This window comes from Pollicipes pollicipes, unplaced genomic scaffold, assembly GCF_011947565.3.
Source record: "Pollicipes pollicipes isolate AB1234 unplaced genomic scaffold, Ppol_2.1 Scaffold_5724;HRSCAF=6776_pilon_pilon_pilon, whole genome shotgun sequence".
Taxonomy (NCBI): domain Eukaryota; kingdom Metazoa; phylum Arthropoda; class Thecostraca; order Pollicipedomorpha; family Pollicipedidae; genus Pollicipes; species Pollicipes pollicipes.
Genome location: NW_023596746.1, coordinates 1,053,233 through 1,124,465, shown reverse-complemented (window position 1 = coordinate 1,124,465; position 71,233 = coordinate 1,053,233). Strand labels below are relative to the sequence as shown.

At 55.5% G+C, this 71,233-nt stretch overlaps 2 protein-coding genes across 4 annotated transcripts in view; both read right to left on the bottom strand.

Annotated features, from left to right (window-relative positions):
* Window positions 1-6,938, bottom strand: part of LOC119103482 (uncharacterized) — a 15,640-nt gene extending 8,702 nt beyond the window's left edge. The window contains exons 1-4 of the mRNA XM_037227038.1: window positions 6,859-6,938; window positions 2,626-2,730; window positions 1,195-1,330; window positions 452-585 (exon numbers count right to left, since the gene is read on the bottom strand). Coding sequence (XP_037082933.1) covers window positions 452-585; window positions 1,195-1,330; window positions 2,626-2,730; window positions 6,859-6,922 — 439 coding nt within the window. The 5' untranslated portion in view covers window positions 6,923-6,938. The remainder of the gene's footprint in view (window positions 1-451; window positions 586-1,194; window positions 1,331-2,625; window positions 2,731-6,858) is intronic.
* A 9,188-nt stretch (window positions 6,939-16,126) lies between these two features.
* On the bottom strand, window positions 16,127-58,853 carry LOC119102440 (cartilage oligomeric matrix protein). Of its 3 annotated transcripts, XM_037225803.1 has the most exons (23): window positions 58,720-58,853; window positions 44,590-44,760; window positions 40,902-41,128; window positions 31,096-31,243; window positions 29,963-30,076; window positions 29,195-29,359; window positions 27,879-28,037; window positions 27,376-27,495; window positions 25,963-26,171; window positions 25,303-25,560; window positions 24,894-24,998; window positions 24,210-24,317; window positions 23,609-23,635; window positions 21,743-21,911; window positions 21,213-21,390; window positions 20,414-20,695; window positions 19,551-19,672; window positions 18,867-18,954; window positions 18,357-18,540; window positions 17,725-17,838; window positions 17,316-17,439; window positions 16,968-17,091; window positions 16,127-16,347 (listed from the first exon to the last, which is right to left on the bottom strand). In XM_037225803.1, the coding sequence occupies exons 1-23, from the start codon at window positions 58,802-58,804 to the stop codon at window positions 16,338-16,340; spliced, it is 3,291 nt and encodes a 1,096-aa protein (XP_037081698.1). In that variant the 5' UTR covers window positions 58,805-58,853; the 3' UTR covers window positions 16,127-16,337. The 3 variants fall into 3 exon arrangements, with proteins under 3 accessions (XP_037081698.1, XP_037081699.1, XP_037081700.1); XM_037225804.1 differs by lacking the exon at window positions 23,609-23,635; XM_037225805.1 differs by lacking the exon at window positions 29,963-30,076.
* Window positions 58,854-71,233: the final 12,380 nt, after the last annotated feature.

Below are 71,233 nucleotides of genomic sequence, written 5' to 3'. Positions count from 1 at the left end.
ATTTCGTTACCAGTAATTGTACTGCTACGCCCTCCCACATAACTACTTAATTCTTTAAGTGGCTGCCATGTAGATGATACGCACTTCACTTGTCAAAAACGCTAATTTAACAGCACGATGCGCATGTTTTTAAACCACAAGCTCTCTCTTCTCCGGAGTCCCGTCCGTCCGTGGGATGCAAAGGGACTCGAACACACGTGCACATGCGGCTGATTTCACATCTCGGTGAAGCAAAGAAAGCATCAAACGAGGAGCAATCTCCTTGAATCTCTGGCTCGTCTCACTGCCTTCTCTCCGCAGAGCCGGCAGCGACCGTGTGACGGGGTGGTGACCTGTAGCTTGTTTGGCATCGAGGCTCTGACGACACGAAACGCGGCGCCGATCGGCCGGGGTGTGACCTTTCCGGGGCGAAAGCCGCCCGCCCGCGGCCCGTCCCGCGATGGGCACTTACTGAGCTGGGAGGAGAAGTTGCCGCGGCTGGTAACTACCAGGACGAGAAAGCTTCCCCTGACGTCGTAGTCGCCCGTCAAGTCGACCTCTGGCACGCTGAGGTCAAACGCCACCGTGCGCTCTACCGGGTCCACGCTGGGGCAGAGGAACACCTGATCGTCAGGGGTGCAGACCAGGCCCACGCTGGGGCAGGGGAACACAGGGTCGTCAGGGGTGCAGACCAGGTCCACGCTGGGGCAGGGGAACACAGGGTCGTCAGGGGTGCAGACCAGGCCCACGCTGGGGCAGGGGAATACAGGATCGTCAGGGGTGCAGACCAGGTCCACGCTGGGGCAGGGGAACACAGGGTCGTCAGGGGTGCAGACCAGGCCAACGCTGGGGCAGGGGAACACAGGACCTTCAGAAGTGCAGACCGAGGCCAGGATATAACGCCGAGCAGGGCTAGCACCGCGCTGACAGCCGCACCGGCGGCCAATGTCTGCACGCAGAGAACAAACAGGCGCGAGCACAAACAAGCGGAGAGCTGAGTAATGCGACAACGGCTAATAACAATCACAAGCATTAAAGGCATCCTGTTAGCCTTGTCCCGGCATTGAAAAGCCGTCTGATAAGGCTGTCTGAACAAACCTGTCTGACACAATATTGGCGTTGGAATCGGAGACGCGGAGTGAATGGGACGGTTACGTTTCTCTTTGCACGGGGGGGGGGGGGGGGGCACAGCTGGGTGCGGTTGAGCTGGCTCACTCAAGGCTGCGCAGTTCGAAAGAGGATAATCCGTGCACGATCACGTTGGAGTATTTGGCGTCCATTCCGTCCCGTGAGAAGACGAGCTCATCCAGCACCAGCGGGTCGCCGGGTGGAACGTTGTTTTCTGGTATCCCTGCCAACGAAAAACAAACTATTGCCGAACGACGCCAATCACTCAGATGTGCCATTGCCTAATTATGTTAGACGGGCACGATCAAATGCAGCGCCGCGCGGGGTAAAGAAAAATAAGGGATGAATTTCCCTGAGCTATCATAGGGTAGCGAGTTGAAAGGGTCTGCTGAATAGATGTTGCAAATTTTTAAGGAGAATGCGTCGCAACTTGCTATGGATTTTGCTTCAAACGATTCATTGCGCAGAGCCCGGTGATGTGTACATGTTCGTTCAAAGTATATATGGCTGAAAAGTATGAATCGGTGCATAGAATGTGCGTGTTTTGACGGACACAGATACGCTGAAGCTTATCTGCGTGTGCCTGTGTTTTAAGATGGCACTAAGAACAAGGAATCTCTGGTCTAGCTATCTAAATTTACGTGAAAAAATAACAGATTCATATACGCTATTCTGTTGTACCCCTTATTGATAAACTCGCATGCCTACCCACCAACCACAAAACTGTATGTCGGGACGTGTTCCCTTCCTATCAGTTGGGGCGTCCCATCCACCAGCGCTGGGAGCAAAGCGGGTCAAATATGGCGTGCATCCCGTTTTTGTACATTTTGGGAGTCATCTGAGCCATTTCCTCGCTCAGTCCGAAAACTTATTCTGGAAAACTACACCCCTGAGTGTAAGCGATTTGACAGGGCAGAGGACGTAGCTCATCTTGTAATTGTTTCAGCTGAAAAGGATGCCAGAAGTATCAGGGATATTTTGGTGCTCATTTCATAAACCGCTTTATGGGTTATCATCAAATGCGCTTGGTTGGTTGCCAGCAATTGTGGAAGACAAACAGTCTGTTAGTGATGTTGTCCGTCACTCTTATCACGATATCGCGTGACACAGAGGTAAGGCGTTCAACCATAGTGTAACATAGGACATTTTGACTACACTATGGTTCAACCACCTTCCAAAGCGCAAAGCAACACATATGTCACCATATTCAGCTGACTGCAGTTACTGCCAATAATTCCAGTTTACGGACATTACCCTGAATACGTAAGCCAATTTTACGACATTTTCAACATTTGTGGACTTCAATCGTTTTTTTTTGCGTTGACAGTCGGGCAATGTTTCCATTTTCCAACAAAATGTGGCAAAACAGAACATTTCCATAAAATTGCCTGGCAGGTTTTCAGTAAACATTAAGAAGGAAATGCATAAGCAAGGTATACACCCACATAACGATTATCAAAACAAGCGCCTTACGGGCCTACGTATGCACACACGGACTTACACGATTCAGTTACACACCTGTTCTGAAGAACGGCCGCAGCTTTTCAAGGCCATTGGCCAGGCAGTTACTCAGGGCCACCCGGTCGTCGATTGGGCACTGGTCATCTGTCGAGAGCTGCCCACCTGTCGGTAAACATGCTGCATCAGACACACTGAACGTCTCCGAGCCGCGTGGACCGAGCTCAACACAGACATTGCACAGGTACGGTCTTACGAGCACGCGCGTGCCTGAATCTTATTCCGGGTGTTTACGGAAGAGTGACACTCCAGGAGTATCTCGCTCAATGATATCGGTACCCAAATGCGTTGGCGCCCTAAATGCATGAGCGTAGGTATGCTCTTTCCCTCGCCGGGCGGGAAATATTGCCAGTGATGCGCCGGCTCAAGGGGTGGTAGGACCACCTTGCCTTTTATCCCTTAACGGAGCTAAATGAAGGACAAAGTAGTGAATATGCTGGTAGGTAATAAATCAGACGGTGTCCAACATGCCACCTTGATTTAATCGGTGACCCGCAGATCATGCCAGACTAGTGCTCAAGAACACAAACACTTTCCTGGACAAAATTAGGCACCAAATCACATTTAAAATCGGATTCAGTGTAAAAGTGGTCTAGTGAGATCAATACTAAGCAAGCTCACCATATTCCACCGACCACAACACATCAGGGAATAGTGATTGTTAAATGTCAAAACCAGGCAGCATATTTAACACTTGACAGTCGCCCGTTTACGCTACCAATAATTATTTATATCCTCGTGTCATCTATAGATGACATAGATGATGTATAGGACACGTATGAGCATATGGAAAAAAAACCTATTCACACTCATAAAGAGCATCTGCGAATCAACATTCAATTTCAAAACATACTTGTTAACGTGCGTTGTGTTTCCATAAAACCACTCACGTTCTTCATCTTTTTTCCCGTTAAGTCATCCTTGGTTCCTGTCTTAGTTGGTTCTCAACCTTGGGTTAACGCTAGCGTAATGACACAAAACTTCGGCAACAATGCCGCACTAATACCACACTAATGCCACAAAAGCGTATGGCCGCGTGTCATTGGGGTTTTGCGAGCGCGCCAACGGCTAACATCGTTGCGAGTGCATGATGTTAAGTGATCACAAGCCGCACTGGGCAGCACACCACTATTGCATGCGACTCGAGAGTGCAGCCGGCAGATCTGTGAACGTGGGAAACCCAGTGAGATTCCCGGCTGCATCTTTGACGACAGGGCGCCGGCGCAGCCACACCAGCCGCCGCACTTCATAGGAGGCTACGTAACGAAGTGCGCCGCTCGTCTGCTTACGCACAGAGGCTTTGCATACACAGCGGCACGCCGGGCCAAACATGACAGACGAGCTTCACTTCTTATCATCGACTGGAAGCCGGCGTCATTTAAGCTGAAGTTTGACAACCAACGTACATATCTAGATAAACTATGGGATGGGTTTGAGTCTGGTTGCAAACACAGTTTTCGCAAAGCGTTGCTCAATGTCCCAGATTCCCCGTCTGCAACGACTCCCTTGATCACCACTATCAAACAGGATTGTCTTCACCAGCATTTTCCCCCACTTGCTGCAACATATCTACTCATTTTGAGTTTCACACCAAATAGACCTTGTAATAACGGACATAAGAGCTTAAAACTCATTATTTCTATAAGAATATGTTGTCAATAACGTTCTAATCCAGCAGGTTCGCGGCTTACGGTCTTGCAATTAAGGCCTCCGTGTGCTTCGTCAGTGCTGAGCAGCGCAACGCCTTACCACCACACATGCGACAAATCCGTTGGCTTTCTATCTGGTCAGCCGTTGGCAGACTTATGGCCGCCACCGTACTTCGAGTGAAATAGTGCTGTTAACCGCTTTGATGAGGCTTTCACACCTCAAATTTGAACTGAATGCTTACTTATAGCATGCATTGGCTGATCCAGCTGAACATCCTGGTTCCCTGTGTGTTCATGCGTACTGTGTTCGTGGTATCTCGCAGAGATAGTATCCACACTTTAATGCCTTCGGCTCTTATGACCCTACTTTATTACTTCTAAAATGTCCGGAAGATTTTCGACTTGTCAAAGATCTTTACGTAAAGGGGCTCAAATTAAATGCCACCAAACTTTAAAGCAATACCATTGGAGGTATTTCGGATTAGGCACCGATCCGTCCGCCTATACCGCATCCGTCTTAGTGGCTTTAACCGGGCGTCTATCGGTCAGTCCTCTTCGTCAGCCCCTAAATCTGAGTGATGAAGCGCCTACCTACTGCAGAGGTATAACTACCGCCGTGTCCTTTCGCCCGAGTGGTTCATTCTTCCGTCCGCCTGTTACGCTGTTTGTTGTTGCAGTCACCCTCGTACCGTCTGCTCTCACCGGCATCACTTGTTGTTGCAGTTACCCTCGTACCGTCTGCTCTCACCGGCATCACTTGTTGTTGCAGTTACCCTCGTACCATCTGCTCTCACCGGCATCACTTCCTCGTGCGGCCCCGGGTCGGACGGTACCCGCGCCGGCGGGTTTCACCACGTCTGCCTCCCGCGAGGTCTTCTCCGAAGCCGAGGCAGATCGGACGCACTCTCTCCCGGCGCGCTGGGCGCTCCAGGAATGCGCGGAACCCGACTGATCACCGCCATCCCGTTCACGATTCTGATCATAAAGCGGCGCTTATCGCACAGCCGGTGTCATGACGCCGCCGGCCGACGAGAGTGCAACAGCAGCACTTTCTACGCTGCCCGAATGGGCGCAGCGGTGAGTGGCAACTGGCTCAAATACGGCTGCCGTCTGAGAACGTCGGTGTTTCGGTGTATCACAGTGGCCGGGCGCTTCGTGATTGGAAAACGGCAGATCAAAGCAAAACGAGCATAACTACGTCTTTGGTGAAAGATCCGTGATCATGGCCGACCAGTCCGCTATCAGCTCATCTGCCGGATAATGCCGCTGACCGACACCTCCCCAGCTCATCCCTCGCCCATCGCCGCGCCTCCCGCTTTGCCGTAAGCTACGCCGGCCCCGCCGAGAACCTGCCACCTGTCACGAGAAGGCGGCTGAGAACCCATCACCTGTCACGAGAAGGCGGCTGAGAACCTATCACGAGAAGTGGCCCCGATCAGACGGCTGCTGACCGCTCTGCGAGGAGGCACCATCGCGCCTTGCGGAGTGCGATGCGGCGGGCTGTCTTCCGACCGGTGCTTAACCGCTGTTGGAAGCTGGCCGAACATACCGGCTCCGCGAATTTCGGTCCTTTTTTTGCTGAGGCAGCCAACATTGTATGGAAGTTAAGGACTGTTAACTATCTGCGGCATGACTTTTTGACAGCTTGGTGTCAGCACTAAAAGGTAAGTCAGTCTTGTTAACACCTTTCCTGATAATTCTACCCCGGTTGCGTGTACACCAAAACAGAAATTCAGGAGCCACGTGGCAGAAGCCGTCTGCGAAGGTTGACAAATCGAGCTAGGTGAAACGAGGTTGAAACATATTTTTGCACTCCTTTCACATCGGTTTTGAAGTGCCCTAGATTAAAACTAGTTCTAGCTCAATCACGTCACCCCCTTGTACAACGTGAAATCATCCAAGGTTATGCCACGAACTTCCATACTCTTGAGCTCAGATAACATTGCAACAGCATGGTCAACTTAGCGCGGTGAAAGGTCAACAAGGTGGGAGGTCAACTTTTGAGGATATCCATGTATTGACCCCAGTTTAATCCGCAGCTCCACCTGCAGTTTCAGCTCTACAATACCTGGTGCTAAATGAACTGGTGACATTGCTGCAAAAGAACGACCACCCAATTATTCCATCATGGAACAGCTACCCAAAGTTCAAATGGCAATAACCTAACATTTGCCTTCCAGAAATCCAAGCTTGGTTTGAGTTACTTCCATGCATTATATGACGACACTTGGGGAAAACCGCTATGTCTGTAAACCTGTCATAGCAATGGGAAAGCCTAGGCGTGCAGTGGGACTCCCGTGCCGCGTGCGGCGGGACTCCTGTGCCGCGTGCAGGGAGACTCCCGTACCCCGTGCAGCGGGACTCCTCTACCGCGTGGATGGAGACTCCCGTGCCGCGTGCAGTGGGACTCACGTGCCGCGTGCAGGGAGACTCCCGTACCCCGTGCAGCGGGAATCCTGTACCGTGTGCAGGGTGACTCCCGTACCCCGTGCAGCGGGGCTCCCTTACCTCGTGGAGCGAGACTCCCGTACCCCGTGGAGCGAGACTGCCGTACCGCGCACCTGCCGTGTGCGGCGGGGCTCACCTGCCGCGTGCAGCGAGACCAGGCCGAGCAGCGCCACAGCCGCCAGCCGCCGAGCCACCGCCATCACGGTAGAAAGTGAAATCGGCTGTGAGCGGGTCGGAGGTCGCAGCCAGCCTTTATCGGCCAAGCCGCAGCGCCAAGGCCGCCTCTCATTGGCGGCTGCGCGGCGCCGGCGGCGACCCGGGACCTCTCCGGGCTGGCGCGGCCGGCCGCCGCAGCACCGACGGCCGGGCACGAACACGGCGGAGCGACCAGGAGGCTCGGAGGGCGGGGGGATGGCGCTGCTGTTCGTGGTGTGCTTCCCATGAGTGTGGTGATGGCGTGCCAGGGTCGGCGAGCGATGGACAAGCCTGTCCGCTGCTAGCTACTGGTGGCGCCATCGGGAGTTTCCCTTGAGCTCATCTGCTTGGAGAGTGCGAGTTTTCGAGCGAAACTGCTCCTTAGGTCATTTCGCGCGTCTAAGCTCGCGCACGCTTGGAACGTTTCGCTTGGAAAGTGGGAGTTGTCAAGCGCATTTGCTTCTTGGGTCATTTCGCGCATCTAAGCTCATGCACGCTGGGAACGTGCAAATCTTCCGAGAGAGCTCAAGATAAATCAGAATGCAAACAGAAGTGTCACGCATAGTTTGTGGCGCTATTTGTGCCTCCGGGCTGTCCCGTGACACGGTGGCCTTGACGTGACGGGACGGAACATCCGTGACTGTGAACTGCCGTGACTTGAAACACGTATACCATGTCCGCTGCTCTTGTGGGTGGCCCAGCTTAGTAAGCTATATATGCTCCATCAACGCCAGGAAGACTGGACCTTGGATCTTGAAAGGGCCTCACAAATACGTCCGGGTTCAAGAAGGCTACTCATTAGGTGCGAAAGACACCCATAGTTTAAGGTATGCCTAACCGCACCTCGCATAAAAAATAGGAGCATGTCATGCACTGGCATATTTTATACACACACACACACACACACACACACACACACACACACACACACACACACACACACACACACACACACACACACACACACACACACACACACACACACACACACACACACACACACACACACACACACACACCACACACACACACACACACACACACACACACACACACACACACACACACACACACACACACACACACACACACACACACACACACACATATATATATATATATATATATATATATATATATATATATATATATATATATATATATGGTGCTGTTGGACACAATTTTTCTTGGCTGAGCTTTTCACCCATCTTTCATCGACATTTAAAATGTTGCCAAATGGTCTAGTTCAGACAGTCGACGAAGGAAGAGCCGTGCGTGGAAGGGTTAAACGACACACAGAATGCCAACTGATAATTAATATGCATTTTTAAAACATTTGACCAAATAGGACGGCCACAGGCAACGCAATACAGTTGCTCATGGCCAAGAAACTTTCCGATAGTTTCTAAAAACATCCTTTGCACGCACGCGCAGCTCTCGAGCCTCCGGCCCTCAGACGACTGAGCCGACAGACAGCAGGTCTCGAGCCTCCGGCCCTCAGACGACTGAGCCGACAGACAGCAGGTCTCGAGCCTCCGGCCCTCAGACGACTGAGCCGACAGACAGCAGGTCTCGAGTCTCCGGCCCTCAGACGACTGAGCCGACAGACAGCAGATCTCGAGTCTCCGGCCCTCAGACGACTGAGCCGACAGACAGCAGGTCTCGAGCCTCCGGCCCTCAGATGACTGAGCCGACAGGCAGCAGGTCTCGGGCCTCCGGCCCTCAGACGACTGAGCCGACAGACAGCAGGTCTCGAGCCTCCGGCCCTCAGACGACTGAGCCGACAGGCAGCAGGTCTCGAGCCTCCGGCCCTCAGACGACTGAGCCGACAGGCAGCAGGTCTCGAGCCTCCGGCCCTCAGACGACTGAGCCGACAGGCAGCAGATCTCGAGCCTCCGGCCCTCAGACGACTGAGCCGACAGGCAGCAGGTCCGGCCCTCAGACGATTGAGCCGACAGACAGCTCTCGCGCATCAGATGCCACTTGGCCGACAGTTTCAGCAGCGTATATCTCCTGCACTCTGTGCTGAGCAGGCGCAAGCACGGCTGCGCGTGCCCAGCACGCGCCCAGCACAGCACATTCCGTTAGAAGATTGCCAGCAGGTCAAACGGGCTGGCGGGTGCGAGGCGCCGTGCCGTGGTGACACTGACCCAGCCGTGGTTAACGACGCTTTTTGAACCACTGCAATCTTTAAGATCATTAGATCATTGCGGTCGGGAGGGGTTCCAGTGGTGGTGTGCTCAGAGAGTTTGCACTGTAGGCACACTAGGTAGCTTATCATGCGTGCTCGAGTGGCGAAATGGCGGTGTTTTGTTGTGGCAAGAAGGGAAGATAGCTGGGCGACCGATCCGGGTCGATATCTAAAGATACAGGCTGATGCGGGTGAGGCTTTACAGTCATTTTCAAGAGGCCTTACCTTCCTCTTCCAATGTACAAAACAGATCGCTGAATGCAATAATACTATGCAATACCAGCAATGATCTCCATGTGTATTGTAATCCAACCACACATGGCGCACACCCCAAACTCTCCTAATGAGTTTCGTGAGATACCGAGTATGCTGGACGCTGAGGCGTGCGCTGCTCGTGCACAAGCGGTGCTTCTTATTTTCAATGCCACACATCGGGTCACTGTGAGATGGGAAGACTACTGACCCATTCGTTTGTCTTACTGCGGTCTGGAGAAGGAGCGCAAGGTGTGTGCCAGTCTTGCGCGGCTCCAGTATTGGATGGACTATGTCGGCGACGTGCCAGGCTTGCGTGGCTCCAGTATTGGGTGGACTATGTCGGCGACGTGCCAGGCTTGCGTGGCTCCAGTATTGGGTGGACTATGTCGGCGACGTGCCAGTCTTGCGTGGCTCCAGTATTGGATGGACTATGTCGGCGACGTGCCAGGCTTGCGCGGCTCCAGTGTTGGATGGACTATGTCGGCGACGTGCCAGGCTTGCGTGGCTCCAGTATTGGGTGGACTATGTCGGCGACGTGCCAGTCTTGCGCGGCTCCAGTATTGGATGGACTATGTCGGCGACGTGCCAGTCTTGTGTGGCTCCAGTATTGGATGGAATATGTCGGCAGCGTGCCAGCATTGCGTGGCTCCAGTATTGGATGGACTATGTCGGCGACGTGCCAGTCTTGCGTGGCTCCAGCATTGGATGGACTATGTCGGTGACGTGCCAGTCTTGCGGGGCTCCAGTATTGGATGGACTATGTCGGCGACGTGCCAGCCTTGCGTGGCTCCAGTATTGGATGGACTATGTCGGCGACGTGCCAGTCTTGCGTGGCTCCAGTATTGGATGGACTATGTCTATGATTGCGATGGGGTGAGCTCGGACTCCAAATTTGAGCAATCACGCGCTGGTTTTGAATTGTATGAGGACTGGCGTACCAATGTGCATTGCTTAACTCACGGCGGCTATCGCATGTTTGCCGTATCCCTGTTATGACCTCGTCCCCTTACTGCTGGTTGGGCAATACATTGAGGCATGTTATCGCTGTTTATGGACACCCAGACAGCTGGAACATCGGTATGTTGATATTGTATCGATATTCAAGCTGTATTGTATCGACATTATTGCGTTCATACCTTGATGTTACCAAAAAGATGATGTAAGCTATGGTATGCCCATTGAAAATATGCACACTCCACTTTTAGTTCCAAAAGTTAGCGTGTGCTCGCCACAGTTGCAGGCTTCTTGTTGGCGCGGTAAATAATGAGGTACTCCTTCTCCAAAGTACTCCTATCTAGAAGGTGGGGTACCGTGCTGGTACGCAGCGTCAATAGACCCAGCTGAAAAATAAAGTTTGGTAAAATTTATTCTTCGCTACAGAACAAAGGCTGCAAAACGTGAAATCATCTCGCCAACGAGAAGGCCGTTTGAAAAGAGTGCATGATATTTCTGTCATAGTTAACACCGAATTTGTTTCCATACGGTGCCACAAAGATTCCATCAAACCGAAAGGTGACAATCATACTTTTTCTAAAGCGGCATGCATGCGGCACTTGGCTGTCCCAGCGCCGAAATTTGTCTCCGGGCATTGTCAACATCTGCCATCAACCATGCTCGCTGAGACGAAAACATATTCAACCTCTGCAGTAAGTCCCTCGCTTTCTGAAGACGATCGGAGGTAGTGCATTGCATCACAACTGCATGCAACATAAACAGCGTAAGGGCCACCGCGGAAGCCCCTGGCACATCCGAGCCCTGGAGGCGCTGACGTTGCCACCGCAAGTGACAAGGTCACGCCCTCCCGTCACCAGCCGAGCGCCCCCAAGGACGGGGCGTGTGATCCCGTCACCTTGCCACATGCTATGGAGATTGTATTCGAAGAACGGACTCGTCACCAGCCGCATTGCTACGGCGCCGAGCTAGCGAGCCACGCGCGGCACGCGGCTGGCGACGAGCGAGACGCTGCCAGACGGCGCGAATCACTGATGAAGGCGGACTGCCGACGCTCATCATGACGAGAAATGAAGCTTTCAGTCAGTGCGGTAGAGCACAGCAGCCCAGGCATTACAAACCTGTGGTTCGGTTTCGCACGTCCAGCCGTCGTTACGGCATGGCAGTGCAAACGTAAGCATATGTCCTACGAGACGTGCTCCGTGCAACTAAAGGCCGTCCACGTGCTCTTGGGAGCGTCCTGCAGTCACGCGCCGTCGCTATCTCTGCACAGATGCGTACCGGAACAAACGGAGGTCTACTACCAGCACTGACAGAAAACTGACCTCCAAACTACCTGAAAGGGAGATTTTGGAACACCATAAAGATAACCATCACGCCGTCCGGCATGAGCCCGGCGTGATGCATCAGACAGGGCCTTGTCCTGACGTCAGGAGCCTTTATCTTGACAGCACTCGTCCAACGCTGTGAATTGAAGCAACCTTGGATGCGACAGGAACACCGAGCGTCCAACGCCGTTATCCGTGTAGCCCACGTAAAGCGAAAGAGGGATACACATACAACAGCAAAACGGGTGTGTAGAAAGCCGCGGGAGCGCATTGTGGCAAAGGAAATCCGCGCCACGCAGTATTAACAGTCACGAGCTTGCGGGACAGGGTACGTGGCGTCATACCTGACACGAAATGCAGCGCGGGATGCGCTCCATGTTCCCATTGTGTGCTGTTTCAGACCATCAAGTGGTGCCTCAGACCAACATCGCCCAATGCCGTCATCCGTATATGCCATGTAAAGGCGAACAAAGGATGCGGTGGTCAATTCATGGTCGCAGTTGGGGTCGAGCCGAGAGCCCGACGGCCAAATCTCCTCCTGGTTTTTATTTCAATGGATAAATGGAAACATAAATTCTTACATTAGTGACCAAAAACCATTGCCGAATAGTTATTAATTTAACCAGCACGATATGCCCCTAGTCATGCAGGAATGGATCCAGAGCGGAGGAGGGGGGGGGGGGGGGGAGGGCACGAAAATGAACGCGCCACTCGCTAGGCCGCCCTAGGGCACCGAAGGCACTCTTCTATGGCGGCGCTCCTAAAGGTGCGCCCATTACGGGGTGGAACATGGCAGGGTGTTTCATGGTCGTAAAGACTCAAACGTGCCCCAAAACCTTGGCGGAAGGGGAGGAGGCGCCTCGAGGAATGACGGGGCACCATGTGCTCTGTGGATATGTCGCGAAGTCCAGAATGAACGCACTGAAATATGACCGTACGCCTCAAATACTTGGGCTGGAAGCCCCCGAACACCAATTTGCCTCCCCTGCGCCTGTGCTAAGGACAAAAGGAACACTCACGCTAATCATATGGTGCCCAACATCTGGAACTGCCCCTCATGGCTCAATCGGCCACTCTGCAGTTCAAAGGTAGGTCCCGAGGGCGGCAAAACCGTTCAGTCCTAATGAACAGGAGGGTGCCTCAAACCCTGTGGGAGGAGCGCCCAAGGACCCAAAGGCCGCCAGCGGCATCCAAAAGATGTTCCAAGATCAGATCTAAGGTACTTGAGATCAAATATTGTCACTAACATTGTTGAGACGTGCCTGAGTGTGTGTGTGTGTGGGGGGGGAGGGGCTAAAATGGGTGCCTGTGGGCTGACAGCATGTCCTGGTGAGTTACATGATGAGTTACAGGCCAAGAAAACGCCTTCAAGAATGGCAGGCGCCTTGAATTATATATGAGCGCTCCTAAGGCCTCAAAAGACGTCGCTCAAGTCTGAAAATGTGCTCCAACAGTTAGGAAAACGTCCTAAAAAATCTGGGTGTCCCAATACCTTGAGCGTCACCCCCATTGGTCCACAGGATGCCCATGACGTATAATACATGTTCCAAGAGTGACCAGAACACTTCAAGAACAGGAGAGCGTCAAAGTCCTGGGAAGGTCACCCATTAGGGTTTTAGCTGTAGGGGAGGATAATATCTAGATATCTAGAAATAATATCATAATATCTAGAAATGGGTGTCCCAATGGCGAGAACGCTTAAAAAGATAAATCATAAAGTCTTAAAGGGCAAACACAAGCGCTCAATGAGTGCCCCTGGTATCTGGAATTCTAGCAGCACCCGTGAATTCTGGAAATATGCCCTAATGGCGAGAAGAGCACCAAAAAAAGGCATGCGAAAGCTCGAAGGGGCGAATGCAAGGGTTCAGTGGGCGTCCCTGGTGTCTAGGAATATTCTAAGGGCTTACATGGACAGGCAAGCCTCCAAGAAATTCACATCAGATGTGAAAATTACACATCGGGGTTTGGCCGCCTTAAAAATAGCATAATACAATTCCAGATACACGTCTCGGTACACTAAAAGAGTGTTCCCGATGTCGAAGAATATCACGTGGGCGCCAAAGGTGTCCTCAAGAATAAAAGGGGTTTCAAAGACCTCCGTGAGGACTTTGGCTGACGTTAACATTGCGAAGGGACGCTCATGCTGTTTGCAAAATACACACGAGTTAGCTTCAAAACATTCAAGTTACCGGACACCCATAACAAAGGACACAGAGGTGTGAAAACAAGGCATTGAAGTTTCAAAGCCGCCCATGCGGGATAAGGGAGCCAGTAGCGCCTAGTAAACTGAGGAAATCGAATAAGTCGGAAAGGCTGAAACTCCCATCTGAGCACTGCGAACCACGGCCACGCAATTCACTCACGTGCGTCACGCTCAGTCCCACGTTCCAGAATTTTAGTGGTAGAGATTCTACCTGGCAGCGCTTTGTCAGGTACCCGAGTCAGGCATGGGGGCGAAGTTAGGCTTCGGGATTTAAAGCCAAACTCGATGCCAAGACAGTGGCTGAAGTCGAAGCCGAAGCCGATGGCTTTTAAGCTTGAATCTCCGAAGCCGAAGCTGACGCCAGTGATATGTTATTTTTCTTAAAAGACAAAGCGGAAACTGAAGCCATTGGCTTTGAAAATTTTCCTGGGATGCTAAAGCAGAAGTCTCAGCGGCTTTGAATCCAGAAGCCCATCAATTTAAAGTCGCGCGTCCAAAACAGTAGCCGACTTGGTGAATAACAATGTTATGCGAATCCAAAACCCACCTTTGTCACCTGCTGAAACTGCATGGAATCAGGGGTGGCAACCGTGTGAAGGCCGTGGCGAACGTGTCGCACACATATTTCACAACGTGGGGGATGCCCCTCACAACCTCAGATGGACCCGGAAGCGTCGAACGCATGCAGAAACGTTTTAGTGAAGAGATCAGAATGACAAATCTCACACAGCACGCTAAATGCCCTTGCCGTGACTTTTGCAACGCACGTAGAAGTAGCTCGCGGAGCTCACGAGTGCAAATTCTCTTATTAGGAAAATCCTGGCACTGCAAACAGCTGAGTGCGCGCTGGTCACGTCTGCTGCTCAGCTCCTTTCCCGCGCTTCTCGCAGGGGCGTAACGTTGTTTCTCTTTGCGGGGGACATGACCCCTAATGTTAAGCCGGCCCCCCACAAATGTTGGACTGCGCCCGGCGTTGTCGAACTTGGTCCCTTAAAATCTCAGCTCTTTAATCCTCGCCCTGATTCACCCTCCACCTAACCCTGAAAACCCTCTGATACACTGAATCACTGACAACGTCACACTCACAAAAGAGTCGCTGCAGCAGATCCACCGAGCCATGAAAGTTGTGTCGTGTATCACTCATACCCTGTCATCACCCAGGGAATTTTTGTAGGACGTACCCCACGTGATTCTCTTTTCGGTAGCAGAGGCCTTAGCTGCCTGCCACTTTCCCGTAACACTTGCGCACGTGCCATATGTAATTTTGCGCGCCGTCTGGCCGAAGGCGCTTTTAAATTCACCGTGGCTGTAATGTCTCCTCTTGTACACTCAGGATTTGAGGAACCTCACCAATAAAATGTAGGGGCGTCAGATTGGTTACGGGTTGTGCCTCATTCGGCTGATGACGCGTTACACAAGCGGGTCAAAAGGTCACGAAGTAGGTTAGGTTAGGTTAGGTAACGGTTGGGTTAGGTTAGGCAAGGTTGGGTTATGTTAGGTTGGGTGAGGGCCATCCTTGAAATTTGGGTATTCGCCGTTTGCTGGAACGAGATGCTTTCTTTTTCGCCATCAGTGTCTTGCTCCTGCTGCCTCCAGAAGCACTTCAGCGCGCCAACGTTCCGCTCGTTGTTTACAGTTGTTTTATCTTCAGCCAGCCGACAAATGCCATCCACTGTCGTTTACCGAATTCTGTTAGCTACTGATGGATTGTGACTTTCTAGGCAACTGGTTTGAGCTCACTGTTTGAAATATGTTAAAAATGTTAAAAAATATGTTTTACGGTTGTGGGATTGGAGCCGACATCCTGCGCGATCTTTCAGGTGGGCTTCGATGAGCCCTCAGTGAGAAAGAAACTTGACTTTTGTAATGCCATCTGATGATCTTTTTTCACTGTATCTTCCCATTTTGTCCTGCATTTATGTTCAGAACCGATCCGTCGCTTAGAAATTTCTCCTGCAGGACCAAAATTGGTTTTCTTCAAGGGACGTATCGGATTTTAAACATAAAACTCTGGTCTGCCTTTGGATAGCCCAATAGATTTCGTTGGCCAGAGCAAATGGTTAGCTTTTGCTTTTATATCAACAAAAACTCAAACGCACGTGCTATTGAGCGAAACGAAAATGCGCGTGCTTGTATGTTATTAGGCTTTGTCGTAAGGGCATCAAATCAGAACATGTTTTTCGCCCTTCAGCCACCGTGTGAACATGCAACATCTATAAACTCATAGGTCACCGTGGCTCATTTCAGGCAGCCAGCTCTACGAGCGTCCCGACATCCACGGTAGTTCTTGTAAATTATATTACCAATGAAATGACAAACAGATTAGTCTAGGTCATGTCATCGGGCACATCGTCAGGCGATACGAAACAATACGAAAAGGAAGCACAAAAGCACGGCTCCGGCCCGGGTCCGAGACCGTCCGTGACCAGCTCCCAGCGCTGTGCATCGGTTTGAAGACTAAGCCGGTGTCGCGAGGACGACGATGAGTTGCTTCAGACGCGGCTGGAAGACGCACTCGTGTTATGGGACCGTGACGCACCCACTGCGCCAGGTGCGCTTCGGTGTCGGGGGGGGGGGGGGGGGGGCAGTGTTATGGGATGCCGCGCAGGGCTCCAGGCTCTCCCGTCGTGCGACGAGGCGAGGACACGGACAGCTCGCGCTCAGTTTCGCCCTAATCTCCGGGACGCTCGCAGCACGCGCGAAAGGCGACGGGCGTATACAGCTTCCCAGGCGTTTCGAAACAAGCATTCGCCGTACCTTGACAGGAAGAAGCCAACAGATGGCTTCAGCTGGGGCCTATACCAAAGTTCCTAAACCGCCCGGATGCTCGCGTAAGCGACGCTCAACGCCAAATCAACTAGCATTTTGACTAAAACGCCCTAAGATGACCGTTCCTAAGGCGCTCGTCTAGACATACTCGGCTTACAGCGACCTGGAATCACCAACGAAGCAATGCACTTACACGAAGCTACCTATCCTCTTGAAGTCAGTCGGCACTGGTCCTCGAAAGCTCCGATTAGTGCAGAGATACATCGTGACAAGGAGACTGGAAATGGTTGACACCACATGAGAAACACCGTACATCGAACGCAGCCACGAAGACGCCCCGGCAGCTGGCTCACTACAAGAAGGAGGGGGGCCGGGTGCCCAACGGGCCACCCGGGGCAGACGCCTTGGTGCGGTCCACGTTGACCTGAGCCTGCAGGTGCGGTGGCAGCCGCTCGTACACCTCCTCCGGCACGTCGTCTGAGGAACACGGCAACGCGGTCAGGAGGACGGAAGCTGCCGGGCACGAGCAGATGCACTCCTAATGCAATGGTGGTTCTGGGCGTCACGCCTAACGAAAGTGATGTGTCGGACCAGAAGCCTTTCAGCAGCGAGCTGTTATTGTGTTTCGACAGGCGGTTGTCATGTCCCGCGGAGGACGAAAATGCCTCCAACACGGCGACAGGGATGGAGTGTCTTCTTACCGTTGCACCTGTACACAAGGTCGGACCAAATGATCATCTCTTGCGAGAAGCAGAACACCCCGATTCGGCCGCCTTTCAGCGTGTTGTCGTAGATGTTGCCCGAGTCCGCCACCAGGTTCTCGCCCTGCAACACGCGCAGTTAACGTCGAACGTGGTCACGTGGTCACGGTCACGTGATCACAGCAATACCGGACGCAAGACCAGCGGGAGCCGCAGCGGGATTTCTTTCCAGATCCGGTATGACGATAGAGTCGGTTCATTTGTGCCGAGGAAGAACCAAACAATGCAGCATTTCAACCGACAGGATTGGCCGTAGCGTCTCCCTGGTGCTAACTGTGGTTGTGAGCTACGCCAGCCTGGTTCCGACCCGCGCGCGATTTCTGCGGCGGCGCGACGAAGAGCGGCGCACCTCGTAGATGCGCAGCCGGATGAGCCCGATCTGAGGCCGGTGCAGCAGCAGCCAGCGGTAAGCCGTCTTCTCCTTCCAGCCGACGTTTCGCGGGTCCTTCCAAAGCAGCGTCACCTGGACAACACGGCCCGCGTTACGACACAGCGGGGGGCCGGGGGGGGGGGGGGGGGGGGGGCACAAGCTCGGCCAGGTCGGCAACGTGAACGGTGGTTTTCGCAGACCAATTAATTTGTCAACAGATTGGTGCAAGCAGGTATTGCAGGTGTGATCTGGAATCCCAATACGACATTCTTCAAAGGAGTGTGTGCTTATCATCGTTGCCGCATCTCAACCTGCTGCTGTTTAGTTATCATTTGACATCATGCGAAACAAACAAGGCATCGGCCAACGCGCGCATCAACGGAGGCTGTACGGCCCCCTTTGCGAAGGGAACGACATGCTGGATCCGATCAAACAGTGGTAGGAGAGCCACCGCAGAAGTGGTGACGTCACGCTGGACCAGCCACCGCAGAAGTGATGACGTCACGCCGGACCAGCCGCGCGCCAGTGACGCGGCTCCTCATCCTGCCTCCTGCCGGCTGACGGCCGACCCTGCTGCTGCGTCTCCGCTGCAGCTCAGCGGGGCCGCTGACCTGGTCGAATGTGTCGCCCGTGTGCCAGAGGGCGTTGCGCATCATCTGGCCGGGCCCGGTGTTGGAGTTGACCACCTTCAGCTGGATGCCAGGCTCGGCTACAGCCCGGAACGGCGTCGCTTGCCAGTAAGTCTGCGTGTTCTTCTTCCACATGACCGTGTAGAACTTCTTGTTGTCTTGATAGCTGGGTGGCACAGGGGATGTGAGAGATGGCGGGCAAATGCGGAGGCTTTCAAAAATAATTGAGAGACGCGCTGAGACTTCAAGCGAATTCTTGCTACACAGCGGCCTTGACGCGGTGAGAGCTTGACGCTTGACGCTACTTCAAGCTGTAGGAAAGTTACGCCATGGCGGTCCTTGGGATAGCGCCCCACAGATCGCGTCGCTGTGCGATCTTTCGACACGACCTTTGAGCTTGACGGATCAAGTGAGACTTGGCCGTAGGTCCTAGTGAATTAAATTTTCGATGGGCATGTTGTATGCAGTGGTTGCTAACAATAAATGCATTACCTGAACACAAATCCGACATAGTCGTCATCTATCTCCGTGTCGACGAAGAACGTGCCTTCAAAGTCCACGCCTGAGAACTTGTGGAACCCTGGAAACACAGATAAATCTCACATCACTCAAGCTTCCAACGACAATTGCAAAAGGCATATCACATTGCAACAGCAGCTTTTCCAGCACCTATTCTAAAACGCACAAGACATGACAGCTCGGTAACCCATTTTTCAGCTAGAAAGGTGAGCGGCTTACATTCAACCTATTCCTTGGAATCGAGAAAGAAAAGAAACAACGTAATCGAAAAGAAATAGAATGAGCCGAAAAGGAGCATATTGTCAACTGCTGCGTTAGAGGACGAGTTTTGGTTGGAGTGGGAGAGGAGAGTACAGCCTCACCAACTGCTGCATTAGAGGACGAGTTTTGGGTGGAGTGGGAGAGGGGAGTACAGCCTCACCAACTGCTGCATTAGAGGACGAGTTTTGGGTGGAGTGGGAGAGGGGAGTACAGCCTCACCAACTGCTGCGTGAGAGGACAAGTTTTGGGGGGAGTGGGAGAGGAGAGTGCAGCCTCACCGACTGCTGCGCTAGAGGACGAGTTTTGGGTGGAGTGGGAGAGGAGAGTGCAGCCTCACCAACTGCCGCGTTAGAGGACGAGTTTTGGGTGGAGTGGGAGAGGAGAGCGCAGCCTCACCGACGGCCAGGCCAGGGTCGCTGTTCATGGTCTGCACGATCTCGGCCCCTTGGTTGTAGATGACCCAGTTCGGGTCGATCTGGGAGTCGCCGAACGGGTCCAGCACCACCGTCTGGTATGTTCTGGAAACGTCGGTGAGAACGCAGATCAGACGCGGCACTCTGACTGACGGCCGCGAGATCGAATGGGTCGGGACATACTATCACGTGTGGTTTGATTTCCACTGTAGCTGACGTCAGAGATCGAGACATCGGCTGCCATAGCAGCTTCACGGGCAGCAAAATAGTCAATAGTCGGCCAGCCCGCGATCCAACGCGTTGGACGGATTTCTTTATCATGACCGGTGCTACCGGTGTTGTACTTGAAGGCGCCGCCCTCTAATAGCAAATGTTCGACGGCTGGTGTTTGCACTTCATCCATAGTTCGCGCTCGCACTGCGAATAAGCTGCGAGGGCTCCTGAATATCTTTCGGAATCGCAAACACAAATACAATAAAATGAGACGAAAACGCTCATGAAATGGAAGAATGCTTAATCACAGTTGGTCAGCACAGGAAATTGCAAAGGGGCGTCAGTTTGGAACTAAAATATGTTTGAGACTCGCTGTGATTTACGAGTTTATTTCTATATGACGCGAAGAACATGAGCCTGGCTTACTACACCACATAATCTTCAGAAATGATCAGACTATTTCGCTCACGTCTCTTGCCTTCTGACGTTCAACGCGCCATACGCCATGCGTAATCTCGCGGCGCTGCCGTCCCGGCCCACCCGACGGGACTAGCGCGAGCTGCCCCACCTCCACCCTGAGGCCAACCCGAGCCTCCCCGCTCTCCGCCTCGCCTACCGGCGTCCAACACTCACCTGAAGTCGGTGGAGTAGATGCGCGAGTTGTTGGGACAGTTGTCGTACTCGTTGGGCACCTTGTCGCCGTCGTTGTCCTTGTCGCAGGCGTCGCCGCGGCCGTCTTTGTCCCGATCCTCCTGACCCGGGTTTTTGATCAGCACGCAGTTGTCGCTCACGTCCGGCACGCCGTCGTTGTCGTCGTCGTCGTCGCAGGCGTCGCCGATGTTGTCGTCGTCCGAGTCGACCTGGTCGGCGTTCGGCACATCGGGGCAGTTGTCGATGTTGTTCTGGACGCCGTCCCTGCGGCCCGGCACAGATGTTTGACCTCGCTAGCCGAGCGCGTGGAGCGCGGGCGAAACGAGACAAAGTTCGCGGGGTGAGAAACGAAACTTTCAAATGGTTTGTTGTGTGCCAACAATGACTCGTTTTATGCCAATAAATTTGTATGTCAAGAACGTCTTATACCAATGAAATTCTAAGTGGGTGGCTGTGAAAGAAGACAGTCACCATGCGTTTTTGTATCATGTATCAGGCTGCATTAACGACACGGTTTCCTGTTTTGTTCCGTGAGTGACGAAAACTGGTCAGCTTTCGACTAAGCGACAGCAGTAAGAAACACTTGAGTCTAATCCGAGTGAGCGAAGAATGACTTCCCTTCCGATCTCAGCACCTCGCCTCTAACGACATCTGCCATCTTCAGCGGCCAGAGTGTTAACTCAAACGAACACCACACTCAGAACATCACAGATGCTTTCCTATTTCTCCCACGGACGCTTACTCGGAGGCGCGACCAGCCGCCGCCGCCCCTCCCCCTCACCTGTCCTTGTCGTCGTCGGTGTCGCAGACGTCGCCCACCAGGTCACGGTCCTCGTCCTCCTGACCCGGGTTGGAGGTGGTCGGGCAGTTGTCGCATACGTCACCGAGACGGTCGTTGTCCGTGTCGCGCTGGTCCGGGTTCGGAATCTTCGGGCAGTTATCGCGCTCGTTGATAATACCTGCCGGGCACCGGGGGTGCACGGTTAGTCCCCAACACTGCAGAAGACGGCCGGTGTCTTGGGGGCGAGGCGATGGCCACACCCGGCCGTCGTCGCTGGACGTGCGGGCATTCGACTTCCCTTGCTCGCATTTACCCCTCTACGCAGTTGAGTACATAACCGAATTAGGCGTGGATCAGCAGCGACACGGAATGTATCTGAACGTGTCACCGGCTCGAAAGCGAGTGAAAGGCACAACCAAAACATCACGAAGCTCGGGCGTGACCCGACTGCCCAGACACCGTCTCTCGCACATGACCGGCGCCCCGCGTCACCGCCCCGCCCGCGAGCCGCCGGCTACGGCGCCACTTGCCGTCGTCGTCGATGTCCTCGTCGCAGACGTCGCCCTTGCCGTCCTTGTCGGTGTCCTCCTGGTCGAAGTTGGGGATGGTAGGGCAGTTGTCGCACACGTCGCCCTGCCGGTCGGGCCCACCCGTGTCCGTGTCCTGCTGGTCCGGGTTACCGACCAGCGGGCAGTTGTCCTGCAAGGGCCGGCGGCAGTCAGGCGGGCCCGGCGGCGGTCAGGCGAGACCGGTGGCGGCGGCGGCAGGCTAGCAACCGCGGCCCGCGCGCCGGCCGCCTGCCGGCTTTAGTTGGCACGCCTCGGCCGGCAGTGCTGCCAAATCTTAGCCCGGAATTTGTTGACAAAACGGGATTGTTGCCTGAATGTTTTACCATGCGTTATCATCGGTTTTACTTCTTCTTCAATGCTACCTGCATCCATGGAGGTAGCGCTTTCATTACGTGCATCTAGGTTTTGATTGCAATGAGTGCAAATGCTGCAGATCAATGCAATCATCAGTGACGTTAACAGTATGACAATTTCACATCTACCTACATTTTCATAACCGAGAATGAAAGCCAGCGTTGAATTCACGTCGCGCAGGACAATTTGGACCGAACGTAGGACACCATCGTGTAAAGGGATGCACCTTAGCATTTATCAAGCAAGCTTATTAGGGAGACAAAGAATAGCATGTTGCATAGCAAATACACACATTTGTCATATCTGTATGAGCCACGGACATTACCGGTAAGAACTGCCTATGCATAGGAACCAACAACAGACCACATAAACACACACACACGCACCGCCACCTATTCACAGTCTGAACAGGCATCGCAGTTGTCAAAACAGCTCTTTGCACAGAGGGATACACGAGCTCAAACCTCCTGGTGAATCAAAAACAACACAGACCGACAAGCGAGCTAACCTCTCACACGGTACACACGCACGAGCACGCCACCACGGTAAGCACATCCCTGCCAAGAGCACCGGAGTTAATCACAAGACGCCTCGAAGCGTCAGCTGCGGCAGGCACACTGTGGCAGTCAACAGCCGGGCGGAGCAGCCAGCGGGAGACCTCTCTCGGTCACAGACCGCGTGCAGCAGGCACACATACACACAGGGGCGCCGGCGCCTCCGCCGCGCTCTTTCAAGGCCGGAAGGCATGTGGCAGTCGGTGGCGGCGCGGAGCTAGCGCGCGCGCTCCTGGACACCCGTCTGGTGCGTGTTCTTTTACTGGTGTTTCGTTTCGCTCTGCTTCGTGTTTTATCGCATCCTCCCCCCCGCCTTAAATATTACGTTATCTTATCTGTCAATTCAATGTCCGCAACACCGAAATGTCTATGTACCCGCAATGTTAACAATTCTTTGCATATTCCTTGGCTTGAATTTACCGCGATCTCCACCGTATAATGGCGTTATGCTTGATTGTAACCTGCGCAGCGTCCAAAACAACAGCATTCTTCTCTCTACCAAATATGCCCACGCTACCGAATTTCAACACGAATTTCTTTACGAGCACGTAATCCAGGCAGCACTTCAGAGCATACAACCGACCATTTTGAAATAACGAAATGTGTGCGCGAACATCAGTACATGAATCGGACGTCGGCATCCGTTCTACACAGGACATTCGCTTCGGTTTAGCATTAAAGCTTACCGCCACGGACCCTGGTGTAACAAAGCGCAAATTTTCCCAATTCGTTAATCAAAGTGCCTTCAGGGAGCGGTTGTAACGGACACGGTGCAACAAGCCACGCCCATCGGCGCATCCAAACAACCAGCAGCCAATGGGTGGCGTCCCTGCAGCCGGTGAGCCGCACAGCCTTTGTACAAACAGAAGCACAGAGCACGAAGCGGTGTGGAGCCGCGCCGTCAGGCTCTTCCGCTTACCCAGCCTGGCATGGAGCTGTTGTCCGGCTAGAAGAACGGCAGCGGCAAAGGTCAGCCGACCCATTCATCACGTTCACGCGCTACGGCACTGTCGACGGCATGCCTAACCTGCAGGCCTACCCCAGAGCTCAGGACTAGCAGGAGCGAGGAGGTAATATGAATATGAAACTGGGAGATTGCTATGTAAAAGAGGAGACAGAGGAAAATGACGTTGGGAATGGATAGCGTTAACATGCTTTTTGCTCAGAGATCAAAGATCGTAATGTTCAAAGGACATATTTGGATCAGAGTCAAAGCTAACCCGTGACACACTTGGGAGGGAGAGCCCGTACATATCTCTAAAATGGACAGCGTGAGCCCGTACCCAAAGTGGCATGAGTCCCGGAGTCTCTACAATAGAAGACGAGCCACTGCCGTCCGTGCTAAACCCCTACGTGTTTCGCTTCACCATGTGCAAGCCTCAAACGCAAGCAAATCACTACGAGCGTCTAATTCACACGACACTACCCGTGGCGTAGCGGTGATGTGTGGTTACGTGCCGTGCGTGTGCCTCTCCCGCTGGCTGCAGGTCAGGTCAGGAGCCGGGTCAGTGGCGACGTACCGGTCCGTTGGGCACGCCGTCTCCGTCGGCGTCCGGGTCGCACGCGTCTCCGATGTTATCCCCGTCGGCGTCCTCCTGGCCGGAGTTGGGTGTGTAGATGCAGTTGTCCTGCGGCACACGGGCCGTTCGTGACGGTTATGAGGGACCGTGCAGCACCGCGTGAGATCCGGACATTGGACGTGACGCCAGTCAATTGTTACATGATTTCATCCGCATACAACTATTGTGCATGCAATCAAGACTGATCTGGAACACAGCAGAAACTGGCCCTGAGCCACAACATGAACTGGGCTGGAGCCACAGCATAGACTGGCCGTGAGACACAGCGTAAACTGGCCCAAGCCATAACATAGACTGGCAGTGAGCCACAGCGTAAACTGGCCCGAGGCACAGCATTAACTGGCCTGAGACACAACAAAACTGGCCGCAGCACAAGCGCCGGCAGCAGTCAGGGAAGAGCTCAACGCGTGTCCTAGTGGCGGCTCATGACACTGTCTCAGTCGGAGGCAGAACGCACGGCGGCGCCCGGGCCTGCAGCGCCGGGGCTTGCCAGTGCCTGCCCCGGAAATGAGGGGGGGGGGCGGGGCGACCGACGCCCGACCTGTGGCGCTGGGGTCCGCCAGTGTCGGCTACGAGACGGGGGGGGGGGGGGGGCAGCCGACAACGGCGCAGCGCGGCACTGACCTGCACACAGCGCCGGTCCGAGCAGCTGAGGCTGATGTCCGGGAAGCCGTCCAGGTCAGTGTCCGGCGCGCACATCTTACCGTTGCCGGCCCACCCGATCTTGCACTGGAACAGAGGGGCGGAGGGTCGTGTGAGAGACCTTGAACCCACAGCTGTCCACGCGCACTGACTTGCAGCTGTGATATGTACGCTTCAAGGGACACCCCAAGCTTTCCGGTGGCGCCTAGTTAGCATTGCGCTGGTTTGTTTTCCTTCCTGACAGCCGAAGGTTGCTGAGCCTGAAGCGTAAGTCAAGTCACTTCAGTCAACTCAGCATGACAGTGAGACCGAAACACTGTCTCCGACGAAGCCCTTCCGCTCGGAACGCGCGCTCGACTTCCGCCGGGCCTGGCAGCCCCTCTGCGCTGACCTTGCAGATGTAGCGGTCGGAGCCGTACGGCTTCTCACACTCAGCGTTGCCATCGCACTGCGTGCCGTCCGGGCAGAGGCCGGGGCGGTTGCGGCACCCGACCGTCTGGTTGCCCACGAAGCCCTCGATGCACTCGCCGCAGTAGAACGAGCCCTCGGTGTTGACGCACTGCGAGTTGGCCACGCAGCGACCCTCCTCGCACTCGTTGATGTCGTAGCAGCGCTGATGGTTGTAGCGCGCGTACTCCAAGCCCACTCCCTGTTTGGAGGGGTGGAAGTTATGATAACCCGGTTGCTAACGGTGTGTCATACGTTTCTTTCTGGTGGGAAACCTTCATCTTTTCCACTTCTTCACGCGTTTGAGAAGAAACTACGGGGGAACGATGCAAAACCTATTTGATCATGAAGAAGTGGTCTTGAAGTCTTGAACTCAAGGTCAGAAGGAATGCATGTAATACCAATGGATCTAATGCGCAATGGCAATAATGTTAACACAAAAACATGCACACGAAGAAATACAACTGAACCGGGTAGTTGACATATTGAACGGTAACAGTTAAGCTATTCGAACACGAGTGAGCTCCTTCCCCAGAAAATGCGAAAAACATATAAAGTTGGCGAATGACGCCTGCAGCCTCCCGCGTCGTCGGCCGCAGCTCACCTGGACTCCCTGGCTGCCGGTCATGCCCGGAGGGCAGGGGCCGCACCGGTAGCCGCCGGGCAGGTTCTGACACCGTACCCGCGGGTCGCAGGGCAGCGCCCGCGCGCACTCGTCAATGTCGCGGCAGTCCACACCGTCACCCTCGTAGCCCTCCGGGCACGGGCCGCAGCGGTAGAACGGCGAGTTGGGCATGTTCTGACACTGGACACCTGGCGGCCGAGTAGGTAACTGAAGGTAGCTAGGTGGCGCTGATAGCGCAGTCTACAACTCGGGCGGCTGATCCAAGCGATCGGCTGATTCGTATCGGCGGAGCATGCATCGCCAGTGAAACCAGCTGGAGACGGGGCTGCCACCCTCGTTACATGTCCCTCTGTGACGGCGCTCGCGGCGCGCTCATTGGGGGTCGCACAGCGCACATGCAGGGCCCGTCGCCAGCTGTTATACGATACACGACGCAGTCGTACGGAGGCCGGAACAGGTGCACATCTGCATCATCCCACCAGTTTAGCGTGGGCGGGGCAAGTGATTGACGCTGTTCGTAGCTTGAGTCGTATTATTCAAATCGGTGCGCTGTAGCACTCTGCCTTTCTCCGACAGCGGGCGCCATCCGCTGACGATGTCCTCGCACGATTCACGGCTGTGATAATTGAAATAGTCCGCATCATGTTTCGACGTTCATAAAGGGTAATTTGTTGTTCGGATTAGCAAACACTCGTGGATTCTGTGAGCAGACAAGTAACCAAATAAAGCATTTTAGATGGTCTCTGTCATCAACCTGTTTTCCCTTCTCATTGTTTTTCTCCCCCTCTTCATCTCGTTCCCCATATCCTTCTATCGGCCCAGTGCAGCCAAGACATATCAATGTGCATGTGGATGGCGGAGAATGTCAGGCAGGCAGACGCATCTTAGAGGTTGGAGAAAAAATACGCTTTTCTCTAAGCAGTTCCCTATCGCGTCTTTTATTTATCGGACAGGCTATTTCAGAAACTGTGCCTCTCTGTTCATAAATTTCCGTTCAGTGCCCATTTTTTACTTATGTGGAAGGCTGTATCATATTTTCGCCTTCAGACTTTCATTGTCTTCCCGCGACGACGGAATTGAGCAGCCTCTGTCCGACGCGCTGCATGCAGTTCGAGCAGTGCTGAAACACGTTCGACTAGACGACCACGGGATTTGCGCATATGGTGGGTTGTGACAGCCTTTTGCACCAGCTATTCGATGGACCGGTCCACGACTGCGGCATCGAGGAGTGTGCCTGTTCCCGTGATCACCTTCACCTGCAACCGCTCCTCCCAGCATTTAACCCAGTGATCCCCGCGCTCAGTGTGTGTGGGGGGGGGGGGGGGGGGAGGGGAGGGTGACATCGATGAGAGGTCGTGACCCGTGACCTGAGAGTGGGCGGACGTGACCCACCTTGGAAGCAGGGCTGGCGGTCGCAAGCGTTGATGGGCTGGCAGTCGCGACCGTCCCCGGTCATGCCCGTCGGGCACGGGCCGCATTTGGCACCGTTGGCCGTGTCGTAGCACCGCACGCCTGCAGCGGCGGCGGAGCGCAGTGTTATGGACGACTACTGCCGCACGCACTGCCGAATGTGGGTGGCAACGGGATCAACGGCGCACCTGCGTGTTAATATTACTTACAGAGTTGGCAACGTAACAATTTGTCCAGGTGTCCACCACTCCAAAGAAATCATACTTACAGCAAACTCGACCCTTTTTTATTGAACGCGCGTGATATTGGAAGGCCTGGTACTGAAGCATCCCGTTTGCATAATGCACAGCTCGTCAAAAATGCCCGACAAACACCTGCTTAATCAATTGCAACTACGCCGTTCCCACGCGTTTGCCTCCAACTGAAAGGAGTCGCGCTCAAATTAATCAACGCGACGGAGGCACTCAGGTACGAGCGTCACCCACCATTGAAGCAGGGCCGGTCGGCGCAGGTGAGGCCCTGGCGGCACGTCCGGCCGTCGCCAATGTAGCCGCGCGGACACGGGCCACAGCGCACCCCGTCCCGGTCCTCCACGCACTGCACGCCCGGGAAGCACGGCGACGGGTTGCACGTCTCCTTCCCGCCTGAAATTGCGGACGGGTCGAGTCAGGAGGTTCACAGGCCGAGGCACTGCCCGTCGCAGGGACGGGACGAGGTGACGCGGGGCTCACCCGCGTAAGGGCGGCCACCATTGCGCGAGCGGAGTAACAGGGCCACCGGATCGGTCGAGTCAGACGCATGCTCGGACCCGGTCCCTGTGCCCTCCGCCTGGCTCCAGACGTAGCTGAGTCATCGGCTGCCGGATGGTGTCCAGCGAGTCGGCCGCTAATCGGTCCTGGCTCCCTGGCGACGAGTCAGCACCGCTCACACCGGCGTCACGTGACCACCGGGCGGCGCCTCGGCCGCAGTCACGTGACCGGGCCGGGTCGGTGTCGGACCGGATTGCTGTGTACCGAGGCGGAAGCGGCTCTGCGCGGCGGGCCATGCACGGAGAGGGTCCGGCACAGGCCGCCGTGGATCGCCGTCACCGCGTCACAAGGGGGCATTCGATCGGCGGGCAGCGGCAGCAGCCTGTCCGCAACGGCGGCCGAGAACACTGGAACCTCTACCAAGTAAATTTCTGAGTGCTTCGACTGTTGATAGTCTTTTAAAGCGAACGCTGTCTGCTGTACCCGTGGGATTGCAGCATACAGGTGAATTACATTGAAATGGCGTCTTCGGGGAAGCATGGCGTGCAATTTGTGACGGCACGCCGCAAACAAATAAAACGCAATGTCTGTGGTCTCGTGGATCTAGCCAGCTGTCCAGGGAAAATTCGTCAGTTTGGCATCTGAAGGATCAGACTCCGTCAAAAGTGTTACTTTTGAGTGGTGGTAATTAGGACAGCAGCCATCACGACATTCGTGGCATTTAGCACCCAGTCTAGACGTAGTCATTTAGACCTGCACTGCTGCAGCGCAGACCAAGCACTGCCCTTGCCTCTCAGCAAGCTGCAGAGTGCAGAGTGCACACCAAGGGCGGGGGTAGGCGGCGGGGCGGGGGCGACCAATGACTTCTCCCGGCAGCACCAGCTGGCGAGATTGCGGCCGACAAGCCGGCGGAAGGACGAGTCGAGCCACCACAGAGCCCAGATAATCACAGGGCAGAGTCGCACAGAGCCACGGAGTCACGGCGCCGAGCCAGCACGCGCACGCGCCGCACGAGGCGCCACGCTGAGCGCGCTCGCGGCGGCGGGACTCACTGGGCCGGCATGCCTCGCAGTTCTCGAGCACCTGTCGGATCTTGGCCGTCTCGGAGCGCTGCTGACCCATCTCGGTGCGCAGCTCCTTGATCGACTCGATCAGCTCGGCCAGCGTCTTGATCAGCAGCGAGTCGCGGTCGTCGTAGTCATTGACCGGCTGGTCGCCTGGCGTTGAGGTCACGGGTCAAGCGAGGCTGGCACGCGAGCCGCGCGAAGGCGATGGTCGTCGAGTGACACGCTACAAGGCAGCGGCGCGGATAACGCCTGTCTTGGGTAATTGCTGCCTGCGTCGCGTGGAGATAGCGGCGAGTGAATATCTAAGATAGCGACTGACACAGGAGGACAGCGTCCTCCGTATTTAGGTCTCGTCAGGACGAGGGGTGCGTGACTGCTGCCCAGAAAACCTGATCACTGGTTGGATCGATACATGTGCACCCTGGACGGGAGGCGACGATCATGGCGACAACATTCGAAGTACGCTGGTGCTGGTGTTCACCAGACACCGGCAGCCAACCCCTCGCGGTTGCACGAGCTGCAGTTTGGCAACGACATTTTCATGCTACTTGTTCGGCGCAATTGCCAGCATTCAATTCCAAAACAAATATACTTGTCTCGCCGAGAACCAGCCAGCTCGCCGTCGCTGCCATACCCGGAGCGTCACGCGGCGGCTGTCCTGCCGGGCGACGCTAACGACAGCGCCGCTGCGCGGCTCAGGCGCCCACCGTGACGTCAGAGGACCGGCCTGCGGTCCCTCGGCCGCCCACTCACCTCGGTCCCCTGGCTTAATCACGTTCAGGGGCTGCGTGAATTGGGGGCAGTTCTGGGCCGGGTAGCGGGAGCGGCAGCGCGTGCGGCGGCGCGGCCGGGCCCTGTCGCCGTCACCTGACCAACCACAGGGGGCGTCACCGGGACGGAGGCAGCCGCCACCGAAGCGGACCGGACCGGACCGGACCGACCGGACCGGGCCGGACCGGACCGCCGGCGACAGGCGGCGCCCGCATCGTCCTCCACACCGCCAGACCAGCGGAACCCACTGGCCATGCCAGGCATGCTGTGCCATGTTTGCTGAGAGCAAGTGATGCGAAGTGACGAAGTTCTGAAACCTGCAGCGGGTTTCCTGGCCAGGCGGTGGGATGAACGAGTGCTGCGAGCGTACAGTCCAGGTGTGCCTCAAGCAACCACATTCAGTGCTCCCAACGTGTACCCGGGCCAGGACGCCAACAGTGCGCCGCGCTGAGTGTGCCGCGACACCCGCGTGTGCCACGTGCCATCGTAGGTGCACAGTGCATTCGCAGTCGCATTCACCTACCCCAGGCGTGTAGCGTTCCTGCTCATGCTGGCCGACCGAGCGGTGCGGGCCGGCGCGCCCGGCGGCCGTGCGCTCCGGCTCCGGCCACCGGGACGTGCTGCGGCCAGTACGCCGATCTCCAGACGTGCTCAGCTGGGCCGGGGTCGGCGGCGGACCGTCCGACCCTGGCCCAGCCACGAAGCGGCTACTCTCAGCAGTCTATACAGCGGGCTACGCCCCGGTCGTGCAGAGTATGTGTGTATGTGCTGATCACAGCCCCGCGTCACCCTCCAGACACCGCTCCTAATAAGCCACGGCGCCAGCTTTCCAGCGGTCGCCGCCGGGCGGCGGGAGATTCCCCGATCTCCTGTTCAATTCCTCCGAGTCAGCCGGCCCATGCATTGATTTGTCGGCGCGGTAGATCCACGGAATGATACGCTGGAAGCCGGCGCCTGCTGGAAAGCTCAGCCCCGCCCGATCTAACGATACAGAGACCTGCGCGAGCCAAGCGACATGCACTAACAGAACCGGAAGATGGGCCGCCGCGGGTGCCGCCCGCCCGGAGAGCGCGTGTCCCAGTGACGTCACGCCCCGTCCCAGTGGCGTCACTCACCGCGCTCGAACGGGTCTCGCCGCCGGCTGCGGCTGGTGATGGGCGCCTGGATGGCCTGCAGCACGTGACCGGCGCAGCCGTGCTTGTGCAGCACGCTGCTGAGGGACGTGGCGGCGTGCACGCTGGCCTCCATCCTCCGCTCCCGCATCTGACGGGCGGCAGCCATGCTCCAGTCACCCTGCATCGGCGCTCCGCCCAACACGGCCCCCGGTCATACCGGCACTCCACCCAACATGACCTTCGGTCATACCGGCACTCCGCCCAACACGGCCCCCGGTCATACCGGCACTCTGCCCAACACTCTGTGGTCATACCAGTGCAACGGGGCAAATCCGTCGACAAATGCCCCCCCCCCCCCGCATCTGACCCAGATACGCGTTGGACGGACAGTCACGGCTCAGCGATGCCGCCACTCCGGTCGACACACCCGATCACGCCGACATTCCGGCCGACACGCCCGATCACGCCGCCACTCCGGCCGACACACCCGATCACGCCGACACTCCGGCCGACACACCCGATCACGCTGCCACTCCGGCCGACACACCCGATCACGCCGACACTCCGGTCGACACACCCGATCACCGCCCGCCACTCCAGCCGACACACCCGATCCACGCCGACACTCCGGCCGACACACCCGATCCACGCCGCCACTCCAGCCGACCACACCCGATCACGCCGCCACTCCAGCCGACACACCCGATCACGCCGCCACTCCAGCCGACACACCCGATCACGCCGCCACTCCAGCCGACACACCCGATCACGCCGCCACTCCAGCCAACACACCCGATCACGCCGCCACTCCGGTCGACACACCCGATTATGCCGACACTCCGGTCGACACACCCGATCACGCCGACACTCCATCCCACGCCACCTCCGGTCATACCAACCCTCTGTCCACAGCGCCATCCCGCCCTCTGCTGTAGCACATGCGTGACATGGTACGCCCATGTTCATTGTAATACACGTGTGACATGCGTACACATATGTCCACAGTAGCACACGCGTGTCATGGGTACACACGTGATCACTGTCACACAGCGTGTGACATGCCTGCACACATGTCCACTGTAGCACACACGTGTCATGGGTACACACATGATCATTGTAACACACGTGTGACACGAGTGCACTACATATGTCTACTGCAGTGTGACATGGGTACACACATGGCTGTCACCCACGCACCCCGGCTGCTGCCTCGCATCCGTGCGAGGAGCGGCACGTGCTCCAGCCATGCTGACGCTCCGCACACTCCCCGGTGTCCGAGCAGACCCGCGCGCCCCACAACGTACTGTGTTTGGTGGAACGGCGAATCCAAACACACACTGTTGTCATTAAAAATCTAAGAACAATTTATTATGAATTCCGATGGCTGCTTGTCGTTTTCGTTTAGCCGCTGGCTCCATGTGCATTGCCGGCCAAATGCTCTCTGCTTAGACATCTTCAAGGACGATTTTGTTTGCTGTTTGCACGGATTCACCCCCTCACACGCACACCGTCATGCTCGCGATCACGACGTGTTCACTTAAGTTCACTCGTTTGTTATACACTCGTGGGTGGGCTGTTTAGAGCCGTACGTAGTCTGCGCCGACCCCAAACTGTGCCGCGTGGGTCTGTTGACCGTCGCCCCGAACCAGAGCATTACGTCACGATGCGCCGGTGCCATCATGCAGGACGACCAGTCCGGCGGGTGACGTGTTTGCAACGCCCACGACTGTCGATGAGCCGCATCGCGGGATGCCAATTACCAGATAAACTTTGTGGCGCGGTACACATGACAGAAACTGATGTTGTTGTGACGAACACGTCTGACGCATGGCATGGCATGAACTGCAGTTCATAACCACCGATGAAGAGTCAGTTCATAGCCACCGATAAACAGTTAGTTCATAATCACTGATGAACAGCCCCTAATTGGGTCTAATATCGTTCATCTGATTAACTTTAGGCTCACATAATTGAGAGGGTTAAAAGAGCAGCGCACCGGAGGCTGTCTGAAATAACTCATGCTTGCGCGAGGGAACCATAAGCATCCATAGTTTGCATGGTATGTGATCGAACATGTCATCGTGACATACAATATACGGACTGCAAGAGCTGCATCTCATGCCCCAGATCACCGGCCATAGTCTCATCCATGGCTCCTGAGCGTGGCTTGATTCATGGACTCAGAATCTGTGACATCAGTACTCCCCGTACCTTGAGCATGATCCGATCAGCGTGCGAGACAACTGAGTAGCCAAGCGCTACAGACATAGGTCACTCAACCGTCCCACGGCTCGCTCCTGAGCAGTCTGGTTCAGTCACAGCTCTCCCAGCCTGCTGTCCGGGCTCCTGAGCACAGTCTGGTTTAGCCACAGCTCTCCCAACCTGCTGTTCGGACTCCTGAACACAGTCTGACCGTTCCCCGAGCCTGCTGTCTGTACTCCTGTCCACACCCAGCCTGCCGTCTGTACTCTCGCTAGCTCCCAGCCTGGTGTCCGGACTGCCGCCGACACCCAGCCGGTGTCCGGGACGCCGCCGACACTCGACCGGCCACCTGTCGGGGCGACCCCAGCCAGACCTCGCCTGGCCTGTTCAGCCCGGGGGGCGACTCTGGGGCGGCTGGCGGCCATCACCGGCGAGGGGCCGCCACGCCGGCACAATGCCGTCATCAGCAGCGGCGCTATCACGGCCCGGGAGGTCACCGCCGGCCGTCGGCCAGCGTCACCGTCCAGCGTATCAGACGCGCGCGCTGCAGCCCGCAGATAGCGGCCACGAGCTGGCCTTCGCGGCCCGCGGCCCGGGGGCATGTGCCAGTCGACGCGCTGCAGATGCTGCGCCGGCGCTGTGCAGAGTCTGTCAAGTGCTAATACCGGTCAAGTGGTCAGCAATGCACGCATTGTTGGCTCTGGGGCGTGCTTCGATGGTGGGCGATACGGGCCGCCCCCGGCACAAGAGCGGGGCGCCGTCGGTCGCCGGCCGCCCGCCTATGGCAGTCGCGATCCGCCGGGACCAGCGGCCGGGCGGCAGGGCGGACCTGGACCGGTCTGGCGCGTGAGCAGCGGGGCCAGAGAGGATCTGGCCACGTGCCGCTCCCAATGGAGAGAGATGAATCATCGCCGGTTGTTTTGCGACATGTTTAACGGCTATGCCCATTAACGCGGATAAAGAGGGGAGAAATATGTATAACAAGAGGGATGAAGAGAGGGATAGAGAGACAGAAAGAGAGAGAGAGAGAGAGAAAGAGAGAGAGAAAGGGAGAGAGCAGAGAAGAGACGAGAAGAGAGAAGAGAGAGAGTAGAGAGAGAGAGAGAAGAGAGGAGAGAGAGAGAGAAGAAGAAGAGAGAGAGAGAGAGAGAGAGAGAGAGAGAGAGAGAGGAGAGAGAGAGCGAGAGAGAGAGAGAGAGAGAGAGAGAGAGGAGAGAGAGGAGAGAGAGAGAGAGAGAGAAGAGAGAGAGGAGAGAGAGAGAGAGAGATAGAGAGAGGAGGGAGAGAGAGAGAGAGAGAGAGAGAGCGACAACAGCGAGAGGGAGGGAGAGAGATAAAGGCAGGCGGCCGCCGCCATGTGACACATCCGACACGGACTACACGGCCGGCGGCTGGTCTGTCCGGTCACGTGACAGGAGGAGCCGGCCGGCTGGTGTGGGCTGCAGTCTCCTGGCCGATGGATTACGGCCATAAATAGGCGCAGCTCAGCCCCGATGGTCGCTCCGCCCTCGGCTGCCGGCGGACGGCGGGCGACGCCCAGATAGCCTCCCGGTGCGACACTGGCGAGATGGCCAGATGGCGTCCTCGGCGACACGGCCGGGCGGCGCGTGCGGCGCCGCGCGCGCTGCGCCGCCCGGCGTCCCCCGAGTGTCGGGCTGGGTCTCAGAACGTGGTCGCCCAAATGGTCTGCTGCGTGGCACCGCTGAGGTGACCGGGCGGGTATCTGTGTGAGACCGCTAGGATTACGTCAGGATGGCTAAATGCCACGATATAAACGGGGTCAACATCACTTACGAGACCGCTGGACAGGAGCTAAATTTGGTTTCCGTGTGACGTAAGACCGCAGGAGGTCAACCGAACTAAGCGATGTTTCCACGGACCTCTGGTCTGATACCAGCTGAGAACGCGCGTAGTCGAATGACGCTCTTATCTCCCAAAGAGCTTTAGCTACTCCGAGGCCCGGTCGTCTTATCCCGGCTATTGTCTCTCGACAGCCAGCCATCAGCATGCTGCACGGGATCTACTGGCGCGGATCAGTCTCTGATCAGTGGGCACCGCTCTGAACACACAACCTAAGACAATCCGGCATGCCAGGCAGGTGCGTGTTTTAAGGCCGCGCTAAACGGGCATAGGTATGCAATAATGAAACAATTAAACTAATAATTGTTGCTTTTTCTATGCAAATAATTTGGCTTACAGATGACAGGATGATCGTTCCAGTGATCCCTCTGAGTGAACGGGATAGTCCCTTTCGTGTCAGCACTGGGCTGTCCAGATGTTTCCCACAACCCCGACAACCCCCGTGTGACAACCCCGATGCCCCCTGAGGGTATCCTGCAAGACACCGCGGAGGTGTCCAGAGGGTATCCTGCGAGACGCCGCGGAGGTGTCCTGAGGGTATCCTGCGAGACGCCGCGGAGGTGTCCTGAGGGTATCCTGCGAGACGCCGCGGAGGTGTCCTGAGGGTATCCTGCGAGACGCCGCGGAGGTGTCCTGAGGGTATCCTGCCAGACACCGCGGAGGTGTCCTGAGGGTATCCTGCGAGACGCCGCGGAGGTGTCCTGAGGGTATCCTGCGAGACGCCGCGGAGGTGTCCTGAGGGTATCCTGCGAGACGCGGAGGTGTCCTGAGGGTATCCTGCGAGACGCCGCGGAGGTGTCCTGAGGGTATCCTGCGAGACGCCGCGGAGGTGTCCTGAGGGTATCCTGCCAGACACCGCGGAGGTGTCCTGAGGGTATCCTGCCAGACACCGCGGAGGTGTCCTGAGGGTATCCTGCGAGACGCCGCGGAGGTGTCCTGAGGGTATCCTGCGAGACGCCGCGGATGTGTCCTGAGGGTTTTCTGCCAGGCACAGCAGATGTGTCCTGAGGGTACCCTGCGAGGCGCCGCGGAGGTGTCCAGATGGTCACCCCAGCGTCACCTGTGAGCTATCCAGGTGGCCCTCTGTGTCACCATGGAGTGTGTAGGAGGCCATTGGTGATGCAGCTGGTCGGTGACGTTCGTATCTCTGACAGCATCGGTCGCGTAGGCCGGCAGCGAAAACCTTGAACTGGCGTTAAAGGCAACGCACACTCTCGATAAAAATGACGCTGTATTAACGCGATTAAAAACTAGGCTGGGTGGTCATAGACTTAAATGGCTGTTGTGCGGCCTTTCATTCAAGCTACTGGGCACGAAAGGGAGAAAGAGCGATAGAGAGAGAGAAAGCAATGCAGCTATGCATTTCATCGCCGATGTGCGCCGATGAGGAGTGTGCGGTATAAATAGTCCGGCGGTTCTGACCGGACTGTTTACACCTCCCACCGCCCTGACCGACAAACATCCGAGCGGACCTTTCAATTGCACACGCGCGGCGGCATGTCGCGCGTGATATCACTGCCGATATCCAAACAGCGGCCGTATTTATGGGAAGCGACGGCCGCGTCACGCCGTCCGGCTGACGGCAGCGATGCCATCGGATCAGATACGGGGTCGGGGCGTGCCGGCCGCGCGCCGCGCCGCGCCGCCGGGACCGGCGCGCGTGCCTCGGCGCCGCCACCGCGCCGCCGCCCGGTCAGGGTCGCCGCGCAGGGCGGACGCGTCGGCGGACCCGGCCGCACCTGCCGCAGAGCCGTCGGACCGCAGTGGCTTCTGTACGGCGGACGGTGTGGTCATTGTACGGGGCGTAGCTCGTGACGCCGCGGCGGCGGCGAGACGGCCGACAGACCTTTGCGCCACGCGGCCCGCCTACTTTGAAAGGCCGGCTGATCCGGCCGACGGTCGCCGCCGGCTCAGGCCGCCCTGGGCTTGACGTCAGCAGCGCCGGGGGCTAAGGTTGCCACACGCCTGTCACGCGCACGCAGTGTGCGCCGGTCCGGACGGGACAGCGCCGATCACGCCGGCGGAGCCACTCAGTGGGTCATCGCCGCGCACAATCTCTCTCTGGAATCGCTGTGTGGGGGAAGTGACGAGAACGCTCCAAAACGGGTTAGACCGGATCCGGTGGCGGCTGGCGGGACGGTCGCCGGCCGGCCGACCGGGCCCACCTACGGCGGCCCTCCCTCACGAGTCGACGGCGGGTGTCATCACCCGGGCGAGCGCCGCCGGCCGTCCACAGACCGAGCGGTGACCGCCCCTCCTCGCATACAGCCGGTGCGGACGCCGCCTGCCGGTCGTTGATCGCCGCAGCCGCCGCCGGCGTCACCGCCATCGGTTAGCATTAGCTGTCCGCGGAGTGCCAGGTAATGCCGACGTACTGTGCGGTCACCGTCGGCACGCTGCGAGCCATACAGGCCGCACGTCACGCCTCATCACAACCTGCAGCTACCGAGGAGCTCCCACAGACTATACAGCCGCCGCCGACCCGTGCCGCAAGCGGGGATCGGGGCCACCGCGATGATTCGTGATCAATGGGCTCCACCCGGCCGGCGGGCGCGCTGCCTTTTACGGCAAGGTCGGCGGCCGCGCGTGGGCCGGGCAGCCGGGCCCACACCCTCAGTCAGCCGCCGCCCACACCAAGCCGTCTGTCGGGCAGCGCCGCCCGCTGCCCAGCTCCGGCCGGGCAGCTGAGGGCAGCAGGAGGTCGGGCCTGGGCTGCCGGTGGCGGAGTTGGAGGGGGCGCCGCGGTGAAGGCAGGAACGGGGTATTAGGGAGGAGAGCGGGTGGTCACGCAAGTGCAACGCACGCAGTGGGCACCGAAGAGCCGTGTTTGGGCTATAAATCATTCTTTATCGCGTACAAACTGACACTGGAGACCTGGCATTTGAAAGTTATCTAAGGCTTGGTCAAAATGCCTGGCACGACGGCGCTCGTAACGTTTATATTCACTGGGCATGACGTCACGGTTGGGCAAGCTATCGGCTCTGAGCATACACTGCAACAGGTGTGTGACGGATGTACTCCTGCTTAGCGGCAGCCATCAGGTCGGCTGTTGCAACGAAGCGCTGAACTAAGTGGGTGCGATGACATAGTGCAGGGCGAATTAGCTCAGACGCCAAGGCCGACAGGAATGACGTATGAGCAGGCAACACCTTCGGATCGCTGCAGCCGCCTGCTTTCGCGTGCCGGAAATCAGTCGGTCAAATTAAAACTTGTGATTAGTTTTTCTACAATCGCGTATAAGCCTACGGCGCGTATACACATAAGCCGATGGCAAACTGAACTCATGAGATCAACAGGCACACTGGATTATCGTTACCACACCAATGCAGCTCGCACATCCACGCTTTGAACAGATGCACCCCCGGCCACTTTTGCACTTGTGCGGCTTTCCTAAAGGCACGGCTTCTCTGCGCGTTCTTCGACGCTATTGAACACCTCCATCCAGCGTGCAGTGGTTGGCCCCATTGTGGCCACCCTAAGGCCGCGCCGTTTGGCAGCTGGATGACAAGTGACAAGTGACAAGTGACGTGCCTCCTCAGCGGGAGCACGCATTTTACACCCCATCCGCACCTGTGCGGCGCAGCTCGCCGACAAACTGCGCTTGCCACGCTCTGGACGTGCTCTACAAATCAGCGCGGCGGCGGTGCCCGCTCCGCTACGGGCGGAGAGGGTGGCGCCGCCGAGGTAAGCTCCTCTCCCATTCGTCTGCCCAGGTGTCACGCGGGACGCTCCTGGTGTGCGCGTAAAAAGCCAGATGGCTGAGCACCCGCGCTCGGGGCGGGTCGCGCACGGGGCGCCTCGTCGTCCGCGCGGGCCCGATCGGAGCGCCGTTTTTGCCGCGAACACGCCGCCGTGCTCCTGTTGCTGTTCTCGTGGGGCGACCCGGAAGGTGTGAGAAATAGAGACGGAGGCTGCGGGCGGAGCTGGGGCGGGCGTTCACTCCTGACGGATGGCTTGTTTTTCCGGCGGGCGGCCGGCGGCGGCGGACCGAGCTGTGGGAGGGTCCCTGACGGGGCGCGGGCGGCGGCGGCGGCGGCGGCGTCGGCGGCGGCGGCGGCGGCGACGACGGCGGCAGCGGCGGCCGGCGGAGGACGTGGGAGAGGCCGGCCGTCGGCGCCGCGGCCCCTGTAGGCGGCAGAGGAACGCCTCGGCCGGCGAGGGCTGCTCGCTCCGGGGTGCCGGGGCGCGTGGGACGGCTCCGGAGCCGCGCCCGGCCGGCCGGCGGCCGAGCTCCAAACCCGGACCAATTACACCGCGCGGCCGCGGTCACTCCCCCGGAAATCGCGTGCATGAGATGGCGGCGGGCGATGATGCAGGCCGCGGAGCTGTCGACGTCACTCACAGCGCCCGGCATCCGCTTTCATCCCGGCCGGCCAACGGCTACTTGGTGTGCATTTGGGCCGTGATTGGTGTAGCTGCGTCCGTTGTTGGATGCGCCCCGCTAATTTATGGCGTCCATTCGATGAGTCGCTTCAGTCGCCCCTTGCAGCCGACCGTGGGAATATCTTTTGGTCGAAATCTGTGTGCAATCTTCGCCAAATTTATACCCACGTATTAAGCTGGCGTGGAGTCATGAAACTGAATTACCTCGTGAGCGCCGAGAGCCACTTGCCTTGGTGTTTGGGCCCTGATTCACTTCGTCACAGATTGGTTCAATCTCGGCTTCACGACCTGTTTAAGCAGCGGACTGCTTCTAAGGGTGCAATAAAGCTAAAAGTTAACAGTCACGCTAGGAGGTCTGGTTACCGTCACGAGGTGTTCGTTTGACACTCGAATGATAAGACAAGCATACCGCAGTCTAGAAACACTTCGGTAGTTATGTTAGGGCCTTACATCAGCATATGGTTGCAACGGTCATGTAAAGCTAAAAATTTGACATGTCAGACACTCTGGAAACACGTCGGGTGATAGCTATACAATGCTGCAATTTTGCACTGCACGCGCCCTAACAATGCGTATTTTCTAGTTTTCAATTTCATGCGCAGAAATACATGTTTGCCTACCAACTGATGCATGCATTTCGTATTCGGGCTACCAGCTCATTCGGACCGACCCAGCGCCCCCCCCCCCCCCCACCGCGGCGCGCCGGACGAATGTGAGGCATGGCATACCGGGGCAGCTTGCAGCTCCACCCCACCCCACCCCCGCCGCGGAACTCAGCGGACCCTACCGCTCCGGAAACCGGCGCGGACCGCGCGGGCTAACATCCGTGCCGCGTGATATCACGTGTTTATGTCGGGCCACGAACAGACGGTGCCAGGTTTCTGATTGGCCGATAAATGTATACATGCCTGGCAATATGGCGCGATACCCAATCGCCGAACGTGCGAGCAGGAACCATTGACTGGTAATTGACGTGCAGCCAATTCATTAGCGTTGGCGCAGTGAGAAAATGCTCGGCAAATGTGTCCGCGGCTGTCATGTTTCTGAACATCTGCAACCAGTTGTCGGGACGCGAAAGACAATTGCCGTACTAAAAAAGACAATTGCCGCACTAAAAACCAGTTTTCGTGGTTTCAACGGCGTGCTGGCAAAGGCTATTTCAATCGTTGATAGACACTGACAAATTGCCGCATTTCTGAAAGGTAGCTACCGCCATCCGACAGCATCAAGTTAATCCTTCTGAAAAAAAAAGTGATGAACGGCTCGCGGCTGCGGCTTAAACACCTTAATCATGACAGGAACTCCAAACATGCCGATAACATCTCGGCAAGTCTCATCCGGCGCCCATGGCGGCCGCTTACCACAGTGAGCGCGGAGGTGGTGGACTCCTCGAGGATCATCTCCTGGAGGGAGACCGGTGTGTGGATGGCGCCCTGGTCGTGGCAGTCGACGTAGAGGTGGACGCGGGCGGACGGCTGCTCCTGGTGCACCCGCAGCACCAGCGACTCGATGGTGTTGTGGTGCTGCACCGTTTCCACGGACCAGTGCTGCGTGCGCAGCCGTCCCTTCTCCATCGTCTGGAGGATCACTGGTGTCACGCGCAGTGTCAGCATTGAGCCGTGGGATTACTGGTACTGTGGAAAAGGCTACTTTGATCTCCTCGGGGATGCTACCATCATGATCGGTGTCAATATGGAGTCGTAAGGTCACTGACGCCATACACAAGGCTGATGTGAGGTCATAAGGTCACCAACGTCGTGAGCGGTCAGTGCGCCCCATAAAATCACTGGCGGTGTGAGCGGGGTCAAACTGGGCGGAGGAACAACTTATGTCACGGGAGCTGTGAGAATTATACCCTCTCTTGGGGTTACTGGCATCCAATGAGCGGTTGACATGCCTTCAGCGAACTAAGGAAGGCTTACATTGCCGACTAACTCTTACATCACCGGATGTCACGTGAACCTCAAAGCTCTTATTCCGCGTGCGAATTACACGGGAAAGTCATATCCCGTCGCATTGGCACCTCCGACTAACATTATTCCCGAGGTCAAGGCTGCATAAGATTGGTTCAAACCTTTCACACACGGCACGCGTCGCGCTAGTGGCAACGCTGGCAGTGATTTCTTGTCGTTGTTGAAACATCAGACGCTGCATTCCAGGGAAATTCACCTATTTCCAGGGCACTGACCCTTGACCCTTGCGGCTTGACTCGAGCAATGCTAAGCTTACGCATTCGACACGTTGGCTCTCGCTTGGGCGAACATTTCGCTCCGGCTAGGAAAATCATAGGGCACATCCCAGATGTGAATGTGTAAATGGCCCGTCAGATGCCAGCCTGGCTGCGCATGTTTTGCTTTAAATGGTATATATCACAATGTGATTGGGACTGACCTCCACCAAGCGAGCGCATGTCCCATTCATTCAATAGCGTTACGCGTGGACCAGATTTAAGGTGTTCGGAGTTAAAATCCTGGGCCTTTTGACGTCCAGGTGCTTGTTCAGCGCGTGCGGCAGGGGAAGCGACCATCGTCTTCATTCAAGGTGCACCCACCCCACCGAATACCCAACATAGGCCACGTTTTCAGCTAATCACACTGACCCGGAGAGGGACTGTAAATATAGATGCTTCTCCGAATAGAAGCTGTCTGAATGGACGCCGTCTGCAGCATTGGTAGGGCCACGAGCGGTGTGCGAGCGGCCCATGGCAGCTTAATGATGCTACAAGGAGCGTGATAGTGATACGGTTGCGTTCCGCCGGACCGCTGGCGTCATGTTTACAGTTAGAGTGACCTCATCGTCTGGAGCATCAATTGGAACACATTTAGTGTTAAATGACTTCATTAGCTGCACATAACTGCAAGCACACCCCGTCGGGAGCCCATCTCCGTATCTCTGCAATGGCTCATGCGAAGGTCATCTCTGTGACTTTCCGGTGGTCAAGGGGCAGGTCACCCGATGTTCCCCTAGGTGGTCCAGGGAGAGGTCAGCTCCCATCTCCCTAGTGGTCCAAGGACAGGCAAGCTTTCCAGTGATCCAGGGCCGGGTTACTCCGTGCCTCCCCGGTGATCCAAGTCAGGTCAGTTTCATGCCTCCCCGGTGGTCCAGCGACAGGTCAGCTTCGTGCCTCCCCGGTGATCCAAGTCAGGTCAGTGTCATGCCTCCCCGGTGGTCCAGCGACTGGCCAGCTCTTGGCCTCTCCGCTGGTGGTCGGCGCCTGTCGCCGGGCCAGAGCGGCGATAACGTGCCTATATGAGCTGCAGTAAGCCGGCCGGGGCGCGGTCCTTCGATGGACCGATACGGGGCGCCATGTGAGCCGGACTGGAGCGGGGCGTGGCCGTGGACCAACACATGGCGCCAGGTGAGTCGGACTGGAGCGGGGCGTGGCCGTGGACCAACACATGGCGCCAGGTGAGCCGGACTGGAGCGGGGCGTGGCCGTGGACCAACACATGGCACCAGGTGAGCCGGAATGGAGCTGGGCGTGGCCGTGAACCAACACATGGCGCCAGGTGGCCCGGACTGGAGCGGGGCGTGGCCGTGGACCAACACATGGCGCCAGGTGAGCCGGAATGGAGCGGGGCGTGGCCGTGAACCAACACATGGCGCCAGGTGGCCCGGACTGGAGCGGGGCGTGGCCGTGGACCAACACATGGCGCCAGGTGAGCCGGATTGGAGCGGGGCGTGGCCGTGGACCAACACATGGCGCCAGGTGACCCGGGCTGGGGCGGGATGTGACAGAAGACCGATACAAATGCAAAGCGCCAGATAACCATATTCGAGAGGGGGGAGGGGGCGTGACAGATGACTAGGATTAGAGGGGGGAGGGGGGGGGGGGGGGGTGAAAGAGGACGGATACAAGGCGCCAGGTAATATCCTGGTCGGAAGGGAGAGGACCAATGCAAGGAGACAGGCGACCCGATGCCACGCGGAACGCGACCTTCGACGCCGCAGCCCGCCGACCCGCACCTGCGTCCAGGGTCAAGCCAGCAAAAAAGAGCGACTGTAGCGGACAGCTTACCAATGAGGCGGCGACCAAAGGGGACCACCTGCCGCTGAGAAGGCGATTAGAGTCGCTCGCTCGTCACCAAGACTGTGACTTGGGCTGTCACTGAGGCTGCCAGTGAGGTGGATCAAAAGTCGCTCCATCACTGTCCCGCCTCACCACCCCACGGCTGTCTCGATGTTGACTAAACCATCACTCACTGAGCCAGTGTCCGAGGTGGGCCGCTTGTTACTGACACTGTGAGTGAGGTGTGCCACCAGTCACTGAGACAGGGCCTGGGTGGGCCATGGAAGTAACTGTGGGGGACGACTCGTCATTGAGTAGTGTGTTCAAGGTGGGTCTCTGATCACTAAGACAGGTGGCTAAGGTGGAGAGCCTGTCACTGAGACTGAAACTGGAGACTGAACCAAATCACCCCGTCCACTGAGACCATGACTGAGGTGGACAAATCGCGCTGAGGACTTGAAACTGAGACTGACCCAAATCACCCGTCACTGAACATGACTGAGGTGAGGACAAATCGTCGCTGAGACTGAAAATGAGACTGAACCAAATCACCGTCACTGAGACCATGACTGGAGTGAAAAATAGTAGCTGAGACCTTGCCGGAGGAGGACAACCTATGACTGACAACTGCCCGACATGGGCAGCGACAGCGTGGTATGCTAGTCACAGGAAACAGCGACCAGGTGGTCACATTATGAGACATGACGAGGCGCATCACTTGCGACTGACACTGAACTCCTCCGTCTGCATCGCTCTCCTCATGGGCGTGCTCCAGCACATCAACACCAACAGCCTAACCTATGATTGAAGCCAGATCAAGATGCACTGCACCGCATCCCACCGCTCAGCTGACTGTTTAGCTAGCGTGTCGAGCTGACCAACAAACACGTGAATCAAACACGGCTCCATCATCGCGCTACCGACGGCACCGCTGAATCGAGGATGCTTAAAAGCCCACACGCCCCGAAGCTGGCTTTGAAGACGTCCTTCAGCAGCACGTCAGGCTGTGAATGACCACCGTGCCTTCGGAAAGTGACCCACCTTTGTGCATCTTCCTGTCCAGGATGATGGACATCTTGTTGCGACTGCCGGTGACGTCAATCTCCACCAGGGTCTGCGGATGCGTCCGGGCGAACCGCTTCGCCTTAACGTTCTTGAGGACGATGTAAAACTCGTCGTTCATCACCTCCTTCTGAAGGTCCCTCGTCAACTCTGAAAACGGTGGGGTGCTTCCATTAGGATGTGTCAAAGGGTGCATCCAGTGAAACAAGCGCTGACAAGCACGAGGTTTGTTCCAAGTGATGGTTTATTCAGACTTCCGATCTGTATGTTGGCTAGATTGGGGCCAATGCATCACGTAGTGACTTTTAACAATTGCGTGATCTGATCGCGTGATTGTGTCATTGTTTACTGAGATTCATCTCTGATTGTGTTCACCGGGTCAAGACCAAAGCCAACGTTCAGCGACCTATTCAGCTGCATTCAGAGCTGAAGCACCATCTGGACATTCCCGCGTGGAAGGATTTCAGAGGGGCATAGCATGTCTCCTGTAGAGCTGGACGATCCGTTCAGCCGGCTTGAAAACAACACACCTTTGCAAGCCCTCGACGCGGCCCTAAACGCAAAGCACTTTGTGTGGACTGAATGGCATAATAATTGCCGCCGTCCTGGCATGAAAGGATACAAGCCGGTCCTTGTAAGTCACGCCCAAATAAGGTTGAATCCCAGACTGTGTGACCTTATTCTTCTAGCCGTCTTTGGTGGAAACTCCGAACCCCTTACCGTTTGCATCGCCGTCCGCCGCATGTCCCAAATTATTAAAAATAGAAATATCTCGCACAAAAACCTGACGTCCGCGACCATAAACAAAGTTAGCTCGCAATCAGGCAGCGCAACCCAGAGTCTCAGTGTCACAGTGACAGTCACACTGCAGTGTTGAATGTGCATACACCTTCCAAAATCCAGGCCAATTCGAAGTCCGGTATGGCTAAAAGACTGGGTCATTATGTTTCAGGCCAGAATTGTACCACAGCAATGTCCGGCTCTCATTGTGCAAAACAACACCAGACTCTTAAAATCTACACTTTTCTAGCCCCAAATACCGATGTCCTGGCGTTAAGCGCTGCCCTGCCTTCAGATCCACTCTCCAAACCCTGACCTGGTCTTTCAAACACCGGAAGCGAACCGCGTTATTGATCGCTCCCCCGAGACCTGCCGCCCCGAAGCCGTCGATCCGCGCCCCGCACTAATCACAAACACATCACTTCTAATGCCGCTGCGCCGGGCCGGCGGCAGGCAAACATCGGCCGCCCGGCTGTCGTCGGGCGGCCGGCGCGCGCCGCCGGACCGGTGTTAGCGCTCGAGTCCGAGGTCGCGACTGGGTCACTGCCTGTGGTCTCACGCAGCACCGCGGACCGTGCTCCATTTCACGCCGGGAATGAGAAAAGCCGCCCCGTCGCACCGGCACAAAGGATGTTGTGACGACCGTCGCCGCGTCTGCCGGCGTGGTCCTGCCAAGCCGGCGTCGTGTCCGTGTGCTGAAGAAAGCCAGCGTCGCGCTGCGGCTGGCGGCGCGCGACGCCGGCCACCGCCGCTTCACACCGCGGCACTCAGGGGTCGCCGTGCACCCCGCCGCAAGGCGACCCCCTGCGGGAGACACTACCACCTCCGCTCCCCAGAGCCGGACGTTTCACCGGGACGCCGTTCAGCCTGCGGGGCGCGGCCGGACTTGTGCGCAGACGGGCTGCGGGGGCGCCGGCCGTCTGCGGGACGCGGTCGGACTCTGGCGCAGACGGATCTGCAGGGGCACCGGCCGGGTGTGGCTCGCTCCGCCGATCGTGACCCCAGCTCCTCATCCGACCCGGACCGCCAAGTGTTCGCACGCGGCGCTCACCGGGATGCGGCGGCTAACCAGATGGGCGCCGCATGCCGACGGCATGCAGAGCGATCCTGAGCATCGAGGACGCGGCGACCAGACGGCCGCGCATCACCTGACAGTGACCTATCAGACGGCCGCGCGTTGCCTGACGGTGACCTATCAGACGGCCGCGCGTTACCTGACGGTGACCTCGCAGCCGGCCGCGCGTTACCTGGCGGTGACCTATCAGACGGCCAATCAGCCCCAACAATAGGCTGAGGGCGGACGTGGCTGGGATGTCGGGCGAGTAATCACGTCTTCCCTGCGGTTTGTGCACGCCAAGTGCCATTTCACTGTGTACAAAGCACGCAGTGGATAACGTCACGCAGCGAGAGATGCCTCCTAATGCCGCCCGATCCAATCAGAGCCATGTTGCGCCACTCGAGTGGCTTTCCATCATCCTACCCGCAATTGTAATCAGCGGTGTGGTTGCTCATGCACCTGAGTTATGCACTCCATTCGGCTGGCGCGATGCAGACGGACGCCGGCAGGCCGCCGCCAGCCATTGGCGCTGCGTGTGAGCAGTGCTATGTCGCGATAAGAGCGGTCGGAACGACTGAAGCTAACCTTGGGTCGCCGTGGGTATCGTGCTCAGCAAGGCTATCATACGGATCGAACCCCGCGACAAAGACGGCCAGCCAAAAGGAGACAACTTTGACCACGGAGAGCGCCCGATAAAAAGGACGGCCAAAGTGTCGCTGGCATTATCACCGAGGCGGTGTGAAATCCTGATACAGTGAGTTACATTTCCTTAAAGGGCCTTTGTTCGTAACAAGAAATGCATATCGTTCGTATTAAGCCAAGCTGAAAACCAGACACGCAAAAAGTACCCGAGGTTTGAGTCAACACCAGTTGGCGTACACATGCACGTCACGTAAGGCTCCACTTGTCGCAGTTTGCCTCGGAACAGGCCACCATGAGTCACTCGCGACCAAGCGGGTGCGAGCGGCACCTTACCCGCCCGTCCGCGGCGCCCAGGTCAGCGGGGGACTAGCCTCAGCTCACCGCCGGGATCGTGCGACACACCAGCTCCGCACTCAAGCCTGTCAATCGAGGGTGGCACAGGGACGCCTGGCGCCGGTCGGCCCCCTGACGGCGACCGCAGCGGACCCTGGGACACCCTGAGCGGCGGCGGGGTGAGGGACGCCGCGGCGCCAGACCGAGAGGAGCGGCGCGAGGTCAGCAGTCAGCCCCGGGCGTGGGGCATGGGTGGGCGGGGGGACCCCGGCAGCCTGGCGCCGGCGACGCTGCTGCGGGTCATCGAACTGCCACCGGCAAACATGTCCGTGAGATGTGCGAACGCCTCCGCGTCGGGGGCAATGCAGGTGCAAGTAACGCGTCTGAGGAAAGAACGGTGACGGAAGTAGAACCTCAAGCGTACGGTCCCTGGACTGGGTTTGGAGCGGGACACCCCTCGCTCTCCACCCACGCCACCGACACCCCCAGCCCGCCCCTGCAGCGATTCCATGTATATTTGATGTGCGCCACCGAGACGGGAGCACGCCCAGGACGGCGGCAGGACGCGGGCGAGCGCATCACATGAGCGCGCCTTTTTGTGGGCTCCCCGGCCGGCGTCCGGCGGCCGGCCGCGGTGCACGGGCACGCACATGGGAGGAGCCGCCCACGCGCCTGCCATTGCCGATCGCTCGAGCCCGGCAATGGCTCCGGGAACAGCTGGAGGCCGGGCAATGACTGAGGCAGCATCTGGAGGCGGCACTCGATCTGGCGTTTTTTGGGAGAGCACAACAAACATCCCTCTGTCCTAGGCCCGGAGCAAGCCGATGTATTTCTGAAACAAGGGAGCCGCCGACACCTCTCAGACATGCACAGCGTGACGGCGGCGGCTTTACAGTCCTCCGTCGTTGTGACGGCCATTGTAATTCTGGCGGAGTTACGTTAACTTTGAGCAGCGTAGCAGCGCAGTTCTGAGAGTAAACAAGCGGCCCGGCTCTACGAAAGCAGCGCTCGCATCATGTGCCCCTCACTACCAGCATACAACACTCACAGTACGTGCTGCGGCTCTGCCCCGCGGTTGACGAAATGGAGACGTGACGCAATGTCGGCATGTCCGGATGGCGCGGGACCCGGTGCGGCGTGAGCTTGTGAAAGACTCGGCGGATCATGCATATACAGCTGTGTCTCGGGAACGGGGGGTCAGAGTCCACCTTCCTAAGTGACGAAGATTGATAGAAATGGAGCAATACCTCAGTCAATCAGACTAACGATGGAACAAGTTGAACATTGAATAGGAACATTGCTAAACAAGAGTTCAGCAATGCATTTTCTAACTGACTGCAAAGCAAATAGGCTGACTGATGCCAGAAATTCCAGCGGTCGCTTGAAAAAACAGCTGGGCGTATGCACAGTTTGCGCAACTGCATCAAGTGTTCTGGTTTCACCGTTCTGTGCTTAAATGTCAAGATCCGGGTCCGGTGCATAAATCTGACGTGGCCGTGCGTCACGGTGGTGTCGTCTCCGTCACGGCGGTGTCGTCTCCGTCACGGCGGTGCCATCTCCGCCACGGCGGCCGCGCTGGTCGGCTGCCGTCACCGGAGGCTTCGGCGGGGCAGGGTGCGGTACGTCGGGCTTCGGCGGGGCAGGGTGAGGTACGTCAGGCTCCGGCGGGGCAGGGTGCGGTACGTCAGGCTTCGGCGGGGCAGGGTGCGGTACGTCAGGCTTCGGCGGGGCAGGGTGCGGTACGTCGGGCTTCGGCGGGGCAGGGTGCGGTACGTCGGGCTTCGGCGGGGCAGGGTGCGGTACATCGGGCTTCGGCGGGGCAGGGTGCGGTACGTCGGGATTCGGCGGGGCAGGGTGCGGTACGTCGGGCTTCGGCGGGGCAGGGTGCGGTACGTCGGGCCGCTGCAGATCACCCCAGACTACCGCGGATGCCTTCGGGCGTCAGCAGACCGCGCCGAGTCGTATGAGCCGGTGCCGAGCCAGATACAATGCTATGCGGCATAACTAAAGGCTACACATATCACAGCAGATCATACCATACCAGACCAACCTTACCAGACAACATGGAGCCATAGTTGACCGCATCAAACTATCGGGTCGTTCGATAATAATGCATGCCTCGTCAAACGAACCCAGCAAGACAGTTGTCATCAAACGGTCAGTTTTGGCACGAGTGTCTCGTGAGCCTGCTGTTGCTATTTTTGTTTATTGGGCGGCAGAGATCCATTCGCACGTGTCCATTCATTATGCGGCAAATGACCTCGAAGTAAAATATTTGGAAACACGAGGACGAATGCCAAAAGCTATCAGAATCCACCAGCAAACACGTGTCGGGAGTCGGAGTTCAGAATGTGCAGAACATGACCGAGCTGGAAAAGACTGCATATTTATTGCCACGAATCATGCAAAACTCGAGATAACGCCCGAGTCGTACCAGCCAAGTTCCCGTTGGACGCTTGTGTACATTCCCGCTGGGGCTGCAGCGGCGGCGGACGCGGCGAGATCCAGCCGTGAGCGGCGCCCGCCTGCGAACTCGGCCACATCTCCCCGAGCCAGACAGGCCCGGTCGAGACGGCAACAGACCCGCCCGCTGACCGGCCGCGAGCGGCGCCCGCCTGCGAACTCGGCCACATCTCCCCGAGCCAGACAGGCCCGGCCGAGACGGCGGCAGACCCGCCCGCTAACCGGCCGCTCCCACCGACTCTGTTTGTGGCGGCTGCCACGGCCTGATTGACTGGACACCCAGCCCGGCTGCGTCGGCCGCCACCGGCTGGCGATCCATCATCCCCGGCGCCGCTGTCGGGGACGGCAGGTCAGCCTGGGACGGCAGGTCAGCCTGGGACAGCAGGTCAGCCTGGGACGGCAGGTCAGCCTGGAACACCAGGTTAGCCTGGGACAGCAGGTCAGCCCGGGACACCAGGTTAGCCTGGGACAGCAGGTCAGCCTGGGAAACCAGGTTAGCCTGGGACAGCAGGTCAGCCTGGGACAGCAGGTCAGCCCGGCCGGCCAGGTCAGCCTGGGACAGCAGGTCAGCCCGGCCGGCTAGGTCAGCCTGGGACGGCAGGTCAGCCTGGGACAGCAGGTCAGCTCGGCCGGCCAGGTCAGCCTGGGACAGCAGGTCAGCCTGGGACGGCCACGGCAGCTGTGCTCACACGCCGGTGGGATCCGGCTGTTGGTACTCAGGCTGAGCTCCCGCGGGCCCGTGATGTGTGGCGAGCAGGCGGTCGCTCGATGGTGCGGCAGCTGCGCTGCTGTGGACTTCCGGTTCGGGAGTGTGATCCAGTGCGGTCCGACGGGTCTAGTGAGGGTACGCGACGGTGTGCCGTGATTTTAGTGAGATGCAGGATGACCTGGCAGTGTCTGATGAGATGCTGGTGCGGCTGGCGCGGTCTGGTGGCTGTCGTGGCGGTCTGGGTGATTCCGATAGAAGTACGCTCGGCCTGGGCAGGCGTGAGGAGTCCAGAGGTTCTGGTGTAAGCTGCTGGGATCCGTGATAATACAATGTAGTCTAGTTGGTCAAGTATTCAGGCCTGGTGAGTTCTGGTGTGGTGCGGGGTAATTTGGTGCGGTTTGATGCTGCTTGGAATAATATGTTACAGCCTCTCATAGTCTAAGATAGTCGGTCATGGTTCAAAATGCCCTAGTGAGGATCTGTCTAGCCTTGGGTTGTATCGTAGCATTCGAGTTGCACCGTAGTTCGTAGTATTTGACTCGACATCGTCTGATACGCTTTGGCGCGGTCTGCTGACGTCTGATGACGTCTGCGGTGGTCTTGGTTTATCTGGAGCGGCACGACGTACTATGCCCACCGACGCCGGCGCCGGATGGCACGGCCGCGTCGGAGACGGCACCGCCGCGCCGGAGACGGCACCGCCGCGCCGGAGACGGCACCGCCGCGCCGGAGACGGCACCGCCGCGCCGGAGACGGCACCGCCGTGACGCGCGGCCCGGTCCGGCCGGCCGCCGCCGCCCGGCGCGTCTCTGTTTACGCCGGGCCGGCCGGCTGATTCTGCGGACGGGTCAACACACGGTCGGTGACGTGATCTGTGATCACCGACAGCCAGCCGAGCGCCGCCGACCGGCCAGGCCCGCCGGCGGTCGGCCGCGCGCCGCTATTTCGGGTGCGCGGCACGCGTGAGGCCGGGCGAGGCTGCCGATCACGCGCGGACAGGCCCCGTCCTCTCGCCGTGTACGGCGGCGCCGCGACCCTGGCGCAGCCTTTTGCGCTAGTGTCCGTGCGACGATCCGTCCGGCGTCGACGACAGCTGGTGTCGCCGCAAGCTGCGGCCGGAATGTGAAGTGTTTAGTGTGGCGGTCATGCCCGCATTGCCGTGACGTTCTGGGATGTCGACATGAAACGAAACACTCATCGCATATAAAATACACAAGTGGGGGATGAGGTAGTCGTGGAGCCTAGGAAAAATATTTCGTGTCCCACTTCACTTAGCGATTGCATGGTCTCTGAGCCTTCCAGGACCTAAAGAAGCGGAGGTCAGAATCATTGTACGACCGTACGTGAATGTTACATAACAAACCTAGCGTGCATACAAACAATACGAAGAAACGAGCGCACAACCCGTTTTAACGAGAACAAAGAGCACCAGGGGCCAAGGTAGGTAAGAACATCGGTACAAGATAAGTGTCCAAAGCATAACATTTAAGTATATAAGGGCTGGATGAAATAAAAGAGATTTAATGAAGCAAGGTGCTTAAGACTATTGCCATAGACCTGTCACCTCCCTTTTGACGTAGCTCGATGCAGAAGCCAACTGACATTCGAAGCTACCATCCTGCTCTGCGCTCACGTCCAACTGAACATCCAACGCCATAGCGCACAGCCGGATGCCGCAATGGCCATGGTGCTTCTATCCAGCGGCGCCCTGGACGTGACGCCGGCTGGCGCCGCCGGCTGACCTCACATCTCCCAGCAGCAGAGCCTGACGAGCTCAATTGAGCCCGTCCATGATGATCACGCGCCAAGGCGGCCGATGATCGCACGCCGCCGCCGCGAGACGTGATCTCACGCCCAGATTCCTGTCACAATTAGTGGAGCTGAGGCTTGGTGGGGGCGATCACGGAGATTGCCAAGGCCGGGAGGGGGTGTGGCAAATGAAGGTATGTGGTACGTTCAAACAATGGAAAGAGCGTGAGAGTGAGAGCTAGAGTGAGGGCGAGAGAGAGAGAGCGAGAGAGTGAGAGAGCGAGGGAATGAGAGAGCGATAGAGCGAGAGAGCAAGATAGCAAGAGAACGAGAGAGCCAGAGAGCGAGAGAGCGAGAGTGCGAGAGAGAGCGAGAGAGCGAGAGAATGAGAGAGCGATAGAGCGAGAGAGCAAGAGAGCGAGAGGGCAAGGGAGCGAGAGAGCAAAAGAGCGAGAGAGCAAGAGAGAGAGAGAGCAAGAGAGCGAGAGGGAGCGAGAGAGAGAGCAAGAGAGCGATAGAGCGAGAGAACGAGAGGGCGGGAAAGCGAAAGATCGAGAGAGCAAGAGAGCAAAAGAGCAAGAGGGCAAGAGAGCGAAAGAACGAAAGATCAAGAGAGCGAGGGAGCAATAGAGCAAGAGAGCGAGAGAGCGATAGCGCTGCTGTAGCTCAAGGGGCGAGGACAGCTGGCAGTCCCGGCAGCACGCGTTGCCCTCTCTTCAAGCCGGACATGGGTGAGGTGGTGCACGTGAAGGCGCGTCTGGACTTTGATCGATCCACACCGCCACGACTCTGCAAGCCCTGATTCCCGGTCGTCCATGGTCAAGGCGAGGGCGGACCGGCAGAGGCAGGGACACGTTTCCAGCGGCATCCCGGCGGAGATCTAGACAGGCACCTGAGCGGCTCCGGTGGTGTCTAGGCTGAGAACAGTTGACTGCGCATGGGGTTGTGGTAATATTAGGTTTACGGCTGGTGGGACGGTGGGACTTGACTCTGCGCCTCAAATCCGTCACACGTTTCCCTCTCTGGGAGTTAAGGCATGATGGGCCGCGTGCAATATTCATATTGCGTATTATTTTGCAAGATGCTTTGCGGTATTTTTATTCTTTATCAAGTCATCCCTGTTTGGTTGAATACTCGAGTCACATTATTGCTCGTGCGGTGCTCTTCATACGCCTGACTCATGGTGTGAAAACATTTTGTTTTTGCGAAAGAGTGGGTTAGCTTATCGCGTACAGTGCTTTTTCTCCAGCTGAGCCTATTTTACTCCCAACGCGTTAAAAAAACGTCCGATTTACTGCTTGATTCTTTAAGATTTGAACACAGGTCTGCTCAAAATATATTATTTCCAAACACGTAATACCCCGCTCTGAGTCCGATCGCCTCAGCGTTCCTCGTCACGCGGTACAGAACTCTGCATCTCGCCTATAAGTTCAGGGCATGCGGCTAGCGTCCATTAAACAGCATCTTGGACGGCGCCGCAGCGGCAGCCAGCAAGCCTTATGCTGCGTTCACAGCCCATGAACGCCACGGGCCACCTGCTTCAGTGTCAAACACACTCAGTGCAAACGATGCAACGATTCAATGCAAATTACGCGGCAGTAAAGCACAGTCATTGCTGCATGTAAGTCAATGGTAATGCTCGAAGTCACGACGAGATTTAGGGCCCGCTGTCAGCGCAATCACGCTGTAATAATAACACCCCGCTGCTAGCCTTGGTGCCGTAGACAAAGCGCGCCGGCCATTGTGTTAACAGTGCTGCTACCGCCTAGTCATCCAGATCCAAGTGCATGGTGCATTCACTGGTTCTTAGCCCCGCATGAAAAAGCGCTTGCGGTGGTAGTCTGAACTGAATTTGCTGTTGAATTGCGGTCCCACACCAAACCTAACTAGCTGAGCCGTGCAATGGACAGTACAATGCCACGCTGCAAATTTTTTATCCGAATCTTAACCGCCAAAATATTTAAGTCGGATCCTACGGCAAAAACCAGCACATCGACAGCGTCCTTCAGTTCGCCTCCGAGTTTCTACGGCTCGCTAAGCTCAGCAGCGAGGTCGCCGCGTCAGCTGCACGGCCGGTGAATGGGCACGGACAGATCAGAGCCAGGCCCGACTGGCCCGATGTGTACGGAAGTTGCGGCGCCGTCCTGTCCACGTTCCACAGCTCTGGCCGTGCCGGCTGGGGCGGGAGGACGGCCGCGCCGTTCGAGGCGCCGGCCGGGGCCACACGCCACGCCAGGAATGTGCCGTCAAAGGACGGCGGTGCCGACTGAAACCCGATCCTATTTCCCGGCAACGGGACGCGATTGAGAGTGACGCGTGCCACAGCCCGGCGCGGGCGCGGAGAAGCCAGGGCCCGATCCCCGGGGTGAATCAGGCCCAGACCAGACGTGACCCGGGCTCCGGCCCCAACCGGCGGTCACCCCGTCCAAACGCAGCCGAGGTCAGCCGTGGATCTCGGTGGTGAGGGCTGACTGCCGTCCGGTGCCGCCTGTGGGGCCCCTGACATGCCATGTGTTGGCACGCCGCAGACGCCAAGACAGTGTGGACCCAACAACGCGACGAATATACAAGCGAACCAGGATACTAGTGCACCCCAAGGCGAAGACAGCCGAGCAGGCGTATGCACAGAAGGCAGGGGAAGGCGAGATCATCAATTAATCACGGACGTCGAGGATTGGTCGTTCCCATCCACATTTCACCTTTACTTATGTGCTGTCAATCTCTATCGACCGTTTGAGCTAAGCGCCTATCGACTGATAACTTTACGCCGAGTATTCTCCACTGCGCCGCTGCGTCTTTTTTATAACGACATTTATAACAACTTAAACACATTGTGAGAGGCACGCATACAAGCAGCCGTGCTGAAAAACCCGCGCATGCGCGTGTACCACGTCATAGGCAGCTGTACAGTAAGTCGCGGTAGACAAGACATGAGATATCCTCATCAGTTGGGAGGTGGAAGTTCGGAGGACATGCCCTGCTTGATTGAGCGCCGGAAACGCCCCGGTGCTTTTGACACCACGCGATTGACACAACCGCGGAGCGACTGACGTGTGCCAGTTACGACGCCAAAGTTTCCAGTTCCGCGGATCTTGGCCACAACACGGGGGCCTCCTGACCGTGATGCAACGGAGTTCACTGGGCACCAGAGGATGCTGTGCTCGGTGCACCAGGCCTCGCCCTGGACGACATCGGACCGGTCTGACGCAGCGCACGCAACCGAGAGGCTGTGCAGCTGAGGCGGGTCATGTGGTCTCGAGCGATCTGGCTCCGATTCAACGGCGCTCTCCACCCAGCGGACCTGTTCGCGGTTTAGCGATTAGCGTGGTTCTGAATGGCCGGCACTCCCCGCTGAGTGGTCCGTCCGTCTCTCCTATGTCCGGTGCCAGACATCAGGTGGTGACGAGCCGGCTCGGCCCACCCTGCAGCTCTGGCCTATCACTCTGCCTCTCTGACTTATCTCTCTGCAACTCTGGCCTACCACTCTGCAGCCCTGGCTTATCACTCTGCGGCTCTAGCCTATCACTCTGCAGCTCTGGCCTATCACTATGCAGCTCTGGCATATCACTATGCAGCTCTGGCCTATCACTATGCAGCTCTGGCCTATCACTATGCAGCTCTGGCTTATCACTCTGCAGCTCTGACCTATCACTCTGGCTTATCACTCTGCAGCCCTGGCCTATCACTCTGCAGCCCTGGCTTATCACTCTGCAGCCCTGCCCAGCTCAGACCCCCGTCAGCGGGTGCTGTCGGCGTCGCTGTCACGTGTATGTCGAGCGGTGATAACGGACCTATCGGCGTCCGTCCTACCGGTGACGTGGGGCAGTTGGGTCCAGGCGACGCGATGGACTGCGGGTTCCCGGTCCGAACAAGCTTGTAGTCCAGCATGCTTGGTTCGCCCCTGTATCACCGGTACCGTTTACGGCGGGCCGTACGGGGTCCGGCCCGACATGTGCAGGCCACAGCGGACGGACCACGCGTAGTTCGGTCCAGTCTGTGCTGGTCCAAAGTGAGCCATCGTGGCTGGCCCGGTCTGTGTGGTCAGCACTGCACCACGCGTGGTCCGGTCCGGTCTGTGTGGTCCACAGCGAAGCCGCCGCCGACACGCTTGACCTCGAGCTGGCGCAGGTTTCGGTGCTGTGAGCCGACCCCAGGCGAATGGCCGGCAAATATTTGCTCACAAAACACGCGCAACGAGTTCTGTTTATCGACGGTCGCGCTCATGAGCTCTGCAGTGGAAGCCGTCGGCGAAGCTACAAACAATGCGGCCGGAATTCTATCGCCACGTTGGGAGCGCCGCGGGCGGCCGCGTAGGTACGCCGCCCGGGCGGCCGCGTGGTACGCCGCCCGGGCGGTGCGGAGTTACGGGGTGCAGCGGAACAGGGCTGCGCGCAGCTCGGGGCTCAAGTCGTGTAATGGCTCGAATCGCTTAACTCCCTGTCACAGCCGTCAACAAGCTATCACATAGTTGATGATCTGTTAGCTGTTAGCTGATGATCTGTTGACAAAATAACTGACATGTCGACGAGCGGGTAAAACAGGAAACATGTCTTTTGTATCTTCTTGTACAGGATACTTGGAACGTTTCAAAACGGTCGTTTCGCAGCGCGCCTCTTGAAAATACATGAACATAAAGACACGCTTAGGAACATCACCAAACCGGCGCCGACTAAACCCCATTTAAAGCAGACTCATTCCCTGCATCGTCATCTGCTCAACTACGAAATATTGACGGAAAGTAAATGGGTCACGAACACCATGGCCCATTTTCCACTGCTCCAGAGCTTGTGTAGAAGAATTCTGGGGACGTTTGAGTAACACAACACATTGGGCACGGGACTGGGATTATCGCGACCGCACAGTCGCCCCAGCACGAGGATGCCGAGTAGGGCTACGCCTCCCCAGAGATAGCACTTTGGTCGTCAGGCAACCGCGCATGCAATCTCACGCCGTGTTTGCACAAATTAATGGCTTATGCAGGGGAATGACCTCCGTCGCTATTCGATGAAGTGTGAGCCAACGAAGGTGGATCGCTTGGCGATCACGGCCTCCAGTGGCCTTGCTTCATTTCGAATTGTAGGAAGCCGGTGCGACCCCTCCGTCGCCTCATCTGCACACCATTCGCTAGAACACAAAATCAAAACGTAGCGTGATCCTGTATGCGATCTACAGCTTCTACCCAGCTGCTCTAGGCCGTCTCAGAGCAACGCCGGTCATACGAGGTCGGCTCGCATTTTATCGTCGCTGCTCATGGTGACCTCGCGTCTACAATCTCCAGATAGAACAGTGATTTGGACGTGGTGTGAAAGTTTCACTGGCAATTGCCCAATAACTTGAGTTAATTTCGAAGTTTGACCTCGCGCGACCTTGACCTCAGACGTCGCTTTGCTCATCGGTCGTCACCACGCTGTCATTTCGCCGCCCTCGCGAGGTTTATTCTTGCATACCGATCCACAGCTGTGGACAGTGCTGGCACTGAACATCAAGGAATTCAGTGCATGCACAATACAACACTTGAATTCAAGTTTCGCGAAGCCTAATGTGAATGTGTTATGTTTCGTAGGTGTGCGGCTTAGCGCAACTAGCAGTCTTCCCCCAACGAATGTTTTCGAAGCCGAGTGGCAGGTTTGAGCCTGGCTAACGTTGCGTTGTCACGTCTTCTCCAGTGTCACCATAGCCAAGGTGAGGGACGGCTACGCTGAGTAGTCAAAAAAAGTTGAATGCGTCGCAAAAAGCACGAGTTGTGACATGCGGTTTGATTTGAATGCGATGGGATCAATCTGAGTAGCACAATCCACACAGCCACCTGCACAGGAGCACGACATCCTGCAGCTCTAAATAATCTTCTCGTTCAAAACGCATATGTGGCTTTTGCAACATACTCAAACTCCATTGTGACTAGGATGCAACAGATCGCTTGATATGCTCGCTCGTAGTCCTTCGCTCAACGCTCTTACGTTACTTTGTTTCAACAGCTAATGTTACGCACCGATATTTTCCAGATTCCTCCTCGGTTTATTTTCTTGTGCACATGCACGATGTAAGCAAACTGAATAAAAAGATAAAACGATACATCATGTTAACCGGACAGCAATGCATGTTTTTCATTAGCAATGCGTGCTCGAGGAGACGCCATGGACGGATGAAGACTGTCACAATGCGCCTAACATCAAACAATCGCCGTTTGTTGCCACGCCTTCAGTTTATTTTTTTGCTTTTGCCCTTTGAACTGGTACACATTCACCCACACACTGACCAGCACCGGAAGTGAGGTCGTAAGGCCACCACCTGGACACCCGCCACCCGCTGGAGGTCGCGTCCTGCTCAGAAAGGCGCGCCGGCCGAGCGCGTGGCCGCGACCTGGCGTCCGACCCACCTTTGCTGTAGACCGCGCCATTGCCCCTGGCCAAACACCAGAGGCAGAGCAGGAAGAGCACGACCACCACCGCGCGCGGCACCATGGCTGCTGGAGGTACACGCTGAGCCCGCGTCCGGCGCCGCTGCCGGCACCCACTCGACAGTGGCGCGGCCGGCGAGAGGACGCCGGCCCTGCGGCACAGCTGCCGCCAGGGGGCCGCCGGCGCGGGCCACCCGCATGCCGTGCCGGGCGCCGAGCACGCCGAGCAGCACCGCTTCTCGGACCAGGCGAGAGGTCCGGGTCAGACAGAGACCGCGACGTGTGGGGTTACGGCAGGGGCATGCGGATCACTGGCTGCTGAGTAATGGCCACGCGTCCTTGATGTTAGGCCCTCTCGACCGTTTCCGTTGTACATGCCAACGATTGTACCGAAACTATTTGTAGCTGTTACTTGTGCGGGCGAGGACTTCCATTGAATAGGATTGTCAACAGTTTGGACCACAAGGCTCTGTCCATTTAGGCCGGCCATAAAATACGTTACGCATCATTTTGCCATCTTCCAATCCTTCACTCAGGCAACGTGCTCGCTAAGCGCAGCAAGACGCTTCCTACCCGGGTTACGCTATGCTAAACGCAATATTCGAAAAAGGCAGCGTCCTTTTGGCCTCTAACTGAACTAAATGTGCAAAAAGACGGGCGTGCTGCTTGTGATAAAAGAAAGCTAGCGATATCCAGTGTTAAAATTTAAGGCATTACAACAAAATTAGCATAATTTGCAACCACACCTGCGCTTAACATTACCCGCTAAGATTAATGGTCCACCACCACCACTTGCTACTCTTCGGTTGCAGTCTACTTAAGCCCACCCATCTCCCCCTTTACGTGTAGCGTAACATACAAACAGGTGCTCAGTCTCTGATTTTCTCGAAACTGCAGTCTGGCCGAGCTAGGCTGGCCGTAACCAGCTGTTAACATGTGTTTTGTCTCGCAAAAAGCACGCACAGAATTCCTTCCCGTTTCAGAAAAATGCGCAGCTAAAACAATCAAGAACGTGATTGCTTGTATGCACCACAACGTGACTTGTTTACCAGTTACACTTTCAACGTCCAAAGATTGTGCACTTTACTCAAGATTATGCTAACGAAAAGCGAGCAGAGAGCACACAGTTTTTGTTTTACTAACTGCAGCATGCAGAGCTTTCAACATTTGTTATGAGCTCCAGTAACTGTTGAAATTATAGCCAAATGCAAACAGTTGCTACGAGAGATGATAAGCGTGAAGTGGTTCGCAAACGTGGGAACTTGAAAAGTTTGCCCTCCGGTGGGACATTCTTTGGCGTGATAGCATCGACATGAAGATAGATAAAGTGACGCCACAACTGCAACGGAAACCCAAGTGAATGTGTCAAGTCACCCATTGAAAATAGCCGAATGATGTTATATCGTCAATCATATTCAAACTCCATCGTTTCAGAAGGCGAAGGCACGCGCCAATTTAATGCGCATTCTAGATATTTCATATCGCAATGCTGCAGGAGAGATACGCGGAAGGCTTCCATACGATAATCGTACGGAAGCCTTCCAAAAAATCCAGCGCAACGTTTTGAGTTTGGCTGGTCGCTGTTGCGACCTGCTTGAAGCTGCGATCATTGTTCGACACTAGCAGTTTGCTTAATATATGAAGAGCACTAAGGCACGCTGGCCACCACCAACTGTTCACTGGATGCAATTCACGTAAGGCGCTGTTGTTGCGAAATCAAGCAACGACGAAACTGTGCGTAAACAATTCATTTTTTTATCGCTGCTGTGACCAAAAGTCAAATATATATATATATATATATATATATATATATATATATATATATATATATATATATATATGTGTGTGTGTGTGTGTGTGTGTGTGTGTGTGTGTGCGCGCGCGCGTGTGTGTGTACAATGAAAGCTGCAGCGTAAGCCAGAGTCGCAGCGAGAAACCTGATATCGGACATCAAGGTGCCTATTCATAATACCCTTTCCATTGTCGTTTTCCTTCCTTCGCTGACAACGTTGCATGTTGGGCCACTCGCGTCCACCAAGATTCTGACAGCGGAACAGACCTAATCTGGCGTGTCAAACGGAAAACGAAAGACAATCTGTTAGACGACTACACATTTCAAAGCGCGCGGGCTAACTCTTGATCCACGGAGCCTGATCTCTGTCAGCTTGACTGCGGGACAAGCGACAGCCATTACCCACATAGCTTGATCATCATTTGGTTGCCGGACTGAGCTGTGACTCTATGCGTCACGTTCGCCGCAATATGCAAACAATTTACGGGCAACCCACATAACTGCTGAATCTTGAGTATTGCGAAACATGTTGCGCTCTGTAGCTCCTTCATTTTCACGTATCGCTGGAAATTTGGTTTGCGTAGGTTATAATTTATTCAACCTCCAGATGCCATTTAGGAGCTATAAGGGGAACATAACACCAGGCTTACACCCCAGGGATCCTGATACGTAAAAAGCGGAGATGTGCGGTGCTGGGGCAGGACCGGCCACCGGGGCGGCGACGGACTATGGTCAAATACCTGCACGGCGAGCTAGCGCCAGGACAGGGGATGAACTGGAGAAACGATGGGGGAAGTGGATGTCTCAATACCTTTTGGTTCGATGGAGGCAGAGATGCCGCAGACTTGAATGACCATTTCTGAACTATGATGTTAAGGAGAGGGGCGAGAAGTGGAGCGACTGCGGTTATTCTGGGTTTGCCAAGTACCGATAATTATCTGGAACAGGGCACCCAGCTCGGGTTGTGCGTTGCTTTAAGTGGGGCTCACAATGCGTGGCAAATTTTGTGACACGAAACTAAGAAAGACAGGATTTGATGTTGATATGTGTAAGCATATTGGCCAAAACAGAGTATTTTGCTTTATATTTGAAGTCCAAGTCCCCGATGAAGGGCCTGGGTTAGCCATTTTTGAGTGGTCTCCCAATCGTCCATTGGAAAAGCGAAGACACGAAATGTTGCGCCGCTGGCAACGGTCCCGCAAATTGCTGTTGACAAAGTGCTAAAAATACGAAACAGTTACAAAAAGAACGTCTGAGCTGATGGCATCACCTAGTGCACATGGCGTCACTGTTACTACGCGTCCACCGATCAGCCAAACAGTCTCTTCACCGGCTGAATAGCATGAGCGATGGTAATACGAACACGCGATGACACGCGCTCGATCCACCGGCCTGCGAACTCGGTGTCCTGTCCGAGCGATGGCAATACGAACATGCGATGACACGCCCTCGATCCACCGGTCTGCGAACTCGGTGTCCTGTCCGAGCGATGGCAATATGAACATGCGGTGACACGCGCCCAATCCACAGGCATGCGAACTCGGCGTCCTGTCCGAGCGATGGCAATACGAGCATGCGATGTCACACGCTCGATCCATGAGCCTATGAATTCGGCGTCAGTTCCGTGTGTGTCATTGCTGACGATACCAAGTTAAAAATAAACCCGACGATGATCACATTTTGTTATCATAAGCTTAATAATCACAAGCTTAATACCACAGCGGTCTCGGCTTCACATGACATTTCTGTACAAATATCTCTGTGGCCTTACATGTGGTCATCTCAGATGGAAACCCCGTAGTAACCGTCCATAAATTACGTTGCCCATAGAGGGGGTGATGGTTTGCATGAAATGCGACGGAAGCGTAACAAGGCAGAGAGGGAAAGTTTTGGAAAGCATGATGTTAAGCCCAGGTGTGGCTGCAAATCACGCTAAAATATGTAAAAGAAACTGAAAGAAATAACTAAAGTCGGGTGTCGTTGGATTTCTGTTAAGACAAAAAACACGCTTATTATTTGTTTCGCATCTCTAGCCTATTCACGAGTCAAAGAAATGTTTTTCTCTTGGACTTTACGTTTAACACAGCGTAACCAAGGTAGGATGCGATAACTGTAGCCAGTGCGTACCCAGAAACGGGGAGGAAGGGCTGAAAATGTCTAAAAGTGCGGAGCGTGATTTATGGACGGCCACACAGGTCGGTCAAAAATTATATTTTAAAGGATGTAAGTGCTGGTTTAAAGAAAACAAACTCGCCACAAAGCCACTGTTAGGTAGACTCCTGGTTTACGATCGTGCCAAATAGCAACGATGCTCTGCATGGATGTGGCATGAAACGGCAAAAGTTGGTAAGAGTTGGTAAGTCTCATTGCGACCTAAGTTTGCTTGGACCTACGTCTGCTAAGTTCCCTTAGCGATCAGTTCCATTTCAGAGCTTGAAACTGAGGAGAATGGTAAGACGTTGGGGATAAACCGCAACTATCCTGGGCTATCCCCCGCGCCGAGCCTCAATCCCGCAGTGACCTCCAGCCCGCCTCGAGGGTTTGAGCAGATGCTCCGGCTGGGTTCTCAGCCAGGTCGGGCGTGAGGATAGGGCAGATAAAAAATGCGAAGGGAGCGAATATGAATCCAGTCAACCCGACGACCACGGCATTCGCCACTGTCTGCTAATGATGCCGCCTGCCGGTCGGTCGCGCATGCGTTATCGCCTGTCGGTCACATTAGCTGCTGCCACCTAGTGATAATATCCAGAAATGCCGTTTGAAGAATCGGTCCCTGGACACGGCGCTGGCGATGAAAATAAGCGGCGGACATGTGCAGCGTTCATCTTCGTGAAATCAGCTGTCATTAATCTGACATTAGCTGAATTGCGGACCAATTCAAGTGTTACATCAAAGGTAGCGAGCTCTGTTCCATGCACTTCATTGGCGTAACCACATCGACGCTCTCACGACGGCTGACAACACACTGGCACGGCAGGAACCTCTGGAGCGCACACAACACGGACATGACAAAACATTAATACCAATGACGGCATATATATATATATATATATATATATATATATATATATATATATATATGTATCATAAAGCAAGTTCGAAAGTTCGGGACCTTACAAAATTTGTTGTAGGTCAAGGAATTCGCACAGGCTCTAGGAAGTGTGCCAACACTCGAATTCATCATTCTCTCTGGTTCATGTATTATATAGCTGTCTTGTACGAAAGTGATATGAAATCGTACATAATATAAAGAAGCCACAATCACAAATACGTATTCTACATATGACGTCTGGAGAACCCAGTGTACCAGCCAGAACTAAAGAACAAATATGCGAAATGCAAGAGGCTTTATCTCCAGTATTCCCACGCTAGAAATGCAATATTCCACTTGCTATATAGGCGACCTGTCAGAATAAACAAAACAATTATGATCATGTTTGGTTTCTTCATTGCACTGGTGATTCCACGGGCTCAAACCACTGCCGACTTGAGTATAACAGAAGCTCAGTAAGCCGAAGGCATACAGCGAGTCTCCCGCCTATACCAACACGAGATTGTGAAGCCTATTCAACTCAGCTCATTTATTGATGTAGTTATTGTCACCTCGTACGGTGATGTAATCACCTCATCTACCCCACATGTTCACACATTCACTCCAGACCGAGACACTCACTGTTCGCGCCCGCGCAAGAGGCCGGATGATTCAACAAAAGACGTCAGCGCAACATAAGAAATGGATGAAATTCTGTTCGCTAAAATGAGAGAAATATGCGGCGTCAGCGGCGCCGGCGGCCCACCACCCGTCAGCTGCGACGGTGCCGAGCTGGACACAGCTCAGCACCGCTCAGCAGCGCTCGGTCGATTCCGTCTCCACTCCACATAAACCACCAGCGCCGTCCGCAGAGATGCGGTCATGAATCAGGTCCGTCCCGGCTGTCAGACGCGCCCTGTCTGCCGGCGACACAACACGAATACGTTCTCAGACATAACATTCCATTAAGACGGTGCCTTAACGACAAAAAACCGGACACCGTAGTTCCCGAATCCTGGCACCGGTGGATGCAGAGGACATTGACAGGGGCAATAGTTATAAACGCGATGGTCGAAGAGCATACAATTTGATTCGCAGAGGCTGCAGCAACAACAAACTGAAAATCGAAGGGCAGGGAAAAGTTCTCCACGTGCTAAGATTAAGCTTTTTCGTAGCTAGAGTTATTTGATTGGCTGTTTAGAGGTGCGCTGAGCGGTCTCTGCCCTACGAGCGGGCATATAAATGAGCGTCAGGAATCAATCCCAGAAACCAGACGATAAGAGGAGGGATAGAAAAAAACATATCTTCGACAAGGCTAAGAAGAACTGCATAGATCAAAAGATCCTCATGCAGGATTATGCAGAATTCTTCGGAATAATTCGAAAATACGTCCTAGATTTCCGCAACCGCTTTAAGAAAAAACGCAACTTACATCCTCACCCTAGAAATGTCAAAATAGGACATTCTGGGATCCGATCCATGAATCCATCTGATGGGTGTGAAAAGCAGACACAGCTTCTTGGCCTGGTAGATTAGACAAGTTCGTAAACATCTTACCAGTCTGTGGGTTAAGCATGCTGGGCTTTTGCGGGTCAGCAAACTTAGGAAATACTGCCGCACGCATTTTAAGAGTTCCTTGGATGGCTACAAGAATGACTTGGGGAAAGACCTGCTAGAGTGAAAACCATTTCAACACGTGAGCTTTGAAACTTGGTTTGCTTTCAGGTAGACTGAACTTTTCACAGTAAGGGAGTTACAAAATAAACCTTTCGTTAAATCCAATCTCTTCACGGAGAATGTTCTAATGAGTTAAAGCAAGTTCAAGTAAATACATTAAGTCGCTAAGAACTTTACGGATACGGATTACGGATAACTTTACGGATATTCACATCAGTTGGTTAACTCTACGGTCATTAACGTTTAAACACTTCCTAAGCTCTTCGTTTCTAACCGATAAATCTATTAAAAATGGAAAATGCCTACATTGCATCGTGCTCCGTCCAATCATCATAGTACACACAATATGCTAAGCTACGAGTGTGCGTGCATTCTGCGATGCGATATTATTATCCTGAAAGATTAACAACCATCTCTTATACCTCTTCCTGAACAATTTTTTATCGTCGCGCTCCAGGACACTGCGGCATTCACTGAATGGTTACAGAACAATGCCACAACTACAGCTTCCACACTGTCAGTAATGTAAGAGATAAAACAGGTTTTGAAGAGACTCGTCGTACCTTTAGTTCAGGAAGCAAAATGTTTCGGCTGCAAAACACGCATATTTTACTTTAGATACATAGCATAGAATAAAGGTATCAAACCAGACGTAGTGCATGCTGTTCCCAGAACAATCTCCTGGTCATCAAGCAGGCATCTACGCAGCTATCTCATATCGCTGTTGTGCTTGTCTCGCCCGGATTGTCCACACCGTTATATTTTCAAGATCTTAGGAACTAAGAGAGCTAGAGACACCAAATTCATAGGGGGTATTTATCTGTATGTGAACTCACGTAGGTCGAAGCCTGAGGTTTTTAGGCCTTGACCTTCGGGTCAAATAAGGTAAAAAAGGTCAAATTCTAGGTTGGTGTCCAAAGAGCTCCTGGGACCTAACTAACTGCTCTAAGCAAAATGTTACATGTTTACCTAAGGTCCGTGACCTCGTCTGACCTTCTGAAGGTCATGGTAACCAAAATCATACAATACCGCTTTGAGTTTTGCATTTGGATAAGCGACAAAGATCACGCTAGGCAGTATCTTCCTGCTGACCTGGGTCATTTGAGGTCAGTGACCTATTTTAACCTTTGAGAAGTCTATGGAAGGTGCATAATGCGGTTCCTGTTGTCAATAAATTCGAAATGAGCACCAGAAACTACCCCATACAGCAAGACATAGAGTAATACAACAGGCTGATTCTGACCTTGGTCTGAGCTTCATACCTGATCTTAGGTCAATATAACTTGTTCATTCAATTGCTGAGTTGCCTTAGAAAGCATGTCAGAGGTGTCTGGTTTCGTTTAACACTCCATTGTTGGATCAGGTTAAACGCTTCCCTAGAAATTGCCTTCGCTGGAACCATGGTCTGAAACCATGGTCTGATTTTGACCTGCCACAGGTCAGCGACCTTACAAGGTACATCTAAATTTTTGATTCCAGACGATTTGCTATTTAATTGCCCACACCTTTGCCAAATTTGGCGCGGCTTCGCCGCGACGTTCGAAAACCATTGCGGAAAACCTTTGGGGGGGGGGGGGCGGAGTGGTCAACTTGACCCCTTCTCACCCGAGTGCGTTAACAATGTAATACGAAATAAATGCATGTGATACGTGGCTGGGTTCTTATGGCACAACTCGAGATATGTAAAGAATCCCTGCCACAGCTTGTGCCAAGGTAAGGGCTCCAGTCAACTTAAGGTTGGCAAAAACTTGATGATATCAAAGTTGCCGGGCGAAAATTGGACAGAAAACAATGATATCGTTATTTGGTTAACGTTAACAAAAGCCGTTATCCGTTAAACACAATGAATTAGTGTAAATGAGGATTCAATGGTTATTTGGCTCTTGCCCAACTAAAACATCCAGTTTTTGTTAACCTTGTTCTTGGTTTTATCTGTCGCCATCGCCTATTCAAATGGAACAGAAGTGACGAACCTCGCTCGGTATCGGAGCTAGGTTGCAACATCATTGCGAACTACGCGGATAATCTTATTTACAACTGCTGTCACATAGATGTCGCGCCCAACCTTGAGCCGAGAGATGGTGACATTTATCATGGTAGGAATCTGCGATTCTGTTCATCACCCAGATGATCCAAGCTGGGCTTACCATGACAGGAATGAACGTGATCGAGCCATGGTAAACATATGTGAGCGCGTCCGTCCGTTTGTGGCCAATGCCCTGATAGCCCACGTGAGATGGATGTCCTCATTACAAACATGACCTCATGCCGCCCTGCGTGAGACTATGCAAACCTGTGGCGTTCACATACACGGACACAGCGATGGTCTTCCAGAGCGTCAGCGGGCGTGGCCGTGCGCGGTTCCAGCACAGACTCTGTACGGAATGCGGCCGTTCTCCCCATATTGCATCTGCAAAGGATCCCACAATGATGTCACACATCGGCTCGAAATATCCTGCAGGAACTAAAGATCGTCAGCAAGCCTGCTACTTGCACGCTTTCCACAGAGGCGGGTGAGTGATTTCTTTTTTGGGAGCGGCCACTCACGCGCTGAGAGCAGGACAGACAGCGTCACCTGTACTTAGTGGTGGCGACCACCGGACTCATTCTGATGTCCATCCCAGCAGCGACAAGCGGCTATCCCCGAACCAGTGCTGAATCCGAGGCGCTGTTGCTACCCGCCTTGCAGCAGGATCCAAGGCTCTGTTCCACTAAGGCTTGCAGCAGGATCCGAGGTGTTGTTGCAGCTCGACTTGCAGCAGAATCCAAGGTGCTGTTGCCGCTGGATTTGCAACAAGATCCGAGGCGCTGTTGCAGCTCGGCTTGCAGCAGGATCCTAGGCGTTGTTGCACCCCGGCTCGTAGCAGGATCCGAGGCGCTGTTGCAGTTCACTTGCAGCAGGATCCGAGGCGCTGTTGCGGCTCGACTTGCAGCAGGATCCGAGGCGCTGTTGCAGTTCAGCTTGCAGCAGGATCCGAGATGTTGTTGCAGCTCGGTTTGCAGCAAGATCTGACACCTCCAGGGGCGCGCCTTCTTGTAGTCTGCCGATTCACTGTTTTTGATCAGGCGGAGCTCGGTACACATATCTACTTGACCTAAGTAAATGCTGAAAAGGGAAAGATAAAGCATATCATCTGGCTACAAGAGCACATTTCAACCGCTGCAATACGACTAATTTGAGGCGCGCGGCGACTTCCAATGCATTGCAACATTGCAAGCGGCATTCGCTTTGTAGTTTCATGAATAGGAAGTTCGGTCTCTGCCGTGGATTATTGCACTATTCACTTGAAAGGGTGCGCTTCAAGCTGCTCTCTACGTGCATGTCCGCATATTCGGCATGCCACTGGATCTCAGGGCTTTTATTGCATATTGAGAAAGGAGTTTGGCAGGGCTTAGTTTGCCCTGCTTAGATGAAGAACATGCTCATTTTCAGGCCCTGTCATTTCCCAGCCTTCCATAAATTACGATGGGTGTGAAGCTGCAGATCTAAATGCTCGCTGTCATAACCACTGTTTGAGAATCTGCTTTTATCCCGCAGCTAAAAATGAAAGTTCCAAATTTTTTGTTTTTGTTTTGTTTCCAGATACCAACCGAGTACAGCCTACTGTATAAAACAAATGACTGAAGGATCTGGCAATCGCCTCCTGCTGATCGCCACGACATCGCCGGACACCGAATGCATGCCACGCACGCCATCAGAACATGCCACGCTCTCTGGCAATCATCCGCTAATCTCCAACAGCCTATTAGAAATGGTGGCGTGTTGGCACTTTGCATGTCCCGCATCATTATATGCCCCAACATCGGGCATGCCCTGCCCAAAACAGGGCAGGGCGCCGGGCACACGGCTCCCAAACTGCATCTTCAGTGGCAGTGATCGGCGGGTCTGGGGTTCCTCTGCCGTCCAGGAGCTACGTTCTCGTTGACGACAGTCGACCAACGAATTATACATCATGTAATGTTTTCGGAGCGTGTAATACATGGCCATTGCAAGTACTGTGACTTTGATAAAGTGTGTGATGGTGTATTATAGTTTTGCGCGGCAGCATCCAAAGATGAACGGCGGCTGAATATCATCTTTATAACAGACGCCCATTGCTGGCTCTGGGCTCACCAACAACGGTATGACACAAGGGAACTGTTTGCTGTGGGCTCCAGTTATCTGTTGAGCCCCATCATGATAGGAGTGCAGCTTCAATCTCATCTAAGTCCGTACATACCTGGCTCACTCGCAAGCCAATAGCCTTGTTTACAAGCCGCAGTTGATGCTGTCGCAGCGAATGTAAGCAGTTCGCGTACTTGCAGCCAGTAACTAATCTCATCAACGTTGCCACGAACTGTACAACAGGCACATCGAAAATCTAAGCACACTTTACATTCTCCTACCTCTCTTAGTACCCACCGCACCAATCGGTGAAGAGTTGGGAGTGGCCTTCAGGCAGCGATACCGCAGCTGCATTCCTGATTACTCAAGTAACGAGCTGGCGCGCCTTAGTTGAGTATTCATTCGGAAAGCGTTCTGGGTGACTCCGTCGTGATTACACCAGTATTACACCAGTTGGGTCAAACGACTGGGAAAGCTTAGCGATGGCACGGTCTGAGAGCAATATCAAATCAAAGGTCTGGTCATATAGTCCCTTTAATTTGATCATTTGACGGTGCTTGTAAACCCTGAAATATATTTCATGTGTAACAGCGGCTTTCCATTTTCCACCATTTGCCAACAGGCCGTGACAAATTTATCACCTACATGTTGTAAAAGACACGGCTTTCAAAGACACCAATGCTTGTTTGTTTATACCTCTGACAAGCGTTCTGGCTCCGGATGGTATCGAAATTTACTCCGAAATCAGCTTATCAGGGTGAAATCGATTCATTTACTGTAGTGAATCCGAGTCGAATTTGAGCACACCGAATTATCCAAAAGTCGGCTCTACTAGAAACGTGAGGACCAATAAACATTAATGACTTGCCAGCTGGCATGGGGACGAAATGGAATAAAGCCGTAATTACAAACATTATTTACATATATACATTCGTAAATTTTCCGGAAAGCAGTAATATCATGGTTCTTTTGTCAATTGTATATTTTGTGGTTATGGAGGAAGCAGCACAGCTATATGCGCCTGTCTTATCAAAATATAGCATGTTTAGGCCTCTATGGAGCCGATCGAAAGATCCATTTCTTAGCTAACCATTATCGCAGCTATCTCCACCGGAATCGACTCCGGAACGGGACGCCTCCTACTTGTGTTGCATCGGAGTCAACAACAACTACCGCGCCGTTCAGCACCAGAGTCAGAATGCGCCGTGAATAGGAGTCAGAAACGATCTCGCCGACGCGACACAAGACACCAGTGAGTTGCTGTAAATGAGAATTCATCGCCGGACCCCAGGCCGCCGCGGGCGCACCGCCGCCCCGTCTGGGCGAGCTCGGGTCGCCCGAGTAACCGGTGTCTACACGGGCCAGCGTCGTCCAAAGGCGTGCTCATTAGGTAAGTACACGGCCATATCGGTTTGTGGGACGAGGCCTGCGATCCGCGGCCCGCTTCATTTGGCGATGAACTCGGCGCCGTCATAAAAGCGGCGCAGCGCTCCGCCTCTGGATGACGGACGAGGTAGCCGACGGCCGACCGGACGAGTCGTATGAGCACCACCGACAGGGGCATCGGCGGCGGCCCACGGCCGGCGCCGGCTGCCGACGGGCATGGCGGCACACTGGCGGGAAACCGATAGGACTAAGCGTTACGACGGCCGATGGACCTGCGGCTGTATCTAGCCGGTCACGGCCTCGGAAAATGACAACACCCGGCGGCCGCGGCCCACAGGAACAGGCGATGTCCGGTGGATGCTGCCAAGCCGAGAAAAAGGTACAGCTACGGTCTTTACAGTCAATGAAGCAGCAGATTCGGGCCAATTACCGGTCAGGGGAAGACAGGTACTCCGAGCCAAAACCTAGAATAAAGAACAACAGTGCACTGCTAGTGCACTGG

What these genes read in the sequence shown, in the direction of transcription:
- LOC119102440 (XM_037225803.1), bottom strand. Translation starts at nt 58,804, where the DNA reads ATGGTGCCGCGCGCGGTGGTGGTCGTGCTCTTCCTGCTCTGCCTCTGG. An exon ending in GCGAGACCCGTTCGAGCGCG is followed by an intron (nt 30,077 to 31,095) that starts GTGAGTGACGCC and finishes GTGGTTGGTCAG; the next exon opens with GTGACGGCGACAGGGCCCGG. An exon ending in ACCGACGACGACAAGGACAG is followed by an intron (nt 20,696 to 21,212) that starts GTGAGGGGGAGG and finishes GCCGGGCCGCAG; the next exon opens with GGACGGCGTCCAGAACAACA.